The sequence below is a fragment of the Clytia hemisphaerica genome, unplaced genomic scaffold (genome assembly GCF_902728285.1).
Source record: "Clytia hemisphaerica strain Z4C2 unplaced genomic scaffold, Clytia hemisphaerica genome assembly, whole genome shotgun sequence".
Taxonomy (NCBI): Eukaryota; Metazoa; Cnidaria; class Hydrozoa; order Leptothecata; family Clytiidae; genus Clytia; species Clytia hemisphaerica.
The window spans coordinates 1,161,435-1,228,076 of record NW_027104528.1 but is presented as its reverse complement, the minus strand read 5'-3'; the positions used below and the strand labels follow the sequence as shown (position 1 = coordinate 1,228,076).

The following is a 66,642-nucleotide window of genomic DNA, read 5'->3' as shown; positions in this document are numbered from 1 at the left end:
AACCCCACTGAATGTTCTCACTTGAAAACAAAAGAATTGAAATCCCCAGCCTTAAAAATTATTGGAATATCAATCCAGATGAGTTTCAGTCCGATATTTTTATCCACACTGGCTGAAAAAATCTTACCGGGTCTGTGAGAAGGGGGTTAATTAAGCTTGTGAAAATTGAAATGCTATTTGGTGTAAATTAGAAGCATAAGAGACTAAATACTGATCCAAAAGATAACTTTATTGTGCTGGGTCATAGTGCAGTAAGGGGTCTGATCCCCCCTTCTCGGCATCCCCCAACCTTTAAAAATACCTATTCCCCAAGGATTTTGGACAAAATTAGCTAACAAATATATGTGAAATATCTTTAGAGAGAGAGAAAGCGAAATAATAAACTTCTTTCTTTCGACTACTCTAACAGAAAACTTCCTTTCATGAAGACCAAATTTCATAAAAGTGCTTGAAAATAATCTACAATACATGTAAGCCCCCTTTCTTAAACTATCCCCTTTCCTTGCTATCCCCCCTTTTTCATGAAAATTTCTGATCCCACCCTTCTTCATTTTTTCGGAAGGTGTCATTCGGGGGTCCGAACTATGTGGGTTCAACATATCAAATCTTACAAATTCTTTCTATAGATATCTATGATATTTGAAATCAATTTTTTGGACCTACCCCGGTGGGGTGGAGGTCCTATAAATTAACCCGTGTTCGTTAGTTAGTTAGTTCGTTAGTTACCAACTTTTCTCGAGATTGGCTCATTCAATTTTTCTGATTTTTTGCACAAAGGTGCATTACTATAAACCCTCGAATGTGACGGAGCCCGATTTTCGAAAAAAAAATTTTTCCGGCCGGTAGAACCGGAAATGTCCCGAAAAAAGCGGTTTTTTGAGATTTTCTCGAGATTTTATCATTAGTTTTTTGCGATTTTTTGCACATAGATGCACATTAGTACTGCCGAAAAGGTGTCGAAAACCGTTTGCCGAAAAAAAATTTTTTCCGGTCTGTAGAACCGGAAATGTGCCGGAAATCGTCGTTTTTTCACATTTCCGTCACATTTTTTCAACTTATTTATTTGTTTCTTTACAGAAAAATGTTCTTTATGATGATGCCCAAAACTTAGCATCGTTTGATTTCCAAAAAAATCATCCTTTGAATCCGGAACTCCTTAAAAATCGCCGGAACAGCCGAAAACCGGCGTAAAACGGTTTTCCTTCATTTTTTCAACTTATACTCGACAGATTTAAATTCTAATTATTCGTTTTATAAATAGGTAGGTCCATTAAAGTATTACTTGTTTTCTGATAAATTATCAATTTAGATTTGCAATTTGTGAAGGAATCTTAATTGAAATATTAGGTGTTTTTGTTTACACCGATATAGTAATTAATTTGTTTTCTTTTGGTTCAAATAAACAAGTGTATGCTAAAAAGAGTGATTTAATTAGTCTTAAAACGGTAATGTATGTCATTTTATTGCAGCCAATACTATGGGAAAATATTGAAAGGAGTGGTTTAGAGCGGTGTAACGAAAATGTGGTGATTGGCTTCTTTAATGACTTGCTTTTGTTGTTGTTGAGATTTTTTGGTTTTCTGCTCTGAACTATCTGGTGGTCGAAATACTTTCCGTATTGGACTAAAACCATAAAGGAATTTAAATATTGGAAGGAAATTTTTAAATTTTCTTGATTTCAAGAAATAACTTATTTTTAGCACTTTCAGTAATAAAGTAGGGTCCGTCAGATTGTTAATATGACTCGGTCAATATTAGTTACAGGGTTTCACGAGATGGGATATGGTTTGTATTGGGTCAGTGAAAAAAATTGGTGGTGAGGCTTGTCGAGTCCTTCAAATGTGAGGAGGGAAGATACGATATATGTGGGCCTCCGCGTGATGTCTTTTGATCGTTAGAATCTTACTGATGCGGGGTAAAATGATATATTTTGAAATAAATATTTATCATAATGCTGATAACACACCACACACCATGAATTGGGGCTCCAGTTAACAAATTTAGACTTCAGGTGCACATTTATAAGTGGGTAAAGGGATAATCCCACCGAAGCGGATGGCATGGCCCCTATCCCCGGGATAATCACCTATTCTAGAATAGGGAAATCATAGCGCTTACCAGACACCGTTGATCCTGTACTCACGACACGACAGAGCCATGGCATATTGGTGACATTACTCTAACAAGGGTAGGAGAGCGATTACTCCCGCGGGTTCATGTCAGTAATGTCATAACTAAGATACAATGCCTAGCACACCTCCTCACTCACTTATATCAGGGTATGGTATCCAGCCCCCCTTCACATGGTAAAAAATTTTTCTTCCCCACAGCATAGATTTTTAACATAATTTAAAAGATATCTTCAGCCTATCAGCTCTGACCCAGTTCTATTACACAACACTCAGCACCCCCTAACAAGCTAGCCCCCAGAATGTTTAAAAAAATGCAGTCCCCATTCAAGCAAAAATGGCTTAGACGCTCCCTTAAGCTCAGAGGGGGGAGTGCATTCTATGTGAGAACAATAACCACCACACTACTATGCTTGTACGTTTGTATAGTGTCCAATATGTTTAACAGTGAGGTCTTTCATTTTAATCAAAAGTCTAATTTTGCTAATTTGACCTCTAATTAACTGCACAGATCGATCGATATAGAAATTGAACGAAGGTATTTAAATGATCCATTTATTTTGAACCTTTTCCACATCAATAGTTTGCATCACCAGTGACGTCATAGGTGATTCTATCTTATGTTATGTGTGTTTTAAAGATAACATTCTTCGCGGGTCTTTTAATAAAGAGAAGATCTTGGTTAGAGATAAAATTTGGATTATTATGCTCTGCCGCTAAGGTTGAAATTCCTAGTTACCCATTAATCAAGAGTTTGAGGTCTGAGTGTTTTTCAAACCACGTTTTTTATAAGAACATTCAAAATATTTGAAGTCTTCGGAAGTTCTTAACTTTTTGGGTTTTAAGCCTAAAATTGTTCTTGAAATGTTCTTACTTGCTCCATTTTGTGACCATTTTGACACATTTTCCTAAAGAATCGGGTGTTTTCGAGTCTGCAAAGCCTTAAAATGTTCTTAACTGTTCTTAACTTGTTCTTCATTTTGGCCATCGAAGCATTATGTTCTTATATAGTTTGTTCTTATAAAAAATACGTTACAGCTTATTAAGTGTAAACCGTACAGTTACATCGATTTCTGTATTTTTGAAAATTGCAGAGGTTTTCGGGGGGGGGGGGCGTACGGGATATCGGTACATCGGTATTTCAAAATCATCTCGGTATCGGTAAAAGACCCATTTTTATGTCGGTATTTCGGTATTTTCGGTCAACCATCGGTATCAAAGATCATGAGCCATTGCGCCCCAAGACCAAATTATGTGAAATAATTTTTTTCGTTCGCTTCGCTTGCAATAAAGTTCTTTCACAATCTACCAATACACTCTTCTCGAGATGCATAAATAAGCATTGCAGGCCTCGTTTTCAAATATTGTTGCCAAAGTAACTCAACGTCATTTGACTTGTAATTATCTTTTGTAAATGTGCGTGCTTTTGTTTTAAAACTGATAATTTCCTTTTGGGAATGCATTTACGTCTACGTAAATTGAATGTTGAATAATTATTCTGCTTGCGAACGAGGCCAGCAATGCTTTCTCGAGAAGAGTGTATTTGGCGAGCACAAAATTTAAAACAAAAGATTTAATTTTTTTTGCTCGCTTCGCTCGCACTAGCTTCTTCGATATCTTCTTGATAAGTATCAAATTCATGGTTTTTTTAGGGTTTATGTTATTTGGTTGACTTTCAAAAAATTTCTATTTGGCCAAAGCCTCCTTTACTATTCGAATATATGAACGATACGTTCTGAGCGCTGATCTACTAAATAGTCCCTCCCTCATACGTAAATTAGTACAAATTAAGGAACACTCAGGGGCGCCGATTTGAAAAATCATTGCTGCAATTTTGATAAGGCAAGAGGCTCAGCCAGGGGTCTGCTTGACACGTGAATGACCATTTTTCTGCCGTGAATACAGTTGACGCTCTCTAAATTGACGTTCTACTCTTTGATAAGCTCCCATTTTCGATCCATTGCCGTTTTGACAGGGGGCCACGCCTCCCCAAGTTGAGCTTTTTTGAACGCCAAAATCTTGAAATTACCCTAAACTGTAATTGATCGCCCCCCACCAAAGAAAAAATAATTGACCAAAAAGGTCAAAGTTTTCCCAACAGAATGTGAAGGGGTTTGTAATTTTTGTGACCTTTTTCTGGCTACCTTTGACCTTTTTAAGGCCTCCTTTAAGCTGTTTGATATTTATTAGACCAAAATTTTCGCCTGCGGCGCCAAGATTACAAAGCAAACTCTCTGCGACATGAAATTTTATGCTTTATACACTTTTGTGACCTTATTCTCGCTAACTATGAGCTTGCTTAGAGCAGAACTCTATAAAAAATTTCTCTGAATATTTCCCCTAAAAAAGGTCAAAATTTTTCCAATCTCGCCCCCCCCCCCAAAAAGGAAAACTCGTGGCTACGCCTCTGCTAGGCTTTACTCAATCCATCTCGATGAACAATGTCGCAAATTTTTCTTACTCGCTTCGCTCGCATTTCCTAAATGTTTCTAAAATGACGTAAATTTTAAGTTCAAATTTCGCTATACCAATGCGACCAAAAGGGGCGCCAGAATAAGCCTACAAGGGGGCACCTAAACCTAAAGTTCTACTTTTGCTTACCAGCCTGTACCTACCCAACACGCTACAGTTTGGTAATTGTTATTAAAGAGAATTTTGGATGATGAAAAACCCGACCTTTATCGTCCACACATACCAAGTACCCATTTTTGCCTAAATACCCCCCTCGGGGACGAGTACCTAAAAAATAGGGAAAAATTGATCGGTATCGGTATTTGAACGAAAAAATTATCGGTATATCGGTAATTGAGAGAAAAAGTGATCGGTATATCGGTATTACGAAGTCCCGTACGCCCCCCACGTTATCGTCGGGCCTGTTATAGGAATCTAAGTACATTTTTTTTCATAGCCTCTTTTGAGAGTAGTAATATCTCGAAGACGCCTCTTTTGTTAGCATAAAGCCTAACTACAATCGGCACCGAAATATTTGGCACAAAAGGGAAATATCCTCAAACCTTTAAGACCGCAAGTGAATATTAAGTGCTTTAAAGTACGGATAGAAAGTAGAGTTTTAACATTAGACTTAAGACTTGCGACCTTAGGATCTCAGGATCTAAAAGCTCAAAAATGTTCCAATATGGCTGAGAACATAGCCTGGAAGCCACTTAACCCCTCCCAAATCGAAAAATCCCCTGAAACAAAGTGGAATTACTGAAATTGCAATTCTCGGCCGACCTTTAAATTCTGAAAAACGTTAAAATGTTGTAGACTCGGAATTTTTCGTCTTGAAATAATGGCTCTTTACCTGAGAAAAACAAGTAACTAATTTATGATAGAAGTAGCAAAAGGCTGCAACTTTTATTAAACTAACTAGTTAGTACTAGCCAGTGCCTTCCCACAAACCAAAATTTTTCTTTGTTTTATCGCGATAAAAAAGCGGTTTTCGTCTAACAGGCTAAGTTAGTACAAGCTCATACCTTTTTGTCACGTGCGTCTTCAGTTCTGTGTCATATAAACACAGTACTAAGAGTGTCGCCTACACCCTGCAGAGAGTAAAAAACGTGTGCTTGTGTGCAGCAGGAAATCGTGATATTATGCATTACCATGGCGTTCTAAATCTAGATTTAGAACGCCATGTGCATTCCGCATTCGTCGCGCTTTCCCGCTCTTTTTAACGCGCAAAGTTAACGTGCTCGGAAGACTTTAAGTTCAAAATGTTTTGTCCAGAATAGATTCTATGTCAAACATCGTCTCATCGTCTAATTTGTCAAGAGTTCATGCTTAATTTGCCATAGTGCTCAGGCGCCTCTCTCTTCAGATTCTGCAAAATCCTTGGTCAATAATTAAATAGTTTTAAGTTTTTCAAAAATCTCTTCCAACCTTTAGAACCTACCTTTTTCTACTTACGTTTCACCCAAACTTTTATTATTAAACTTGCATGTTTTTTTTTATAAAAACAAAGTATATAAGACAACACGAGGCTTCGGGGGCAAAAGTATTAAGAACAAGTTAAGAACAGTTAAGAACATTTTAAGGCTTTGCGGACTCGAAAACACCCGATTCTTTAGGAAAATGGGTCAAAATGGTCACAAAATGGACAAATTCTTTAAAACCACATATTACAATTTTTCATTAATTGTCACAATGGTTTGACTGAATTTCTAATGTATACTGATTTTTTGAGATTCAGATGTTCTGCTTTATAGACTTTGAGTATCTAATGTTTTTTGGTTCTTCAGAAAAAATTGAGATATTTTAGACTTAATACATTCATTTGCTTAAATTTCAAGCCCATTTTATGCTTAGGTTTGTTCATATATAATTCCATTTGTTACGATTTTAATGAGCATCATTGTTCTAACAAAACTGTTCTTTTAAAAGTGTGTAATGTTGGAAGAATTCTTACTATTACTTTTGAAGTAAGAGAAGAGGCAGAGCCATTTAAAGATTTTATTTTTACATATGTGTTCCCGTTTCATATCAGATATATAGTTCATAACAGGAAAGTGTCTGCCTATTGTTATATTATGCTGATATAAGCAAAAAAATGTTTTTCTTTTCATCTTTCTGACCAATCTTGCTCCACATCCATGTCAATCCAATGTGAAAAAGCTTGTGAATTAAAATTTATGAGTAAGCGAACGATATCACTCTTATTTAAAAACAAAACCTTTAAGTTTTTTGTATTTGGCTCTTCTGGTTTTTTCAGTTTGGAAAGTGGGGATTTTAAGATGATAGGGAGACTCAAACTTTACTCGAAAAAAAACTTTTCACAAGAGAATGCCAATTAGTGTAGAGAGCTAGCTTTTTTTGAATTCTTTCAATTAAGATTTGGAATATGGTTTTTATAAGAACATTCAAATTTTTGAAGCCTTCTTAACTTCTTGAGTTTCAAGCCTAAAAATGTTCTTTTAAGTATTTTTTTTTCCATTTTCCTAAGAAAATTGGTGTTCTAGAGTCCGTGGAGCCTTAAAATATTCTTAACTTGTTCTTAATACATTTAATATTTCGGCCATCGAAGTCATATGCTCTTATATACTTTGTTCTTATAAAAAAACGTTTAAGGAATATGTATGGTTAAATCGTCATCAATTGACAGTAAATATTTCTCATCCATGAGATCTTTATAAATTTTAGGAAGCTATAGCACAATTTTCCTAATGTTTAAAGTGGTTTACAGTCTAAAAATGATCTGATTTGTAATATTTTGTGAAGTATTTTTTAAGAACAGCATTTTCTATAATCTTCAAAGCCTTAGAATAAATACAAGTTTTTTTTATAAGAACAAAATATATAAGAACAAGGCTTCGATGACCAAAATATTAAGAACAAGTTAAAGAACAGTTTAAGAACATTTTTAGGCTTAAAACTCAAAAAGTCAAGCACAGGCTTCAAAGTTTTTGGATGTTCTAATAAAGAAACGTGTATCCTTACAATTCTTTTGTTCTCGTGTCAAAAAATGAGTATGCCCTTGTTTTGTTTTTACTTTTACTGATCCTTATACAAGGAAATTAAATTAACATCTTGCATTGTTGTTTCAAATTCTAAGATAGTAAGAGTTTTATATTGAGTAATTTTGCTCATGTGTTCGTGCAAGATCTCAGACTGTGTACTGTATGTGTCTTACAAACATTTTAAGAAATCACATACACGTTTTTTTATAAGAACAAACTAAATAGGAATATAAAGTACAAAATATTCGATGGCCAAAATGTTAAGAACATGTTGAGAACATTTCAAGGCTTTATGGACTCTAAAACACCCGATTTCTTAGGAAAATGGACTAAAATACTCTAAAAATGTAGAAAATAAGAACATTTTAAAAAAAATTTTAGTGCGTAAAACTCAAAAAATTAAGAACATCCGAAGGCTTCATAATTTTTGGATGTTCTTATGTTGTTATAAAAAAACGTGAAGAGGATTTCTACTATGTGTCATAATTATTCATAGGGAGCTTTTGTAAATTTCTCTCTCTCGCTCTTTAAGGAACTTCAACTACTGTCCTCTCTTTCCAACATAGTTAAAACATAGTTCATGCAGTGATTTTGTACTGGTATTACTCAAACTATAATGTAATATCAATTCGGTATAATCATTCGAAAGCTAATGAAAGACGTTTTATGTACGTCCATAAAACGTTTGGTTCATCTTTACTATGAGTATTTTCTCATGAATGAGCTTTTTCTTTTGCTGGTAGTTTCCTCTTATTTTATATAGAGCGCTATTTTGACTAAATACACGTTCTACCGAGCTTTATAAAATGGAAAATTAAGTAATTACTATCAAGCAGTGTTTTTTATACTAAAACTCGTTGTTGATTCTGTTGTGGTTCTGATTTACATTATATGATAAAAATCTTCAATGGATCTAGTAGCAAGGTGCTGCATAGATTTTAAACTAGCAGCAATGAATGATAATTTATTGAATGAAAATATTGGGAGTTATAATATGATTTGTGTTATATAGCACACATTTTGTTGTTGATAAAGAAAGTTTTTGCTGTTATGTAAATGGGTTACGTACTTTCTCATACTATACCTACGTGATACCCTAATTTTATTTCTTCAGATTTGTGTAACTTAACAACTGCACTACTAGTTTTTGCTTTTGATGGTGTTACATGCGTGAGATTTTAAAAGATTTTCAATGTGTGGACAGGACTTTATTGATGGTCTTAGCCAAATTTCGGAGTTAAATCGTGTTGAATTGACAGAATTGGGATTCGAAATTTATGTGTACATTTCGTTTCCTACTATTAGAAGACGGACAATTTTACATTATTTAAGCTTTTTAACTAGACAATGAAGCAATGTTGGACTAAGTCTGACTGGCTTAGTTAGTTTACCAAGGAGTCCTTGCTGGTTTCATTCAGCTTTGTCTTCGTGTATTCCAGGCTTTATATACCTTACTGATAGTACACAGGGAATGAGGTTTGGTTGAATTGAGTCTCTTACAGATACAGAGTCATTCATTGGTAGGTAAAGTCGACCCAGTCTCTAGATATTTAGGAGGAGAAACGTTGGTTTTAAGGGCTATTTAGACTAGACAATATATTGGTGAGTATTTGACATTATGGTAAACGGACCGTAATGACCAAATAAACAACAAGTTTCCTATTTTAAAAAAGAATTTTCTTTCTGTAAACAATCTCCCTATATTGTTGGAATATTGCAAATCGTGATATATTGCCGACACTCAGCAATATATTATCAATATATTGCCTGACAATATCTTGTGTAGTGTATGTAAGCCCTTTAGGTGAGATACTGATACCGAGTAACCTTATACTTTTTGTCTTAATTGAGAACTTTCGTTTCACCACACACAGAGTCAGTTTGAGTTGTTGGTGTTTCCAATTTGATGGACTAATTAGCTGAGCTTTTAATTTTAAACCAAATACAGTGCATTAATTCATTTCATTAAAACTTAATTAGAGTTATGTTTATTTTGTGAAAGAAAAGGTTAAAAGGGCCAATCTCCTAATTCTTGCTATCAACATTCTCTGCCAAGTTTTACTAGTTCAATATATACGCTATCCAAACCATAGTATGAACAACAAGCCAAGAAAGCAATATCCTTTGATAAAGTCTCCGAAAACTTTCAAAGGCGCCATTTTCTTTCTTTTGATTTCCATTCAGATGAAGCGGGATAGAGAAATTACTTTTGTTTTGGCAAGATTGAAGTATAAAATCAAACCATTTTTTTACTAAAGAAGATCGCCATCTTGTTCCAAGCGTAAAATCAGCTTTTCTGTATCGTCTAATGCAGTTACAGAAATAAAGCTTTGGCCCGGGTGGAGGGGTAAACGACTGACCGTACGTGCGGCCCGTAAGGGTCCTACCTCCAAGCTTCCCAAAGTGCACTGTACGTTTTCGAAAAGACGCACCGTTGTGTTTGGGTCGATTTGAAAAGCCTAATTTTCGGCCGCACGTACAGTCGTTTTTGAATCGAGTGCCCCCGCGGGAGTTTGTGATACATGGGAACGAGGTTAGGAGCTTCAGGCCCTAGGGACCTTTACTTTTTTTCCATTGGCTCTTTCTACGAGATCAATTTTTTTTAGGTGAGGAAGGGTTAGCTATTGAATATCCATTTGAAGGGACCCCCTCCGAACAATTTTCTTCAAATTAGGGAAAGATTTCTTCTTATACAACTTTCCATCTAAGGGAACCAATTGTTTAATTCGAATTGGAGAAAGCTTCAATTTATAGATGTTCGAATTAGAGAGTTGATTTTAGCCTTATTATTAACGAGAGACTCAATTCTTGAATACCGGGATCTTGAAGTGAAACTTTTAATACAAAAACAATGCCAGCAAATAAAGGATAATCGACGAGCGTGTGAATTTTAAGTACCTCAACAGAGGCCTTAGACGATGCTATCGTCTGTATACTACAATATATTATCATGATATAACATAGTTTGTATATTATAAAACGTAATATGTTCTGTGGTGGAAAATAGAGTCTATGTTTACGACAGCAGTTTAAGACAACAGCTACCCCCGAAAAAAAAACTCCCGTCTTCACGTTTGTTCCTCTTAGATGAAACTCGTCTTAGACTATAACATAGTCTACAGAGGCCTCAGCACTAATTAGTAGCTGAGCGCTTTATTTCTTTTTTACATCATATTACAAGTATTATTTTGCAGTTGGCATGGTTAATTACATGTTTCAATGACTAATTTTCTACTATCTTAAGGCTTATCATTGATTCTTACAACTGATTTAAAAAGGTTTAATGATAAGAAAGAAAACCTACTATGAATCCTTAGCAATACTTAGCAACTAGAAATTTTAACTATCCCAGGATCTTAGTTGAGCTTGGCAATACACGTTGATGAACCTAAAGTTCTTGCAGTGGCACAATTTCTGTCTTAAAATTCTACATCCCAAATTCTTCGAGAAATTTTTTCGGGAAGAACTTCTTGGGAAGAGAAAAGTTTTTAATTTATAAGCGCAGATTCAGGCAAATTTTCGCGTTCACCCAATGTCACGCATACACGCATACGCAAACACTAAGCCACCTAGACAATCATTTTTTATCTAGTATTAGGTCCTGTAACCAATTCAAACGTTATCCACAAAGCTATGCTTTCTAAAAGGGCAAAAACTTTTGGGTGGTCTGTGCAACAAAAAAATTTAAAGTATTTCTTGAGGAAGTATTTATAGTATGGTATTTAAAAGATTAAAGCAAAACAATACTTGCCCGTGCCGTGTCCTAGTCGACAAGCTTAGACATCTTTTAATAATAAAAAATCCTTAGTTTAAAGACTCGAATTCTTTCGAATTATCCATGTCATCAGAGCGAGTTATCGAAGAAATACTCTTGTAAATACCTTCTTAAACTTTTTTTAAAAGACTTTTCAAAAACATGGATAATCGCTGGAAAAAATATGTTTGTCCGAAAATGTAAAATATACGTTTCGGTATGTAGATATGTAAACCTCTAGATTAAGATAAGAGATTAACCTTCCGATGAACGGAACAGGTCCTACTATCCAGGAAAGCATTCACTATCCTATGATAGGGAAATCACTGCGCTTACCAGACTCTACCAACTCATGCTGGCGACACATCGAGCTGTTGGTGTTGAAGGACTCGGGAGGACAGTGCATCCTCGCATGGTCGAACCTTACTCCATAACTCGAAATTTCCTTAGATCGAACAATTCCAATTCCATGTGCGTGTTCGAGTTATGAAGTTTCCACTGTACTATCATATATCTAAGTTTTCTACATGTTATACTTCTTTACATCTGCTTTTCTCAAATAAGCGCCCCTTCTAGAGAGGGGCGTTTATTCGAGGAGGCTTTAAAATCAGGGGTGTATCTTAGTTCCACATAACGCAGAAGCTTTAAATACGCTGATTTATAATATCATTCGAATTTAATCTTCTTACATATGGCCAACTTGTATAAGGGATAAAGAACTTTAGTAGGGCAGCTCAACAATTTTATTTCAGTAATTCTTTCAACTGCTCACAATTTTTCAATTTGATCATTGAATTGTTAGTGCAAGCATTTTGGTTGAAATGATTTTGATGTGCTCTTCTGGCAATTAATTCTATTGATGAGAGGGTGTTGGAGAATAAATGTCAAATTTTCAGATTGGAGTATTGGAGTACTTTTAATACAGTTGGTTTGAGATCGGCGTTTGACTTAGTTAGAACGTTGATTCAACGTTCTTCGAAAGTTTTAAAGACGTTTTGAATGTTAGATTGACGTTGTCTTGACTTCTTTTTGCCGGCAAGGCAATGCCAACGGTGAATATTCAAAACATAAAAAACCAAAACAAATTGCATGTTATGTAAACTGATGTTTGTAAATTAATTTGTTTGTATTTCTTGCCAATATTATAATTACTATTTTCTACAATTTGTTTTATGAGAATATTTTTTTGAAACAATCGAATGTTCTTAACTTTTTGAATTTTAAAGCCTAAAAATGTTCTTAACATGTTCTTATTTTCACCATTTCGTGACTGTTTCTTTTTCAATTTTCCTAAGAAATAGGGTGTTTTAGAGCCTTAAAATGTTCTTAAGTTGTTCTTAATATTTTGGCTATCGAAGCCTTATGTTCTTATATAGTTTGTTCTTATAAACATAAACCGTGTATTCTATGAAACAGGGAGTAACATGGGTAATGAAATGCTGGAGAACAAAATATCTTTCTTTCTCTTCTGGAACCACCACGCGTCAATAGGTTGCTAATTGTTTGAGAAACGGAAGTTGTTGAATAATCAGTTAAATCAATAACTGACCAGGGCTGGTCTTTACGAGGTATCTTTTGGTCCCTTAAGGAAACTAATTTTAGCGGGAACTTATTTTCGTGGTCGAAAAAAAAAATTCGAAGAAATCACATTTCACCAGAGTTATTTCCGCATTTTCGGCACATTTCTTCCATTTCCGTGGGAAATTTTTTGATGAACTATGGCCAATGTTATTCGCGGGTTCTAATTTTCGCAGTTTAGCCTAAAAACCACAAAAAAGCGACCACTCTACTAGTCTTCTATAAGATAATAATCTTTGATACATTTCTTTCTTGTAGTGGGGCCAAAATCTATTTTTTATTGTTACCTCATTCCCAACTTCGCGCAACCAACTTTCTACATCAAATTTTTGTTTTTGCATCTTGCACATTGTATTTCGTATTGCCAATACCTTTGATGGGTTATGTTTCCACCCTAGCAAAACATTTCATAAATCTAATGATTTGTCCATCATATAGGGTTATTTACTTTAACTGGGGTGCGGCTTTTTTTCATTTCCCTTGTATTGGTTACGGCTAAAAGCGGAACTAAAAAAGAGTTGTGCCGAAACCACTAATAAAAAATTCGTTCGTGCTCAGAAAAAGTAAGAAAAATTCTTTAATACGTCACCGATGGATTGCAAAGAAATGAAATCATACCAAAAGTATTTTGATTAGCATGTAAAAATGTTTCGAAAAATCCACTTTTAGAGCAACCTTAAATCACATTTGGTGGTCAGAGATGCAGACAAACAGAAAAGAAAAAACATTTCTAGCCAAGAAAACGACACTACTGAATTATTCACTGTCACTAACTACTTGGTTATATAACCCAAACCATAAAGTTTATTTGAGAATTCTTTCATTTCACTACTCAAACCACAACACAGCTTTCCGATTCACCTATACTTAAACGAGCCCCCCCCAAACGGTGATGACGTGGTAGGAACTTTTTTGCAGAGTGTTTACATGATTTGGAAATTTTTTCTTCTTGATTGCGTGATGAGAGGTCAAAACGCGATCGTGATTAGAAAGATTTTTGAGCCGTGATACGTAATTTGGACTTTTTCAAAGGGAGTGATTGTCCATTTTTTTTGCTGATTTGCATGATCGTGATCGAAGACAACCCAGTTGGCACACAACGTTGTTTTAACGTTCACCTAACGTTATATGGGCGTTGTGAACGTTAGATAAACGTTGAAACAACGTTGTGTGCCAACTGGGAAAAAAAATACGAAATATCGTGATCAGAGTTACACGCTTTTTTTTTTATAAGAATACACTTTATAAGAATGTCCATGATGAAAATGGCCAAAAAATTAAGAATATGGTAAGAATATCACCATCATGGAATTTAGCAACTGAACCTAAGAATGCCATTTTTAATGCATTTTAACCTGTAGATTGCCAATTTCGATCTTAACCTAAGAATACCGTAAGAATATTTTTGGATGATTTTCGCCAAAAAGTTAAGAATATCCACGATGAAACGAAAAAACACCATTCTTATAAAAAAAAAAGCGTGTACCGCTGGGGGGAAATGATTTGATTGCTTATCAGGTAAAAATTACAAGTCACATTAGCTAAAGCCTGTGTCGCCATAGCGCTCTAGTTTAACGGGCAAATTTGCTTAAACAAGCCACTTACCCCAACTTTTCAGTATAATTCGTCGATCTTGAAATTGTAAAATAAAGTTTCCCAACCACCACAATCTTTCATTCCCTTTCACAATTTGGTAATCGTTGGCAGTCTTTGGCAAATCAGTGGTGATTTTTTTTTTTTTTTTTTTTTTTTGTAAGGAGCTGCAAATTTTTTTTCCGTGAACGGACAGAAGTATCTTCGACGGTCAGAAGTATCATCTTTTGACGGTCGGAAGTATCATTTTTAATTTTTCCTAGCCGTCATTCCGTGGTTCAGGGGGTATTGGGTCATTACCAATCAATTAGGTAGGGTCAGGGTTGCTAGTAACGGCTTGTCACTGTGCCGGGTGCATACTCGGCGCCTTGGGCCCCGCAGGGTTGCTAGTAACGGCTCGAATTTCAGTCAGTTTAAAAAAGGGGTACTTTTACCCATATTATAATAATATTACCCCCGTCTTTTGCCAGCTCGGTATAATATGTTATGAATTGCGTGAGTTTGCGATGGCTCAACGGATAAAGCGCCGAAAATTAGACAGGTCAAAATTGATGGACAAATGATTGACAGGTATGAAAACTCAGTCAGAAATGAGAAACTAAGTCTCAGAAAGTAGAAAAAAGAGATAATAAGGTGAAAGATAGGAAAGGGAAAATGGGCCGTCAAAAGATGATACTTCTGACCGTCGAAGATACTTCCGTCCGTTCACGGAAAAAAAATTTGCTAAGGAGCTAGCAGGGGTTTTGCTTGTTCTCCAGGCAGAGTACTTCCTAAGAGGCCATTGAGGTCTCGATGATCACGTGTATAATGAATGCTAATGATCGCTAACTGATCGCCTCCCCCTCAAAATCAAGATATCTTTAGTTTTTGTGACCTTTTTCTAGACGAAAAGAAACCACTTTTTCTAGACCTTTGAAACGAAAACTTGTGGCTACGCATCAGAAAAAAACTCAGTCAGAAAGACACTGTTTAAAATTAATGATTTTTCCTATTTTTCTTATGTATAGCTTACTTCCCAAAAGTTTATTTTAACCCGTAAAGGGGAATAAATATTCAGCATTTTCTGCAAAAAATCTATATCGGAAAGGGTTTACCCAACGCATTGCATACATATTCCGCGTATATAGTACCACTCTTCCGCCTACGTTTAATACACTCTCCAGGGAATCTCGTAAATCGAGTGTCCGTTTAATAGTGTTTATAATTCAATTAATCAATTATCATGACCGGATATCTTTTAATCTTTTAATATCTTAGATCGCCGTTTATTTTCCGTTTTTATGGATAATCAGTCACAGCATGTGTTTAATTAACGGAACAGTCGGAAACACACTGTTTGGTATTAATCATTTCTCCTCACAACGGTGTTCACAGTTTTATGTAGCTTTACAACCCAAGGTTGTTGTATTATAGTGTATGTTAAAGTCCTCCTCCTCCACGTATAGGTCGGGATATATATTGGCTAACTGATGGCGTTTTTGTAATTTGGCACACTTGTTCTAGGGGTGAATATCTGGTGTTTTTTCATTTTTCAAAAATTTTGATTTTTCGGGCCTGGGAACGAGTTTTTCGCCAAAACGAGGCTAAAACTTTGGGGCAGCCTGGAGACTTAAAAAATTGTCGGATTTAGCTGAAATTTGACACACTTGTTCCTTGGGTGAATATCTGGAGGTGTTTTTTTTCATTTTTCAATATTGGCTAACTGATGTCGTTTTTGCGAAAGATCCTTTTTTGGAAGTGTATTTACAGTGGATTCTCTCTATTACTCGAATGTCTCCTTAAATCGAACAAATTTTATGATCCCTTTAGTTAAGAAAGCCTTATAAACCTTACTCCATAACTCGAAATTTTCTTAACTCGAACAGATTTGCGTGCGTGTTCGAGTTATGATGACCCCACTGTAGTATATTTTATCATCGTTTCTGATATGTTATTTTATGCGAATTTGTCTCATATAATGTTAAATCCTTCTGTTTTATGGTAAGATTTTCATCTCTATTCAACTTTTGTTCTGCCACTCAGCTTCGTAATGACCTTCAAACAGCTTCAAGGTACACAACCTTCACGGTAGTCGGAAGGTCAAATAGTCCTTTAAGCTTTCAACAAGCTCAACACACCCTTTCGAAAAAGTGCAACTTTTGCATGTTTTTTTTTTCAATTTATATATTTTCATTTTGTCACCAAGTAGAAAAATTTATCTATCTGATTTTGTGAACTAGGATGTGATCCAGAGGGGGTTTTTTGATTGCGAATATATGTTGAACTTTGTTATGATCGAGTGTATTAAATAGAATGTACAATTGACTTTCGGCAATTCGAACTCGAACGGGAATTCTAATTGTCTGAATTACAGAAAGGTTCGAATTATGGAAGATATTTTACGAGTTTTTTTCCCTTTAACGGGAGCCGAGAATTAGTTCGAATTATAGAAAGATAATAGTAGTTTAAAATAGGCAGAGTCGACTGTACAGATACACTCTAAGCTGACATTCGAATTTGTTCTAAGGTTTATTTAACGATATAAGGATTGATCTTATGGGTTAAAATGGATACGGTGGATTGAGATTCTAGCTTTGATATGATTTAATTAACATGTGACAAGGCTATACCCTGATACCCGTCCATTACTCAGATTCTGTAAAGCCCGAAGAGCTACATCGAGTGTTTCAAGTTTTTCCAAGCGAAAAAAATGAATATCGTTAAAAATATTGTTTCTATCATTTTCGAAGATCCGCGAAGCTGGATGCCTGAGAGTTTACGGTAACTACTGTGTCACATTAATTTTGCTTTCTGCTTGTTATTTCATGCTGTCCCGTTATCTTTGGTATAAGGAGATATAGAGAGGCGGGAACAAAATTCTCACAGTAGCATAACTCAGCTTGTAATATACGTTTATCGTTTTGTAAGAACCAGCAAATTTTGGTTTAACTCAGCTGACACGCAACGTTGTTTTAACGTTTATCTAACGTTCACAACGTCCATATAATGTTAGATGAACGTTGAAACAACGTTGTGTGACAGCTGGGAAGCCTGAAATACTGTTCTCACTTTTTCTCAGATTTTTAGACTTAAAGGTATATGTTTTGAGCAAAAACGTTCTTAACATGCTTTCTTCACTTTCTTCATTCACGTTATTGACTTCGAAGGGAAATCAACATTTTCTTATTCATTTCTCCTGGAATCTGAGGCTGGGATAGCGTGTAATCTTTTAGATTTTAATTTTTCAAGATTAAGCCTTGTATACCCTTACAAAATTTTTTTCATTAAAGAGAGGAGCATGTATCAGTTTCTCGGTTATCGGTTATTCTGTCATTTTTAGATCGAGTACTCTCCCCTTTTTGTATTAAGATTGAATTTTCTAGCCGATTAACAAAGGCTTTCTGGGTAACGGGAAAATACAAATATTTTTGACTTTTAGGACATAAACAGTTCGAAATCAAATTCGGCGAAACGCGAATAATATTCTCAGGATTAAATATATCACCCCTAAAATTGGTTGTTTTAGGGCAAAATAGGCAATATTGTAAACAAAAAGTTCCCTTAACCGAATTAAATTCTGCGAAACTTCCAAATTTTGAGCTGTGAACCGTGAAATTGAATTCTGCGAAAATTTATACTCTTAAGGTGCATTATAAATTTCTTAAACATTTCTCCAATTATAAGATCTGGCTTTTTTATTTAGTAAAAAAAGTACAGAAAATGAAGCAATTTCTGAAAGTGTTCAGATAAGATCTTAACAAAAATGTGTATCTATTGACAAAAAAATATTTTATCTCGATTTTTTAAACGGTTTTATCATAAAAAAGTTATTAAGATTTGATGATTTTTATCTTTTTTTTTTTTGCTATGAGTGATGCTGACTTTTGAGAAATCACGTTGTTGAAATCTCTTTTATGTTTTTGTCCTGTATCGCAAAGCCCTTATCTTTGTCCGACTCACTAGTGAAAAATTTTGATGTAATTTTTTATTCGACTCGATGACTCAAATTTTAGTAACCAAATTTCATTTATGTAGCTTAACGCATTTTGGCCGTATGTTGAAAAATTTCTTGACAGTTATACATACAATTGACGGCTCCTTCAAATTCGTGAAATCCTTCGTTAGTTTCGATCAATCCTGATATATAAAGGAGTAGTACGGTATCAATGTATGAGTAATCGAGGCAAAATTGGCCGAAAGATAGGAATACGAGGGGATGATGGTTAATTAGATGCTACGTGATTATCTATCGATGATTATGTTTACATGTGTAATTAATTGTTATCATAATCGGTGGATGTCGTAAAACATTTAATTTTGATTTCATTTGATTCATGACTGTTTGTAGCTTATGTGTATGTAATACGGACGACAGATTTGGTGATATGGTGTCACTTTTATTGTATACTGAGTACATTAGAATCTCCACTGATTTTATTTCACAATAGAATAAATAATCTATTCAAATTGAAGAAGTTCGAATTCAATTTTTAATTTCCCATTGATATTGGGTGTGGTCAGCATGGTTTTTAAACAAATTTTGAGTTGAATATAGCGTTTAGCGTCAGATATAAAAAAAGAAAGGGTTATGTGCTACCCATCACCAAATCTTGAGGCTCTTTTTCTTACTGGGGTCATTCATATAGTGCACACGTAGTGAAGGGGGTAGAGGGGGGTACTAGGGTTGGGGGGGGGGGGTAGGTTGGTACTAGGATTGCGAGCTGACGGGGGGGGGTGGTACCGCCCGACTTTCGACCCTTGGACATTTACCGGGACTAAAAAGGAGAAAATAAATAAAAATCTTGTGAATTTTACGACCCTTATTGAGACAGATTTGACCAATTTTGACAGAATTTCGATCTTTCCGGGGTTAAAAAGTTGAAATTTTCTATTTTTCCGACCCTTAGTGGGACTTTGGATGTCCAAAAAAGGTACCCTTAAGGGTGGCACATACCGTATCCTCCATTTGCCTAAGTTCCCCTTCCTCCGGGGCAAAAACGTACGTTTATTGTTTGAATAATGTAAATTTCATTGAAAATTTTATCTGATGAAAGATTTTTCCCAATCGACAAAGTTTTCCCCATTAAGCTGGTATAACTTCGACTCCCATACATAGGCGATTAACTTATGGCAATATCGCTGTCGACTATACAATCTTTGATATCACTAATGCTTTGACAGATGCCATCACGTAGTAAGGAGATGTGTTATTAGATACCCCATTGGGAAGATGGTTTTTAAGGATGTATCTTAGTCAGGAAATTATTCATCAACTTCTGCAAAAAAGAATAGCTCACGAATTTAAGGAATTTAATAAAGTGGATCAGACAGTTAGGGTTTATAGGACACGATTGCAACACTTTCTATTATGCTGCTCAGTAGGTTATGACGTAAAGGATAACCAGATTTGTCATGATATAATGAAATGTATTTTCTTTGCAATGTCAAAGGAGGGTAAAAAAGAAAGGTACTCATCAATAAGCTTAATTTTGAGTTGTTCATCATAAGTTCACGAGACTTGTTTTTGATTAATTATTTTGAAGTTACGTTCATGAATTATGATGATTTGTCAGTTAGAAAAATTATTACCATATTGAGCTATGTTTGATGTGTACTGTAGTTTTTTTTGCAAATATAGAAGCTCTCGAGCATTGATTGAACATTGGATGCTAGTAGGCGCATAGATTTATAAAGCCCGAAGAGCTAGATGTCGTGCTTTTAAGCCATCGCATGTAAAAAGAATTAATATCGGAAAAAGTATTCGCAAACCCGCGAAGCTTCTGATTGATCAAGCGCTGAAATTCTATTATAATGTCATGTGACCTAGGTAGGATTTCCTACCTAACCACGGTACACTTTTCAACAAAATACCCTATCTAGCCCTTCGGGCTTTTTTTATAAATCTATGAGCAATCGTGAAAGATGGCTGAATTAAATTAGACAGTTAAAATTCGGCAGGTAGTGAAAAATTTCTTTATCAAAAGTTCAATCTTCTAGTCATTGCCAGGGCTATAACTTACATTTAATGTTCTTGTTCTGAGGTTTCAAGGAGTCTTAGCCATTCATAATCTCAACCTTTGGTTTCAAGCTATTTTATCCATAGCACACCTCTGTATCAAAACCATTTAGCCAATCATCGTTTAAGGAGGAAAAGAAGAGAATTATATAAAGGGATTCGAATTAGGAATACTGAATTTATTATGCTCAAGTTTGGATGGTATATCAAATATTCATATCATTCCTTACACCACAATTGGCCTTCTGATACTTTTGAAAACCTCACAGCACACCTCGCTGGCACACAACGTTTTTTTGACGTTTATCTAATGTTCACAACGTCCATATAACGTTAGATGAACGTTGAAACAACGTTGTGTGCCAGCTGGGCTGTAACCTTGCCTTTTACCGAGGCTTGAAGGAATCGTGTGACCGAACTGGCAAATACAATCATGGTCGAAACATATCAAGATTTTAGTGTATTTTAACGTTTTTCAGAATTTAAAGTTTTGGCGAGAATTGTTATTTTAGCCCTTCCACTTTCTTTCGAATATTTCGATTTTGGAGGGGCTCGGTGGCTTCTAGGCTATATTCCGAGCCTTATTGGAGACAAGTTTAAATCCTGAAATCCTAAGTTCTCAGGTTAAAACTCAGAGTTAAGATTGTACTTTCCAACTGTAGTTTAAACGCGCTTAAAAATCATTTGTGGTGTTTAAAATTTCGCAGGGAAATCCCCTTTGTCTCAAATGTTTTGTCCATGATTGTAGTTCACAAACAACAGTTTTCAGTTAACAAAATATCCTCTCATTATATCACGTTTGATGGTACAGTTTTGTGAAGCTCTTCACAAGACGTAACTTTACAGTACAGCGCTCTTTTTATCAAAGTCCAATAGACGAATCAAAATGACTTATTTTCCTCAGCTTGTCAAACTCTGTCAACAATGATGACATATAGAATAAATTCATCTTTTGTTTACTAGAACATCAAAGCTCCATTTTGTTTTTGTTCTATCTTGGTTTTTAGTCTGAATATTCTTAGAATGTTCTTTAATCTTTCTATTTTTTCATGAAATTTTCGAGTTCAAATGCTCCTCCGTACTTGACTCCTGAAATTTTCTCCAGATTCTTGAAATAAAAACATTCTAAACATTTCCAGTCAACTTTTATATAATTTCTACTTATAAAAATATGCACAAAATGATTGATATGTACAACGAATTTCCCAGTCTCTTTCTGCAAAAAATTGACATTGCTAGTTATGGCCATAGATTTATAAAGTCCGAAGGGCTAGATATCGTGCTTTTGCTGAAAAGTGTGCCGAGGTTTGGTAAGAAATCCTACCTAAGTCACGTAACATTACAATATGATTTCAGCGCTTGACCAATCAGAAGCTTCGCGGGTTTTGGAAAACAATAGCAGCAATATTTTTTGCGATATTCACTTTTTTTAGCTTGGAAGAGATTAAGCACGACATCTACGCCCATTCACTGAAACCTAGAGCAGCCTCAAATCCTGGAAATTTGCATGCCGACTATAGAGAACCCCCGTTTTTTTATTTATGGCTAAAATTCAGTGCTGGGAAAAAGGATGGACTATCAAGCCATGTCTAGTGTCTTTTATAACTCTTCTTGATTAATAGAGCAGAGATCTCAAATGAAAAGATCTGATCTAATTAAGGGACGTGATGGGTTGTTTTCTTGTTTTGATGGGCTTATTATGTCGGTTTTCGTGCTACGGTTTGACCAGCACGCGACGAAAATATTTTTCATAATTATAAGAATATTATTAATCATTAAGTACTTTAATATGTACCTTCTAAATAAACTTCTTCATTTTAAATCATGCACGTTGAGTGTAAGGCGTGGGTGGATTTGTAAACTAAATTTTTTTTTTCATTTTTGCATAATGACTTTTGGATAAAGTTAGTGATATTTGTTTTGTATATGTTAACATTTTTGCTCTGTGACGAAGCTGAATTTAAGAGTCTCCCCTTTTTCCTTAGTTCTTAATGAAATAATTTCGTTTCACCATTCCACATTTCCCAGCTGGCACACAACGTTTTTTCTACGTTTATCTAACTTGAAATGACAGTACGTACAAAAATACCATGCAATGTTTTTCCGAGGGACAGCAAAAAAAAAAATTTCATTTTCAATGGCTATGGTATTTTGTTTTGAACTAATTTGATTGATTGCGGTATCTTTTGTGTGTTGTTTAGAACGTCAAAATGTGTTTTTCCTTCTCTGCTCACGCGACGTTTTTTGGTTTTTCAGTTCTGCTCTCAGGTATTATAGATGTTGTATCATTGGCATAAATGTAGACTTAGCTAACAGCGCGAAAGGTTGTGGGTTCAACTTCTAGATGGTTCAAACCAATGATTTAAAAATGATGATTGATACCTCTCTCCAATAATATCAATACCAGATTATTCTTTCTGCGCAAACCACGCTCTGCTATAAAGGATATGGTGAATGTGACAATCTGACCTGGTTATTCAGCAGATTCTCTCACGGAGTCGTATTGTTGTGTGCCAAATGGGTGGCAAAATTGATGATCTTGACTTGGTTATTCAGTCAAAACAATCAAAACAGTGTTGCTAATTGACTTGAAAACTAGAATATTCATCCCATATCTGGATGGAAAAGGTCAAAGCAGTCCCCAGACCTGAACAGATTGAGTTCTGGCATTTAAATTGATTATGTGTCATACGCGGACTACTTAGAATCTGCTTGGATGCTAGGAAATATGCAAAAGCGACAAAAAATACTATTAGAAAAATTGCTATTTGCCGGCTTATTAAGCTTATGGGGTGATTTGGTAGCTTCTGATAAAAGCTGAAAGTCTGTCCTTGATTGACACCGGGTAATATACAAATGACAAATATAATCAACTTCCTCTAATTCGAACCTCTACTATTCGAATCTTTCTATAATTCGAACTAAGATAATGGTCCCTTCAACTAGAAATTAGTATAAAATACTTTCTGTAAATCGGATCTTTCTCTAATTCGAAGAAAATTCTTGGTCCCTTGAAGATCGAATCAGAGAGAGAGAGTCAACGAAGAGGAAGGCTTCATCTTTTTTAGGTTATGTCATGGCTTTTTACCCCGATTCGGTATATGGTAACCCGATAAAGGTTCAAAGTTTGTCCCTAAAAATGATACCAAGGAATATGTAGTTGAACAATAATACCAAGAGGAATAAGGCTTCATCTTTTTTAGGTTATGTCATGGCTTTTTACCCCGATTCGGTATATGGTAACCCGATAAAGGTTCAACAAGTTTGTCCCTAAAAATGATACCAAGGAATATGTAGTTGAACAATAATACCAAGAGGAAGGCTTCATCTTTTTTAGGTTATGTCATGGCTTTTTACCCCGATTCGGTATATGGTAACCCGATAAAGGTTCAAATTTTGTCCCTAAAAATGATACCAAGGAATATGTAGTTGAACAATAATACCAAGAGGAAGGCTTCATCTTTTTTAGGTTATGTCATGGCTTTTTACCCCGATTCGGTATATGGTAACCCGATAAAGGTTCAAATTTTGTCCCTAAAAATGATACCAAGGAATATGTAGTTGAACAATAATACCAAGACGAAGGCTTCATCTTCTTTAGTTTATGACATGGCCTTTTTATCCCGTTTCGGTATATGGTAACCTATTTATCATTTATCGATCATCTATTCAATATGATAATTTAAATCTGATAACATCATACAATAGAAATAATTATGATGTTACTACATTTTTATAATACGGCGCCATCAAAACTTGACTTTTCTATGGTAGATAGGTTTTTCAAAGAGGTATTAACAGTATAGTGTATCTTAAGGGCATAAATGCCTCATGTTTTTTAAATGGTACCCTTAATTCAATTTGGAATCTATGATGTGTGGACGTGTGCTAGAATTTTTTTTTCTTCTCTATAGTCTACTTTCATTCAAAAAGGTTTCATGGAGCTTTAAATTCTAAAGAGAAAAGAAAGAAGCTTAGCCTGTATAGCTTATTATAGGCATTTTAAAGCCGTTGATGTTTGTATAGATCTATTGGTACTAAGCAAAAGGGGAACTTAAAAAGCTTTTTTTATTTAAAAAGATAAGTCCAATTAAGTGACAAAGCATTCAAAGTATTTAATTGCTTTTTGAAAACAAATGTTTTCTGTATGTCTTTTGAATGTTGTTTTTTCAGCCATTTTTTGGCCTGAATGTTTACCATATTTACTACACTGAAGATAATTGCATCAAATAGAATGCATTGTTTTTTTTAAAACAAGGTTTTAATGATGGAACATAATTATTAACTCTGGGTTGTATTCTATCCTTCAATTGTAAAGATAGGATCATTTTAATTCTATTTGAAAAATTTGAATGGTATTTTAGTTTTTGTAAAGAATTCATTAGTGCGTGGTATGTTTGCCTACGGTTGTGTTGTATTGAGTATTGACTTAAATTTTGAAATGTTTCCCAAGGTTTTTTCCGTTCTATTTTGCTGATTGAGTTAATTTTTTCATATTCGTATGGTAATAGTAAATTTTGACTTTCAACTCAGTTTTGGTATGTGATGACCAATATGTATTCTGAAATTTTCATGGATGTTGGAATAAATTTTTGAAGCAAGTTTTTGAAATATAGTGTTACATTAGACTGGAGTCGTTTATAATTCGTGCAATTGGGTAATATGGACGTTAAATGATATAACTGTTGAGATAAACCCCCTTTTCACAGACCCAGTAGGATTTTTTCAACTAGTGGGGGTTAAAATAGCGGACGAAAACTCGATGGGGATTGATATTCTCATGTTTTTTGTGGCCAGGGATTTGAATTCCATTGTTTTTTGAGCCAGAAAATTCAGTAGGGATGGTAGTCTATGGGGATGGGGAAAATAGCATAATATTTTTATAGTGAGGATTTGTTTATTTGGTCATTATCAGTGGGGACCAAAATCGAAGTTTAATATTCCACCGGGGAAGTTTTTTGGCCAATTTTTCTAGTGGGAAGAATTCCAAGTGTGTCTGTGAGAAGGGGGTGTATATTATCAGTTTGTATATAATTCGTCCCTTCCATATTTTTTTTGCTAAATTTCTGTTATATCGTCTGAATTGGTCGTCTCAACATGCTACACTGGTGTTACATTCGTAAACAAGTTGTAACGTAATTGCCAGAACTAAGACACGATATGATTTGAAATTAATTTGCATATTGTACTTTTTCGGAGTAATAATTGTACTAAAAAGTGGGAGCAAAATTTTATAAGCCTACTAGATTTATGACAAAACTAGATAAGTTGGTAGACTCTAAGAGACAGTGTCTCCAGACAGAATTGAGTCCTTGACAAAACTTGTCAATGAGTCAGGTAAAAATCGTTTTTTTTCATTCAGCTAGAAATAAAATCTGAAATGGAATGCGTATTTGCTTGATATTATCGTCTGTTACAGTGATAGTAAAGACGGGAAAATATGGCGGTATGGCGTTATGGTAGTATACGGAAAAAATCGTCTTTGACTGTAGCATAGTCTAGTATTTGCTTTGCCTCGCTTTTCCCTTTAAAAGAATGTTTTAAGGAATTATTCGCGGGGCAAAGAGTAATTACAAAACCTAAGCCTACTATACCGAATGACGTTTCTGTTCGAGATAAAAACTAACTGGGCCGATATCAAAGATAAAGAGTGATGACAAACATGAGGGGGTTGGGATTTAATCTAAAATGCTGACCGCAGCATAAATGAAATACCACACAAATCGTGGGGATATAACAAATTGTGAAATAATTAATTCGAAAAGTTAAAATGAGCAATTACATATACTTTAAAGAATTTTTGTCGATTAAGTTTGAATTAACCATCTTTATGATCAGGGTGTATTATAGTAAAGGTATTATGAGGAAATTTTTTCTACTTTTAAACTGACAGAAGGTTAACTACTGACTGGTTCGCTGGCAGAAAGAAAGTGTTATGTATTGGGAACTTTAAGGAATTTGTAAAGCGGGACGTCTTATATAGATATTATTAAAATAAAAAGATTTTTGGTTTTCGATAAGAAAAAATTGACGGGATAGGATGCATAGAAATTCTTTTGTTTCAGAATAATTTTTTGAAATATTTTTTTATCATGGTATAAAATTGACACCAACTTTAAGTTTGCTATGAAACGATATGTTCTTTATCAGATGGTTGTGTTAACAGGTTGGTTTCGAATCAGTTATTTTTCAGAGACTACTTCTTTCATTTAGGGACCGGGCCATAGATTTATAAAGTCCGAAAGGCTATATGTCGTGCTTTAAGCCATCGCACGCAAAAACAGTGAACATTGGAAAAAATATTCTTGCTATTTTTCGAAAATCCGCGAAGCTTCTGATTGGTCAAGCGCTGAAATTCTATTGTAATGTCACGTGACCTAACCACAGCACAGCAAAAGCTTTACATCTAGCCCTTCGGGCTTTATAAATCTATGGACGGGGCTGTTGATCAAGGTACAAATATTTTGACCCTGGAAGAAACAAAAAATAAGGATGAATATTATACACGGAATATATTTGTGTTTAAAGCTTTTATTCAAAATATTTGCCTAGTGAAAAAAACGGATAAACTTTAGTTTATTGTGATAATAAGGGGTATTCATGATATGAAGTTCTGCAGTAATAAATTGTATATTTCTATTAGGTAATCTGTGTATTAAATGCAGAGGCGTTGGTTATAGAGGATCGGAGCTGGGAACCCATAGGTTGTTTTAGACCATGTCGAACTTATCAGAGGAAGATATTTGTATTTGTCTTTTAACAAGCGTTGCACTCATTCGCATGTTTCCGACGTACTTGTTCTATCATCTTAAATCCACAAGTGGAACCAGTAATCTTTCGGTGCCGACACCTTTTATACCAATGCGGGGTACTGTATTTCACTGGCACCTATTATTGTCTACATAACATCATAAGGATTTCCCTAAAATGTTTCCATCATTTCCCTTTTCAAACAAAGAAATATATTGTTTGTATGAAATTACTTCTTCAGGTGAAATAATATTAAAAGAACAGAAAAATTCGGTATCCAGACAAGCCGATGGACACATGAAAATGGAATCGAAACAACTTATATAAATTCGAAACATATAAGATATTTCAGAAAATTTTACTCAATGGCGGCAAATACAACCATGATGCAAGGAGAAGTGCTCATGCGGCAAGGAATAATCGGCAACCGTGAAAAAGTATTTATCGAACTCAAAGAGAATTCAGATTTCATTGTTTACAATGATCCGTTAAAAACGTTGGAGATCTTTAAATTCAAATCTACAATCTGTTGGGTATCGTCAACTGCTGTGACCGAGAAAGGTGTATTTGTTATAAATGACAGTCAAAATTGTTGTGTGTTTTTCTTTGAAACTGGTACACAGAAATGTCTAGAACGATGGTTAGAAACGTTTCAAAACACAGGTTGGAAACTTTCAATAGCGGTCAACAGTAGTGATGATCAAAACAAGAAAAATAACAATAATGAACTGTATCAACATGAACCAAAACGAGGCAACCAATTACTTAATAGATCACATGACCAATCAATTTCATTCGATCCGTCCCAATTAAAATACGAGTCTTTATCATTAAGTAGTAGTTGTCATTTTAATGGCCTTGAAATGATCGATGGACACCATACAATAAACAACTCAACTGGAACTGTTACATTTCAGAATACTGGTGTTGTTGGTGAACAAGAAAGAAAACCCTCAATGGAGCGTTCTGTATCGTTACCGTCACTTTTGCAACCTGATTTTTTGACCCAAACGGCTACTAAAACGTCGAATAAAGATGGCGGTGGAGATGTGCTACAAACACAAGATATATCACAGAATGAAGTAAAGTTACGGCAGCCGATTGATGAGAAACAAGATGGATCTGGAGTTCGGTTACGAGCACAAAATAACCTTTATAGACGTTCGAATGCAGCTGAAAGTGGTTACTGTTCGAAAGAAAGTTTATTAATTACGGAAGCTGAAAAATCATTACCAAGCCCTAGCAAAAGCAAGCAATTCATTTTGGAAGTCCCTTATACGAACAACGATACGAACCATAGATTGGTAGGTGTTATTATTTCGGGTCCTTCCACTGGTTTAGTTAAGATGTATAATTCCTGAGGTATTATGAAAGAAAACATTCGAATTGCACAAGAAACGTTTCTTCAGATTGGAATCTTTTCTTCCAGAATAATGGACTTCCAGTTAAGTTATATTACCTGAAATTTCCTTATATGATGGGTTAGGGGGGAGGAGGTCTTTTTATACTCATGCTAACCAGGGCGATGAGCTACACAGTCCAGGTTCACTCTTTCCATCTAATCTTGTCGCAGCTTTGGGGTCATTAACAATTTTTTTTACATTCAATTGATTTACTATTTCATTTTGGCAAGCAGACCAACGATCTGTTCAAATGCGTTCTTAATTATAAAACAAATGCTTCTTTGATTGAAGTGATTCATTTTGAAAATAACTAAAAGTACTCAATTAGATCGGCATTTTCAATAAATATGTCTTTTTTTAAATAAGTTGTTTTTAAGAAAAACTATGCTATTTGTGCTCCATAATTAGTTTTTTGAGGGTATACTAGAGACTCTATCGCGCGGCTGAAGGATATACCAGAAAGTCCGTCGCCCGGCCGAAGGATATACCAGAAAGTCCGTCGCCCGGCCGAAGGATATACCAGACAGTCTGTTGCGCGGCCGAAAATGTCGACTATCCATCTTTTTCTATTTTCGCGCCATGGTAATAATGCTACTCTCGCTGGTTTTTAGTACGCAGACACATGTTTTTGTGATTTAGAGTTGAAGGATGCGTAAAACGGAACTTGAGGATGAAAAAGTTATCGGATTTATTGGCAAAAGTACTATGTCAATTAATTTTACTACTCTTTCGAAAAGAAATATTTTGCATGCTGCGCGTGCTGGTCCTACTGGGTTTTTTTTTTCGAATAAAACATTTTAAAAGATTAAAAGAAAAATTGATGTAAACAAAATTTCTTTCAATGACAGTGGTAGCCTGTAAATTAAACGAATGAATGACTTAAATGTTTAAGAAATGCGTACGTTAAAACCGTTACATTTTAAACCATGTTAATTCATTGTTCTATAGCTTCCTCTCATCATTAGTTCAAAGTAAAAATTTTTACACCGATTTCATGATAAGTTTTCCGGCTTTTAAATACTTGACGTTCAAGGTCGATTATATATCATTTATAGTGCCGTATAAGTAAGAATTGTCATCATAACGCGCCGTTTGGGTATAAAGAATCATATAACAAGATGCCATTGCAACCAAAATATAACAAGATTATAACGGTACACGCGAATAAAAAAAGTAAAAAGTAGAAAAAATCGCGAATACGTGAAATTCCTGATCGATGATGAAAACATTTATTATTCGCTGTAAACCTTTATCTTAAAGACCCGTGCCTTCATGGGACACGCAGGAAGACCTCAGGAATTTAATTCTTTTGCTGATAACAGTTCATGTTTTATCAACAAAATTCCGAAAAAAAATTGAATAAAGTTTTAAAGGGGGTTTCTTATTTTATTAAAATTAAAAAAAATTCTTACGAAATTTCCAAGTGTGATAACATCAATCAGGAAAACATTCATAATTCAATTTACCCAGTATACCCTATCCTCTCTTTACAAGAAATCATTATTTCATCCAGCTGTTTTGTTGTGAAATCTCAAACAGATTGATTTCCAGGGCTTTCCAGGGCTGATTGGATCCGATATAAGAATCCGGTAATAACACTGAGTATTGAAAGATTCGGATTCTGACCCCTACTGACGCTAAGGACCTACCTTGAACGGCCGTTAATGTTATGTAACGTAACAAAGTTCTTGGCACACAAGGGCCTCTGGAACTGATCGTGATTGTTTGCATTTTAAAATTGTCTTATGTCGAATCTTTTCGGGTGTTTACTCCATGCAGTGTTAATGTTATGTAAAATTTCAGTGCACAAACTTTGAACTGTTGGAACTGCATTCGTAATGTCTTTTATATAGTCCCAGTGGAATGAAAAGTCCCAAAAAGTCGGAAAATATTTCTTCTGTAGCCGCACCCATGAGAGAGTTTTTCTCGGATATTGCTTCGAAAGGCGGTAACCAACATAATTTCTTTCAGCGCCAAATATGAAAGATTACTCAATACTTTTTCAATTAAAAACGAAAATTTGGCCAAAGCTAATATCCGTCCATGAACAGTAATGAACATTGATAATCCAATATGTGACTCAAAAATCAATATATAACCGCCAAATGTCCAAGAAATGTTTTTTGAATGACCACAAAGCATTTATTTTATTATTCTGTGCGCTTTATTAGGTAGCCAATGATAAACAATTTAACCCCTGGAATGAGCAGTTAAATCACAATTAGATACATACATTACATTCTCTAAGATATATCAGACCATAAGAACAATGTCTTAGGCAAATAATTTACCATACCCCCCTTGAATTTCGAGGTGAAAAATGCCCCACGAAGTACTACTTTACAAGGGAGTGAGCCACGGGGGTTTGGATTGTTCAAATGCCTAAATTACCACACAAACGAGATGAGAACCTGAGCTTTACCTTCGACAAATCTCATATTAAGGATCTGGAAACATATTTTCCTATAAAAAATGTATTTAACGCAATACTTCTAAAAATACACATTTACGGTTCGCGAGTCAATTTATTCCGCTTAATTTAACCGCCAAACTTCATTTTTAAATGCGTCACTGTAATTTTCTTTTTTCACTAAGAATGTGATTTTTGGTTAGTAGGGTTTAGATACATCGGTTTGCCAAAGGTATTCTTCTTAATGACTCTGTTATGTGTATTGTTTTGATGAACGAAAATTGGCATTGGAAAATATATATTTTTACTTCGAGATCCAATTTGTTTGTGTAAATGATTGATTATTTTAGTAACAAAGTTTTGGTTTTGGAAGGCAGTGTTTTTGTAGTTGAATTGCATTGATATGCTTGGTGTATCAAGTTTTTATAACACTTTGAAACGAAAGGTAATTTTAATTGGAAAGCTCTATTCGTCCTAACTCATTGTCACTGGAAAAAGGTGCTTTAAAATGTTAATATTGTGTGCTTAATTGTAGGGGGGCGGGATAAGCAGGGGTACTCCAAATAAAAATCAACAAAATGGGGGGGGTCATAATTAAGTGCTATTGACCTGATTTTGTTAAAAATCCCTAGGAAAATGAAGGTTTTTGGCCAATTTTGGCACTTAGTAACATAAAGGTCGTAAAATGGAAGGGGGGGGGTCATTATATTAAAGTGATATGGGGGTGATTTTTTCCAAAAAATGTAAAATGACCCCCCTACAATTGCACACAAGAGTAATTTTGTAGCTTTATTGCATTGATTTCATATAGAAACCCAATACAACAGATCTTAACATTTGCTTTGCATTCTTACTCTCAAATAAAGTCCATGGAAATATGCAAAGGATAGGATGAGACCACTGACCTTTATATACCCTGGACCAAGCTTCTCAATCCCAGCCAAGCAAAATCTTTGATCGGAGTTTTTTGAAAATTGGCGGCCCTAATGGCGGCATTACTCCATACCGGTGTAAATGCATCGAGAGCGCTAGGTCTACTTTTCCTCAAATTCTTTTGATGATGTAGCGGCGTTAGACGTTAATTTTTAACACTGCAATGGCTTCTCCTCGGGTAACAATTGCAAATAAACTCCAATCAAAGATGGCAGATATTGCTTGGTCTAGGGTTATATAAAGGTCAGTGGATGAAACACTTTTTTCGAAATTCGATCAATGGAAACTGAAAATCAGAATTAACGACAACCAGAAGTATACTATGCCAGAAGCTAACGGAATTTTTAATGACATCCAAATGTTTGACGTGCTTTAAGAATAATATTGTTTGTCGACCAATCTCGTAATTTATTTTCGAAAAATACATAAAATCTTTTCCTTCCTAATCGGACGAATGTCAAACGTGCTCCAGTAACGTGTTGTGTTGCTTGTCATTATTTATCATACTCTGTATCGAAACATCTATAACTTGAATCGAACAATTTCATTTTGTCACTTAAATGAGTCTTGCTCTTTTTCGCTCAAACTCTCTAACCTTAGCATTCCAGTTATAGTGAAGTAGATAATCAATATTATTGAGAATGCATGCGATTCAATTATGAATATTACCAATATAATAATTCGAAATGCAATCAAAACAAAGAGCAAATGTTTTGAAAAAAATTATTTTGGTAAAGTTATAAACTATAGAGACCTAAGCAAGAAATCCTTGTTTCGTATGTATAACCCATTTCATGCTCGAAATGAATCATTGGCCATTTCACAGTCGCAAAGCGTAATGGGTAACCAGGACCACTTACCTATTGGTCCAAAGATTTTTACGTCTAGCCAACGGGAAGCCGTTATGGAGGCGCAATCAGTTCTGATTAACCATGATCTATTTCGACTGTGAAATGGCCTATTTTTCGACAGGACTGATTGCACATCTATTATGGCTACACATTGGGTAGATGCAGAAAAAGCCCAACAGAAAGTCGTTATCGAAACGTGGTAGTCTTGACACCCGATCTCGATTCCTCTCGACCCTTAGATTGCCTATTTTAACTAGCCAATGATTCTAATATTTTTCAATTTCTATTTATTCTTTTTGTAGTCAAGCAGCAATTCATCAAGCGTCTTTGGAGAAGATAAACAATCGCCAACACCTAATGGTATGTTTTTTTTCTACATGAAATTTAAAATTTTTCAAATTTAAAAATCTTTGGAAAGTTATCTGACATTACATCACGGACCCAATAGCTGATTGGCTTATCGTCACTTGCAACTGATCAGCTTTTGGGTCCGTGGAAGACATTGCAATGGTGCATATCATGAATTAGCCTATTCCATACCTTACACAAGATCTTTAACTTTAGATCAATTAATGCGAATGTTGTAAGTTGTCATTACAGTCGACGCTCTCTTATTCAACGAGTAGAACGTTACGTTTATGCTCCATTATTCGATCATTTTGAAAGTAACCGTCAATAAGAAACTCTCATAAACGACACTTTACTGTTCGGCACTCCCCCTTATTCGATGAAAATTCACTTCACCTTGAAAATCGAATTAGAGAGCAAATGTATTTTCAAAAGCAAAGTTTGGAAAAATGTATGATGTTAATTTATTTTTATCTTGGCGCAAAGTATTGAAAATCGTGTCAATTACTTTGATTAATTATTGAATCTTTGGCAAATAATTGCGTTCTTTCATCGTTTTCAATGCTGACTTAGTAAATCTTCATACTAAAATAATCTTTGTCATTAACAAAATCGAAACTGAAAGTATTTAACGAATTCGAAAAAAAAAGAACCGCAAAGACGTGTTTGTATCAGTTTCAATAAAATCAACTAATTGTTGGGGTGGAGCTATGAATTTAGGTGTCAATGATCATTTTATTGGTTATGTGGGCAGTGGATAATATTTGCCGGAATATTACTTTTTTGAGACTGGTGAGAATGAAAAGTGTAAGATATTCATATATCAACCAGGAGATTGGTTTCAAGTTTACTAACAAATTCTCAAACATTTTAACGTTATTCAGCCCTAGTAAATTCGAGCCCAGACCCCCTTTTATGAAATTTTTGATGCAGTCATTTCTCTGGGAATGGTAAAAATGAAAAGTGGGAAGCATTACGTATATCAACCCTAACGCTACAAGGAAATTGGTTTCAAGTTTTCTAAGATGAGATTAAACAATTCCTCAAACATTTTGACGTTATTCAACCCTAGTAAACTCAAGTCCAGACCCTTTTTATAAAGTTTTCGATGCAGGGGTTGATTCATGTATAGTTTATGATATTAGAGCCTTGATACATCATTATGGAAGCACGCAATTCCAATATTTTAAATTTTTTTGAACTCTAATGATATTGAAAAACTTTGAAAGAACACAAATTAGATAATTTCCGTTAGTTACTGTCAAATTAAAACACCAATAACGCAGTTTTAACCAAATAGCTTTAACAATCAATATGAAAGCTACATCTTTACAGCTTGTTTCGTTTTTTTAATGACCAGGGGAGGGCGAAATGGATTAGTTTTAATTTAAAATTTAATAGGTTGGGAGGAATAGTTAATGATGTAACATGAACCGCCATATTAGCTGTAAAACCATAAAATGGCAATTTTGATGTTGTGGTGCATATTTTTATAAGGACAAACTATATAAGAACATAAGGCTTCAATAGCCAAAAAATTAAGAACATTTTAAGGCTTTGCAGACTCTAAAACACCCGATTTCTTAGGAAATTGGGTAAAAATACTATTAAGGAAAATAAGAACATCAAAAATTTGATGTTTTTATAAAAAAACGTGTATAGGCATTTAACCACCATATGATAAATTTTATATTTCTCCAACTTCTCTTACTTGTTAATTTTCGAGAAAAATGTCTTTTTTTGAAGAGACGTAGGGCAAATAACGACTGCACATTTGGGAAAAGCTGGGCAATCTGTATTGACAAATGTACAAAAAACAGCATTTAGTCCTCTAACATTAATTACAGTTGACTCTGTCTAATGCGAACATTGCGAGAACGCATTGTTCTCCCGTCTTGATCGAGTATCGTTGCTATACACCATCGGTTCTGTGTGTCGCGAACATAGGATCGGCAAAGTCTGATAAGCGCGATGATTTCCCTATCCTAAGATAGTGAATGCTGTCCTGGGGTTGGGCCAATTCCCCATGTGGGATGGTACATCTCTCTCTCTCTCTCTCACTCTGTCTAATTCAATCTTTAAGGGACCAAGAATTCGAATTAGAGAAAGACTCCAAATATAGAAAGCATTTAATAATAATTTTCAGATGAAGGGATCAATATTCTAATTCGACTTATAGAAATATTCAAATAGTAGAGGTTCGAATTAGAGAAAGCTGACTGTAATTAATAAGATTAAGATAAAGTAAAACGGTTTAAAAAGTTCAGCTCATAAGATTTTTAGTAAGTAGAGAAGTGCTCCCTTTACAAAACCATTGAGGTATTTTCATTTAACAATGTTGCATGATCTGCGGCTTAATTTAGCCAAAAGTAACGTTTTTAAGAATTTGATTTGCTTTGACAAACCAATCGTTATGGTCAAACGGAGACTCGAGCCTTGTCGCCAAATGGAAATAAATATTTCAACATTGTCTCCAACTGTTTCCTTGTTACCACAGTATACACGTTTTTTTTTATAAGAACAAACTATATAAGAACATAATGCTTCGACCATAAAGTTAAGAATATCCCAACATCCCATTCAAAAATTTTGGATGTTCTAATAAAAAAAAACGAATAGGTGGGAACTAAGAGGGTTTTAATCTAATGAGTTGATCAATATAAAATTTGATCAAATTACTTATAGGACCATATCAAAATGATTTTGTTGCCAAATGCATTGATGGATCGGAATTCTCTTATTCGTTTATTCCCCTTTTATGTTTTGCCTCATTTTCTATTTCATTGTTCATAAATTAGTTTTTGGCTTTAGATGCTAATTGCTTTTGATACATAGAAAATATTTTGTCCTAATTAACGGATACTTTATGATTGTAAAACTGTTTATTGAAAATCCTTTTCTCTTACCGTAAAAACCAAAACGAAATCGAAAAACTTTAATGATAGCTACTCTTTCAATTAACCAGGGATAGAATTTTCGACAACAATAAATGTTATCACCACTAACCTTTACATGCACTGGCCAAACAAAATATTTGATAGGAATTTTTTGAAAGTGACACCCTTATGGTACCACTACTCTGACTAAAGCTTTGACGAAACGGAAAATTTTATTTATTTATGAAACGACCCAAATCTCAATGGTAGCCACTTTTCTGGAAATTCCGATCAAAGATGGCGGATATAGCTTAGTTTTCATTCAGGGTTTATAAAGTTCAGTGTGTTTATAGCATCAAAAAGCATCATTAAAGGGGATTGGGCCTGATTCCTTTTGTGTATTTTACAATTTGAGAGATGCAGTTTACCACAATGTCGTTAGCCTATCATTAAAATCCTATAAAGTATCTCTTTAGGAGATTGTATCCGAAAATTGTTGAAAGAAAGAAAATTTTGTAAAAATATGCGAGCTAGAAATAGAAACGAATTGATTGCAAAGATTTCGTTCCACTTTCGATTGATTATACAAAATGAGAGAGACAGTTGAAAAGATAAGATCCAAATACCATCAAAAATCGTACAATTTCCCTCTGGTGATAATTTTTGTTTCGAAATTCAGATATGGTTTCTTCTGACTCGCAATTTCATTTTAAAGTACTGCTATTATTTTTCTTGAACTTTGGTCATTTAGGTTTATTTAGCTTCTCTGACAACAGGATGCCAGAGCTGAAGCTCCAAGATCGCTCTTTGAAAATGAACTAAAAATTTGACCATATTTCGTCGATAGATTTCAAGACGATTCCATTTTTTCCCTGATTCGTTTTTGATTTCGAATAATTGATTTCTCGTTGTTATGAACGTGGACAAAGCGTTGCCTGCCGTCTGGTAACAAGTTTCACCATAGATTCTTCTCTTCTCTTCTTAACAGGGCTTAAAGAATCGCAAAAATATTTTGTCAACAACAGCGACCACAATGGAATCGGTACGCTACATCTTGACGAAGAAGAAGATATTTTCGATACTAAAGGAATCATTCGTGAAGCAGCTATCAACCATTTTGATCAGGAGAATGAAAACGAGGCCACGCCCAAAATGGAAAAGAAAGCATCTGTTAGTCAACTGTTCTCAAATATCAAATCTAAATTTGGCTCAACATCGTCAAGGAAGCGAGGTAAGATTTTAGTCCCTATCTTTAAATATTTAACATCTGAGCCTTCCAATCCTGTCCCACTGTTCGCATGACTTTTTTATCTTTCTTTTTTACTTATCGACATGAAAAGCTAACTGGGGTACGGTTCGTCAGCCGGTGGAGGACCGGCTTGGTGGACTGGTCGGATTTTTAGAAAAGAAGTTATACCCAATTCTCAACCTAAAAAGTGGCGAAATTTTCTTTTTTTCAATTAAGAGGTATTACGAGTTTAACATATGTTTTTAGAGCAAGAAAAAAGGAACCCTGACCAGCATTACTTTCCACGAGTTGACTTGTTCGGCTAGAAAAAAGGAAATCAAAATCTACTAAAGCACTTTAGAGTAATAGTACTAGTTATAACTTAAAAGGATTTAATGCGGATTTAGAAATAACAACAAGGGTAAATGACCATTATTCTATGAGTCAAATAATTCCTAAAGCCGCTTTGGAATTTCTCCTTCTAGTCTCATGCTTGAGCTATCATTCTGAGAGACTTAAGTCTTTATGCAGTACAAAAAATACGAGCAGTAAAAGACCTTAAGCCGGCGGGGGGGTACTTATAAGGGGATGGGACCTCCAAAAACCGACTGATTTTTGCTGAAAAGGTGATCCTTAGGGAGACTTTTTTGGAAAATGTTCTTTGATTTTAGGGATCTTTTTTTGCCTTTGAACTTTGCTGATAAGAGCCACGTGATATTTTTGTAAAAATATAAAAAATGTTCAAAATTCCTTGGGTTTTAAAATTCAATACACAGATAAAAATACCCCGAACCTCATTTCATTTCATCATTGACATAAATCTTAAGTTTTGTTAACGTAGATTATAATCTAAGCTTCACCAATACTAGATCTACGATAACTTGATTTAAATATGTTTTGTTTTTTTTGGAATTTATACTATTTACATACATACTCTTAGGTGCCAAATAAACGGGGCCCCCCGCTTGTTAATTTTTCGATTTTTTTCCAACCCCCCCGGACGTTATTAGGACCCCCCCGTTTATTAATTTTTGAAAAAATTCCCAGCTCCCAAAAGGAAAGTTTCTTGTTTTACTCTAAAAAGCCTAAATTTAGTCCATTTTGACCCTTTTTAGGGTTTTTAAAAGTCCATTTTCCAACCCCCCCGTAAATTAGGTCCCCCCGTTTATTTGATTTGAAAATTTTTTCCAACCCCCCCGTTATTCGAACCCCCCCGTTTATTTGGCACCTAAGAGTTTTAAGAGTTTCTTTGCAAAATTTTGCATTATCAGTGACAATCAAAAATATTGATCAAGTATCGTGAAAATTTCTGCTCGCGAAAGTAATTGCATCTCAAGCAATTAGAATTAAAATTCGTTCAGATAGAAATTTTTGGTTTTTCAATTTGCAAGTTAGTTCTATTAAAAATGTATCATGTCTCTTTAATTGTAATTTGAAACTCTAAATTAACCTTTTGAAATCAGTAGTCAGCAAACCCAGATATTAAAATTCGTTTATTATTAAATTTTCCGTGTACAACAATTTGCAAGCTAGTCCCATCAAAAATGTATTATGACCTTGTTTAGATTCAATTTGGCCTTAATTTTGTTCCAACTGAATACCAAAGGTGATTTTAAGTACTGTCTAATCATCTGAATGCCTCAAGTCAGCAAATTTCATGATTATTCAGCAAAAAAAATTAAATTGTAAAACAATTAGCAATGAGCATTAATTTTGGGATATTTTATTTTTTTGCACTTTAAAAATTGGTACTTAGGAACCGTTAGTTCCCTATTGTTGTATGTATTTAATTACTTTTGACCGCCAATTTCGCAATTTTGGTAAATTGAGTTGATTTAAAAGATACAACTGGTCTCAGCATTCAGCCGAAAATGAAAGAGACAAAGTTTTAATTATCTTTTGACTTAGGTGTGGCCAATTTAATTTGTTGTTTTACAGGCCAAGCTACCCAAAAAAGAGGGTCATTCGATCGGCCAAAAAAAAATAAAAGTAGAATTTTGCATCTCTTAAAAAGGCAGCAAAAACTATTATATCTTTACAAAAATGCTCGAATTCATGGATAACATGAAAAGTTTAATATAAAGTTCTCAAAACCTTGGAAAAACTACCAAAATTTTGAAAAGTAAAGCAATGAAAATGAAAATTTACTACCAAAATCAATTTTATTTTTACTTCGATTTTTGGAATTTCAGGGTCTCTCAGACCCGTAAAACGATTAATCAAATTGGTCTCACCTTATCCTATTTAATTTGTGGAAATATATATAGTTCGCAAAAACCTTAATTTCTACCATTTATGAAAGTGTATGATAAGAGCGTGGCACTACCCCATCCTAAGAAAGACTATTTTGACTTTTTGTTGTTTTTTAACCCTTAGAGAGACTTGAAAAGGACACTCGCTGTCCACACATACCAAGCAAATGTTTTTGCCTCTTTGACTACAGAGCTAGGGAAAAAACCTACCCTACCTTACCCAACCCCATGCATCAGCCGGGAAAAGCGTACCCCTGTGTCACAGACCCGCTGGAACCCCATCCCCACTGGAAAATTCGGTAAAAATTTTGTCTCCGGCAGGAAAATACCTGCAATTTCAGCCCCTCCGGGAAATTGACTTTTATTTCATCCCCGCTCAAAATTTAATGTTTAAAAATTGCACTCCAAAACCATTCCCAATGGATTTTTTAACCTTGAAATAATAGAGTCGCTATCACTATTGGGATTTCAATAGGACTGTGAGACAGGGGTGTTTTACATAAAAATAGACTCCGGATAAAATTAGATATCTCATGAAACAGGAAAAAAGACAAATCTATTAATCTCAGGGTGCCAGTTTTATATGGTATCCACCTTGAAACAAATAAAGTGCCCATCATCAACGCGTCAACGGAAATTCTTAAATTTCCTGTGTTTGCAGCAAGCACTGATCAGTTTAAAAGTGCACCCGCGAGCACTGCTAGTTTATTAACGATTTAAAGCAAAAGCAATTAAAGTTATATCATCAAAAAGTCATTAGGGAATAACCAGAAATATTTTATGGCCTACACATCTTAGGTCGTTAAAATTTACAACATTGATGTTTTATATCAAGTGAGAACAATGGATAATCAGAGAATTCGCAAACATCACAATAAAAGAAACTGTACAACTTTTTAATGATACCATAGGGACGTAAACTTCCTGCATTAATTACCCTCATTAAAATTAAAATACCACTTTAATACATTGTTTGGTTGTGTTTTTAAAAATATAAAAGGAAAGCGCGACACTTGTTTGACACATATATAAACAGTTTTTAATCCAGTAACTTTTGATCAAAGAGTAGTGTATGGTGGTGTAGCGGGGGAAGATTTTTGAAGATTGTTTTTTTTTGGAAGTTTTGTTGTTTTTGTGTTTTGGATTATGGTTCAGTTTCCAATTTCAATGAGAAAACGTAATGTTTTCAAATCGAAACGTAAATATTCGATAAGTGCTAAAAGAGGTAATGAGACTTGAAAATTTTAGAGAAAGTTGAGCTTAATTGTTAAGTTCTGGACTTTTGTTTCTTGCTGGACTTTTGCTAGATTTTTGCATTTTTCAGTCAGTATTGCTTGTCTGACTTAAGTTGTGTTTGAAGCACAATCTTGGTTCTACAACCACATCACCGTGACTTTTCCTGTGGATTCGCGGTGAAACATTTCCAATCTATTGAAAATTTAAACTTATTTAACAGTGAATTGTTCAAACAAATAGCTTTTGACTTGAAATTTCAAGGTGCTTTTAACGTAAAAAAATGTTTAATAGATTTGTTTTTAAATTTTCCTCTTTATTTTGTGTTCAGTGAAAAAGACGACCAAGTCTTTCACCAGTGATGCTTCATATTCATCACGACTTCTTTGGAAACACAATGGCGAATGGTTGGATCGATGGTTTAATTATACTGATGGTATTTTGGCCGGTTACAAAGATCCTACGACTGCAAAACCAGCTGAAATTTCTATTGACGTTCGAACGTGTAAATTGACAACGTTGTGTCACCGGCAAAGTATCGTGAAAGATTTAAACCTTTTTCAGGTGAGATTAATGGCAATGTCTTGATTTTTAACCTTACGCTTTAAGCATGATATTAGATTTTTTTAAGATTTGGGCTAAAAGTACCAAATTAGGAGCTAACCGGGTCATATGGTTGATATCTAAACTTTCGAGATTTTTACGATAGCACCTGGAGGATTCTAAGATTAATTAAAAGTCGAATTTTACACCCTTTTGAAAATCAAAATCTAATTTCAGTCCTCGTGAGGGTTGTACACATGAGAAAGAAAGGGTCAGAATTACATTTACTTAAAAAGCTTAAAAAAGAAAGGTAGCATGCTTTGCATTGCTAGAATGTGATTACATGAATATCTCCCTTAATGTGTATTTTGAAAACACTTCGTTTCATCTCTCAGATTTCTCAAAATACATATTGCTTATCCGTCAAGACAAATCTTCAATAATCTTGTTAAAAGCTGAAAGTACTTTCCTCCAATTTACTCAAAATTACCCCATTTTTTCATATATTCTTAGCGGTGATATTTCGTATAGATAGTGGATATTTTCCCACCCTTTAGAAAAAAGTTTTCTTCTTTCTAATTTGCGAAAATTAGCTCGTTTCTTTTACTACCAAAAGGTAATTTACCAAATTTTATCGATTGCTCTAATAAGTTAGTTGGAAGCAAATCAATGTTTTGATTTAGACCGATAAAGTGATTTGTTTTTACTTTTTCATGCAAATTTGATAAAGCTAAATTTGCCTCTTTTCTTTTCGGAACAAGTTTCACTAATGAGCTTAACTTGATTATAAATGAATTTTTCTTGATTTTTCTTAATTGAGAAATATGTTGTTTACATCAAAGCAAGAGGAGAGTTCATGATATTAATCTAAAGTGTTATTCCAAATTAATCTTTGAGGGTAGTACTATGATTATCTAAGATTAGTTTAGTAAAAGGGTCACTTGAATTGTTAGACACCTTTGACATACCCCTTTTAATGAGCCCACTTAATGATTTTTCGAGGTGTTGTCGACTTGTACACCCTTTGCTCAAAGGCTCACTGGGACCTGTTCCCACTGGAAAACAATTGGCCAAAACATCTTCCCCAGTAAAATTAAATTAACCTTGATTTTTGTCGTCGCTGAAAATAATCAGATGATATTGTGCGATTTCTTTCAACCCTACTGAATTTTCTGGCTCGAAAAAAAAGAGGAATTCAAATCCCCCAAAAAAGCATAGGAATATCAATCCCCATCGAGTTTTAGTCCGTTATTTTTACCCCCACTGGCTGAAAAGATCCGAACGGATCTGTGACAGGACTATGCCTGCGATCTACGAATGATGAATATTAACTGGCTTTTCCAAATATATTCCGTACCCTCCCCCCTCCCCCTGTTGAGGAGGTGTTTTTTTTAGGTGCATCCCCATGGAATTCCGGAACAAAAATTTCCGAATCTGATAAACTTTACCTTATACATTGCTTTCAGTTAACAACACCAGACGAATTATCACACATTTTCATCTCGTGGAATGAAGATCAATATAGATCATGGCTTGAATGTCTTTCACTAGCAGTCGAACTCAAAGATGAATTATGTAAGTAAAAATCCAGGGGGGGGCAGTCAGGCAAATTGACCGACGGGTATGTAATCAAAAGTTGAGGCTGTATTCTAAGATTTAGCCTTTTCGAAAACAATTTTAGTTTCCTTTTCTGGACGTGAGAATCGTGTATTTTACATGGTTAGCCTAACTATTTTTCACAGGTTTCACGGCTGGCCAACTCGACAATCTATGAACTTGATATGGGACTTTGGAAGGAACGAAAATTCCAACTGTTATTAAGGACACTGACTTCTTAGACCAATCTCCAATTTAATCATCTTTTTAAAAGTAAAAATAATCACGATTCACTTTGTTTTACAGATGGTTTACGTTTCGAACACCCAACGAACGGTTTTTGCATTGAAGATACTGGAGAAACAGATATCATTCCATACGTTCGTTCACCTGAAAGCGAATCTATTAAGGTATGTTTACACTTTGATCGGGAGAATCGAGGTAAATCAGGGATTCATGGGACAACAGGTTATTTATCTTAAAAGTAGCCGAAATTTAGCCTGCATATTACAGTACGTAATCTCTTCAATTCGAAAAGGATTTCTGGCCCCTTCAGTTAACAATGCCTTATAAACCTTACTCCATAACTCGAAATTTCCATAATTCGAACAAATTTGTGTTCCCCGTGCGTTTTCGAGTTATGGAGACTCTACAATGTTGGACTTCACGCTTTTAAGGAAAATTTTATCCATAAAACGTCGAGATTTCTCGTTGTGAATGCGAAAGAAAATAAGAGTTGGTTACAGGATAACTACAAGTTAGAGAGTCACGACTCGATCACATGCGAAAACACTAAACATTTCAACCTTGATAATTAACCAATCAAATTTCTATACGCAAATGAAATTCTCGTTAACTCTTCAATGAAACGTGAAGGTTTTTCTATTAGAGGCGCCGGAAGAGGGTGGGATAATTAACCAGAAAATTCTTTCCATTTTTTGACGCCAATTCCTCTAAATTTAAATCATGGGTGTTTTCTGATGCGTTTTGAGCAATCTGCTTTTAATTGCGTCAAGGATAGATCGAACTTGATCGTCTTTTTTTATTGTATCGATTACTGATATTGGGCGCAAAGAATTTTTTCCTATTTATGTCCGGAAATATTTAAAAGCTGAAATTAAGATTTACATCAGACCATTAATTTATTTACATCTAATCTGTGCATGTCTAATGATCGATCCATGGTAGAAGATCACCAATTTCCGAAATATCTTGCTATACAGAGATAAAGATGTGATTCATCTTGTCGGTCAAAAAATCTAAACTATTTCTGATATTTAATTTTCAACTAAACCTTTGATACATAAAAATGATAATTCATTTAGAATTGAATTTATCTATTAAGAATATACACACCTTAAGCTCTGCAGTCTCCAGTTGTGTTTTAAAATGTCACAAGGAATACCAATTACATTTGTTATGCCTTGCTTAGCAACTATCGAGTCTATGGTATCCCACAGTCCTTTGGGTTAAGGTTATTTACGACTAAGAGATTACGTCTAAGAATTTTGCTTCTGTCACCAATTCTCTACTCCATGAAGTTAAGTGCTTCAAAATATTTCAGATCACGGTTGCGCAGGAGTTGCGAAGGTGTAATCACCCAATCAATACAAACTATTCACTACCATTAATAATACTTGTATGTAAAATAGGGATTTAGTCGCCCCCTCTAAGTCTTATCAATGGCAATCTGAACTTAGCAATGTTACCAAAAGCTCTTTAGATTGAGCACTGTTGGTTTAATAATGACCATTCATAGCCTAGCCACAAATCAGTGGTAACCTTAGAAACCATTTGAAGAATGCAAGTCTTAAAGGAATCGCTATATAAAGTATTAGAACCAGCCACATCATTTCAACATTCCTCATGCCAAGAGAGATTCTATTTTAAGCTATCTGCCGGTTTTAAATGTCAATGCGGCTTTTTCTTACTAATTACCGCATAATTACGGTACTATCAAATCCTTAAATTACCTAAATTACTGGAAAATTAGTACATATACCACAACTTTGGCAAAAGTAAACAAATTGACTAGTAACAAAATGACAAAATTGACAAAAAATTTGCCAATATGACATGCTTCCTTGTTTATGTATTGTTATTCAGTTTGCATTGCCAGACATTACCAGATATTCCTTAGGGGGCCAACCCTTATGCTCCATAGCATCTTTCGCCTGGCAAAAAAGCTTTTTCTGATCCCTGTATTTGTTAGTTTAACACCATTACTCTTTTGTTTTTCTAACATTTGTCCGCATCATAAATTATTCAGTTAAATTGAAATCTTTTTCTCTCGTTCCTAGGTAACGACATCTTCGTCATCCGAAGCGAGCGGTCGAAGTGGACATCACGGCCGCGTGGACAGTATTGACAGCGGTAATGATGGAGACGAATCAGGGCTAGAATCCTCGCTTAGTTCATCCAAAAGAATGACTGATATAAGACGCGCCAAAAGCGAGGTTAGAGATTGTTATATTGTAATTAAATTATAACTTTTCTAAAGATTCTACAGACAGTTATTTTAAAGGCGATTCGAGATTCAATCCGGTCTTGTCATACCAAAAGACTCACTGCATTCTATTCAATAGCTTCTAATTAAAAATCAAAAACAGTTTGGTTAACATGTGTTAATAAATTTTAAAATCCTTATTTTACATTTCACAGAAAATTGACAAAAAAATCAGAGGACCTCGTATATCCGAAGGTGAACTCGTCAAATCGAAATCGACATCCAAAATCGATTTATTTCGAAAGTTTTCGCACGAATCAACATCGACAGATAACGATGTTTTATCGCCTACAATCGAGTTTAACGGACACCCGCTCACTGCAAGTTTGAATGTTCCTACGGAGATCGGAAAGAAAAAACAGCGTGGTTCTTTTATACAGAAGAAATTCGGATTCTTCGATTCAAAATCGAAAAAAGACGATAAAGTATCGACTCCGACAATAGACAATAGTAAACGGGTTAATTCGAAATCGAGTTTATCAAGTCAATCGATGCAATCGAGTAATATGGCAGTATCACCTCCAAAGGACATCGAGACTAGCGATAATCATTCGTATAAACGACCTAATTCGTTAGATATATCGAGCGTTTCGACGTTATCGACATGGGAAGGTTTCGGCGGGGCTCAAACACGTTTTAAGAAAATGTCGTGCGGCTCCGAGGATGATATGAGCTCAACGTATAGTGCACCGAGTGTAATCGATGATAAAGTTAGCGAGGACGTCGAAGATGCATTACGTGAAGAAACTTTATTACGTAAGCGACGTAATTCACTTACGTTAGAGCGGACACAGATTGTGTCGAAATTAGACGTTTTACGTGAAGCTGATAATTTGATAACGAACACAATAAATAATAATCTGAATCAACAGAATTCGTCGAAAAAACATTCGAAAGTAAGTTTTTCGAGTCAACCCATAGAAAAAACGGAAGAGCTTGTCGTAGACAGTGAAAAGAAGAAAGCTAAAATAACATTGCTCGAAGAAAAAATCGATAATATCGATTGCGAAATCGAGGATATTGATAAACGGATTTTTAACCAACGTGTTTTGGCTAGCGATGATAAGCAGTGGACTCAACAAAAACATTCGAAACCATTTACAAAATTAAGACTTAATCCAAAAACCAGAGCTTTGTATGATATGAATTCACAATCATTTGAAAGTCTATCGAGCAGCGCAAGTCGCGAGAGTACGATAAGCCGAGGCGATCACATAGACTCATCATCAAGACCCCCGGTTAAAAACCATTTCATAAAACCAAAACCAATACAAATCCCTAAGACTCCGGATAGCGAAGACGGGGGTCATTCTAACTCATCATGGAATGGTATGGAAGAACTCATGATAACTGCTCAACGGTTAGAAAGTACATCTTCCAATGGTACAGAGGAGATCAAACAGTCATCCCCTGTTGGTATATGGAGGTCAAAGTCCTTAGGATCTGTCGAACTTCTTAAGAACAAATCCATGCGAATGGATATCAACCAAAATAATACTTCAGCATCTACTATTATTGAGGTTAGTGTTCACTTATACCTTCTTTACACAGTAAAAGATCTCAAAAAGCAGCAATCTATTGAAAAATTTCAGCTTTGCACTTTCAATTTATAACAAAAAGTTTCCCTATAGATTTTATTCAGATCATTTGATCCTGCAATAACGCCTACCTCGATTCCAAGCCGGTTTACAACGTTTCTCTAATGATAACATCGTCCTTATAACGTTAGATGGACGTTGAAACAACCTTATGTGTCAGCTGGGTTAGCGACTGCTGTAATTATAAAAGCATTTTGTAACAATTATTTTTGTTCGTCCGTTTTATATTTTACCTTTGGTATGAAAGTTAAAAGTTTGTTTCTTTTTTTCTTTTTGTAGGACTTTGAAAAGTTTTCCGAAATGTTGACCAATCAGAGTAAAGTAAAACAGCCACAACAACCAATTGACGTTTGAAGAAAATTGGTATCAACCAATCAAAATGGCACAGTAAAATCATGTGATCATTGTTCAACCAATCAATGAACGAAGTTAAGTCACGTGACTTTACTTTTAGCCAATCAAAACGACGAAGTTTCCTCAAACGATAAAAACCAAAAATTGACCTCTGCTGCGACTGCATTAAAATATATTTTAAAGATATTGTTATTATAGTTTTGTATATTCGCGTTCAGTTTATCGCTGCTGTAAATAGAATTTAATCGCTTTTCTTATACAATTATCAAAAAAAATACATATCACATTTATCAGAAAAAATGATCAAACTTTGAGTATCGATATTGTAAAATTATCATCAGTAATATGAGATGACACCCGGGGCTGGCAAGATATGGAGTTATGAAGATATGAGCAGATTTTACTCAAAGTTGTCAAACTCCCTGAGAAGATTTTCTAAATTATTTGTTTTTCTTGCCTACTAATTATATTACCTCAATTTTGGGAAATTTTGACACGCAGTGACGGGCTCCTTTCAAGTTTTTTTTGACAAGACTCTTCAAAATGGAATATCTGTCACATGAGCTTACCCCATCCATGTAATACCGGATATTGGCCCAATTATTGAGAATTTTATAATGAAGTAAGATATTAGCGCTAATTAATAATTTTTTGATGAAATTTGAAAGAAAAAAAGGAAAAAAAGGAAAAAGAGAAGGTGAACCGCAGGAAATCCGGAATATATTTTATTCGCATAATTTCGATGGGTTTTACGCTAATAAAAATTTTCCACTTGTGGTTTTTAGAATAAGGATTATTTTAATTAACGAGCTAATTACGCGAAATGAATCATCGCACTGGCTTCAAAATTTGTAAAACTAAATTTGTAATTTTGACTCATCTTTTAGAAACTGAATCGTCTATCTTTCAGTATTTGGAAAATAATTCCAAAAACCTTTATTTGAGCGAACCCAGGTAAATACAAAATTTGACTGCGGTCGATTCAATACACTCTTCTCGAGATGCATTAATTTATTGCTGTCCTCGTTTTCAAACAGATTTCATTGCTATAAAATTATACATTTAAACCAATTTAAATTCCCAAAAGGCAAACATTAACTCTAAAACAAAAGTACTTGAAATTCAAAATGTACCACGAGGTGTAAACAACACAATTATGTGATTTTATAGCAATGAAATCTGTTTGAAAACGAGGACAACAATAAATTTATGCATCTCGAGAAGAGTGTATTACTCAATTTTAATGAATAAAACTTAACCATTGTTATATGAATTTCCATAACAAGAAATAAATCACAGAATCGCAAAATTATTGTGCTATTTTCCATCCGCAGTTAGACTGGAGTCGTTTATAATGCGTGTAATACTAATAATACCAATACTACTAATAATAATACGGGATTTAGTTTGTATAAACGACTGGAAGAATCCGGTGTTCCAGCCTTATAGATACAGGGGCTAGCTACGCAGAAACTTGCGTAGCGAGAAAACAATTTATCAAGCAACAACAAACTCTCAAACCGAAATCAACTCAAATGAAAAACTTTTAATACACAAATCCACACATATTTTTTTTCTCAAGAATTATTTTGAGCAGGAAAAAATTATAATTGCAATATTGACACTTTTCTTTTGTTTGGAGTTAGTGCACAAAGGTTTCTAGACGACTAAAATTGTTCCATTCATTACTTTTTGCTTTATTTCTACTATGTATAAAGTCGTCTAGCTTGCTAGACTAATCCGCAGTGAGTTTTTGTCTTGAAAACGATGGAGTTTTAATTCCAAGTCCTAATAAACATGGGAATATCGGAATGTAAATCTCCATAAACTTTTAATCTGTTGTTTATACCCCCGCTGGCTGAAACAATCTGGGTCTGTGTAAGAAGGTGTCGTTGAAAATATTGATTCGTTACATGCAGTTATTCTGTAAAGCCTTAAAATGTTCTCATAACTTGTTCTTAATATTTTGGCCATTGAAGCCTTTTATTCTTATGTTCTTATGTAGGTTACTCTTATAAAAAACGTGTATCATATAATTAACAATCATTGTACAGAGTTGACTTTGATCCCTTTGTTTGACAGGTATAAGAACAAATGGATATCGTTTTATAATTTTTAGGTTTTTAATTTGGTCAAATGACTAGAAGAGCTAGAAGAGACTCTTACCTAAAATGTCAACAAAATCATAAGGACCTATTCAATTTTCATTTACCATTTTTTTGAGGACTTTGGTGTCCAAATTTCAAGAACCCTTCTGTTTACTTTCCCATAAGATTTTCTTTATAAAACATTCGGCACGCGATTTTGTAAGTTATATATTGTATTGTCCCGGGGGGGGGGGTACTAGGGCAAGATGGGTTACGGGGATGCTCCGCTGGTCAGGGTACCTTTTTAACCTCCACGAGTCCCAGGTAGGGTCGCAAAAACACCCAAATAGAAATATCAGTCCCTCGTAGGGTGCCTATTTTTGGAAAATTTGGGGAAAAAGTAGAAAATTTGGGAATTTCAGTCCCATTCAGTGTCACTTTTTTCGCAAATTTCGAGTCCCACGTAGGGTCCATTTTTCGAACGTCAGCGGAGCACCCCCGTCGGTCGACAAGGGTAGTACCCCCCCCCCCCCCCGGGGTATTGTAGTGGAAAAATAGATTTTTATATAATGATAGAAGTTAATTTAGTACTACGTTCCGATATGCGGAAATTGTATTTAGATTTACTAGCGAACAAAAACTACCGTGAAAACCATAGCTTAGCCTTCTATGAAGGAGACAGACAGTAAGAATTTTTATTGCGTACGTTTCAATCTATCTCCGTCCGTCTTTTAGAAATTTTTTGAATTTAAATGTCCTACCAATTTGGGTACTCACCAAAAAGGATATGAAAGATTAGAAAAACTTTGATCAAAAGCATTTCACGCATTTCAGTTTTTCCCCAGTGTTTTATTAGTTCGCTAGAATTCAAAACTGGCGACAAAATCCCCAATCTCGTACAAAGATACCGTGAAAACCACAGCTTAGCTTTCTCTGAAATTAAGCTGTGGAGACAAACTGTAAGAATTTCATCACGCATGTCTCAACCACATTAATATCCAAAAAATCGAAAAATGAAGAGCAAGCTCAAGCAGATTATAAAATTCCCTATTTCCAGTTATTTAAAACTTTTCCGAGACCTATAAAAATGATCGAAACAAGTTTCCTTCAAAAGAAATCTTTTTTCCGACTCCCCAGTTTGTAAAAGTAATTAAATAGTCATTAAAGTCTGTCTCAAAATTATGTGGACACTTAGTCTTTGAGCATTATCGCAGCACTCACAAAATAATACACTGTTGGAAAGATATTTTCAAGGAGAATAATCTAAAAAATAAAAGATTTTTGAAAAATTGAAAAATGAAGAAGAAAAAAAAAAGAAGATAGATGCAGACTAATAAGTTTTCAATTCTCTAAAGCTATCTTAATCGACTCCTGATTTAATGGGCACAGCTTTCGTCTAAGATCCTGGATGATTGTCATCAGTGCTTTTATTTTTGTTGAGTGTGCGTTGAATGAAATCGGGATGTGTCTTCACAGCTTGCTGTATAATGTTCATTACGCTGTGATACTCGTATGGTAGTTTCCAGAGCCACTTGCACGATTTTTTTATTTTACTGATGACGGATGCAAATCGAGTTTGGGAAACATCTGGTGTTTTTTTTTCACATGTATTTTGGTGTAAAAGTTGCTACATCATTTTCAACAATCAGGACAGGCTCGAGCATATTAAGAATCAGTATAAAATAGAAATTCAATAAAAGAGTTGAAAAAATGTTGAAATTTTCACGTCCCACTGAAGTATTTTTAAGTACACTTGAAAAATGTATATTTTAGGAAATGGCGTGATTGACAGCTGACAAATAAAGATAATTTTTTTGTGATAGCAATGTTTATTTACCGGCTTTTTGTTAACATTTCTGGCTCGGACTTTCCTCGGGTAAAATTGGGTAAAAAAATATATTTTATCTTCTCACGCATGTGTAAGATGGTCCCCAGCTGCCACATAAAGTTGTTTCAACGTCCATCTAACGTCGGTAACACTCATCAGCTTAAAGACTTGAACGTCGCTTTGGTACTTTTTTGTCCATCCATGGTCCATCCGAGATGAAAATTCAACTCAATCTGGATGTCTGACAAAATAATATTTCAGCCTAATTTTTCTGCATATAAAAGTCATTGTGAAAGACTTTGGAAGGTACCGTGAAAAGCACAGCCGAATTCATATTCCGACCTGTGTCGACCAATCCTAATTCTCTTCAGTGCACAATCAACGCAGAGAAAAGTAACCATGACGACAGTCCAATATCTTGAATGAAGTTCAAAGTTGATATTTCTATTCACGTGGTTGAAACACAACTCAAAAATGAGAGTCAGTGATAGATAATCATAACATAAATTCTGTCTATTACTTCGATTCCATTGAAGTAACATTACCATAATTAATAGTTTAGTTATACATTTGGGTAACATGTAGAAGATTTCTTTTAAAAGAAACTCATTTCAATTACACTTGGAGGTTTCTGGGGAATTCGTTAATAAAGTCTGTCTCGAAATAATTTGCAGCTGGAGAAAAAAATGGCTGTAACTTTTGATAGAATTCGAATCAAGTTGCGGTTTCGTGCTCGTTAAAAAGATATTCGTGAGTGGAATATTATCAAGTAAAAAAATTGAGAAAAAAAAGGAAAATGAAAATGAAAAATGAAGAAGAAAAAAATCAACTTCTTGTAGAAATGTGGTATAATTATCATTTTCACAGGAGTGACTCTTCAATCTTAGATCATCATCACTGTGAAAAAATTTTTCAAAAATATTCATTTAATCAAAAGATATCAAACAAAGTTTATTGCTGGTTGATCGACAAAAGGCAGGTTTTTTCGTTTTTTTTGTCGTTTTTTACTACTTTATAGAGTCAACCAGCAATAAATTTTGTTTGATATCTTTTGATTGAATGAATATTTTTGAAAAATTTTTTGACAGTGATAACGATCTAAGATTGAAAAATCACTCCTGTGAAAATGATAATTATACCACATTTCTACAAGAAGTTGATTTTTTTCTTCTTCATTTTTCATTTTCATTTTCCTTTTTTTTCTCAATTTTTTTACTTGATAATATTCCACTCACGAATATCTTTTTAACGAGCACAAAACCGCAACTTGATTCGAGTTCTATCAAAAGTTACAGCCATTTTTTTCTCCAGCTGCAAATTATTTCGAGACAGACTTTAGTAAACATGTATACTGATACATTCTGCTAGACATTAATATGGGAAAATTCTATACTGTATATTAATACGCTAAAACGTGTGTGTTTACAACGTTCTGTAAAAACATTTCGAAAATCTAACAAAGCTCTACAAAGCCTCCTCTTCATGGCGTTGAACCATCGTCTTTTTGCACCCCATTCAGTTTTCCTACCACTAGACTAACTTTGAGACACCAATATACTATTTTCTTTACAGCAACATTGGAGCTGGATGGGTTAAAATCAACCTTCTTCACAAATATAATTTTTGCTTTTGAAGATTTCTTATTCAGATCAGAGGAGTTTTAATCTTTGATTTTTTTCTACATTGATTAGATTGATACATATGCGCTATAAAATTTCTATACTTGGTCGTTGGAGGTTGATACTTTTCTTTGAAAACTAAGCCTCTGGTACTCTGGATATTTGGAGGAAAAAAAGTTAGCAAAGATGAATTGCTCAATGTCCTCTAAATTGAGTTAAAAAATCAGATGTTTATTTCTAACATTAAGGTACGTAAAAACCTATCTACTCCTATGATTCTTAGAACGGTTGAAATCAATTTGCCCATCCGACATTCGCCTGAATTTTGTAACAGCCCCTTTACTTTTGTGTCAGTTTGATCTTCAATGGACTTGAAATCGTCTTGATGTACAGTAGAGCCTCGAACCTCTTTAACTCGAACCTCTTTAACTCGAACAAGTTTTCTAGTTCCTTCAGTCAACAATACCTTATAAATCTTACTCCATAACTCGAAATTTCCTTTCCTCGAACAAATATGTATTTCTCGTGCGTGTTCAAGTTATAGAGACTCCACTTTATTATTTTTGTTTGAAAATTCTTGATAGGATTTGTTCAAACGGATCTGCCAAAGTGTTTTTATTTACGTTTTGGCTCCAAGAAACGATCACGTATCTCCACTTATAATTATACTCGATGAAGGAAATATTTTCCAAATTCCTAATCCTGCTTTGGCAAATTTCCCAAGGATTGTATTTTTAATTTGGATTTCTCTTTGCTTACGAAAGGCTAAGGCTAGCACAATACTTTTGTTATTCGGCCCTTAATTAGCCTTCAAAATTTTATATCATGTATTTTCAAAAGATCTCAAAATTTTGTTTTATCAAAGAAACTTCTCTCAGAACAATGACTCAACAAGTCTGGGTGATACTAAAAACGTTGCACTTAAAACTTACCTTAGAAAACTATACTGTAATTTTATCTGGATACGAGAATGGGTACACGTTTTTTTATAAGAAAATTCAAATTTTTTGAAACCTTTGGATGTTCTAAACCTTTTGAGTTTTAAGCTTAAGAATGTTCTTTTTTGTCCCTTTTCCTAATAAATCAGGTGTTTTTTGAGTTCGCAGAGCCTCAAAATGTTCTCAACCCTTTCCGGACGCATGATTTCACGGCTATATGACGCGAACAAAAATTTGATTTTTGACTGGCTTCACTAAAATTGCAATAGAAAGTGATTGATAAAAGATATCACGATAAGTAATACCTCTTTTTTTCACATGTAATAGGAATTTTGAAATACTAAAAAAAAAATTTTAAATATGGCTGGCACCTGGTCACGTGACCGAAAAATCGGCAGATTTTTTTTCGGAAAGGCAAAATTTTGACTTTGAATAAAGAAATAAAGTAAAAGGCATTTGCTTTACGCCTTGAACTTTGAATATGATTTAGAAAATTGAATTACTGACCGGGTAAAAAAAATTTCATGTCAAAAGCTTTCTAAGAATCTGAGTAAAGTGATTTTTTGTCCTAATTTTTGAGCAATTTTTCCCTTACAGATTTAGCCTGAGTAAATTTACAACAAACATTAAAAATTTATAATTCTAGTTGTAAACAAGATATCGAAAAGCGGTTTTTTGCAGGTTACGGGAAATTTATCTCAAAATCATTATTCAAAACCATGTCATTGTATTTTGGCGCGAAAACTGTTAAAATCTTTTACAAAGCTATGGGCCACCCAGTGGCCCGTGCGTCATATAGGAACACGATTCATGGGCGTCCGGAAAGGGTTTTAAGTTGTTCTTAAGATTTTAGCCATCGAAACCTTACGTTTTTATATAGTTTGCTCTTAAAAAAACGTGTATTCTATTGTTCTTATCTGCAAAACCAGTAACGGGCTCCTGGTTCCTTTAGGTCGTATCGGTCGTTGCAATCAGATTTCATCCTCCAAATGAAATGAATCGCGCAGGAGAAAATAAAAAAACCCCTTCTCACAGACACGGTCGTTTTTTTTTCAGACAATGAGGGCAAACCAAAACTCGAAGGGGGATTGATATTCCTATGTTTTTTATAGCTGGGGATTTAAATTCCATTGTTTTTAAAGTAAAAGAATTCAGTGGGGAAGGGAAAAATAGCATAATATTTTGCAGTTAGGATTGGTTTATTTGATTTTTCTCAGCAGAGTCAAAAATTGGAGTATAATTTTCCAATGAGGACGATGTTTTGACCAATTTTTTCAATGGGATGGGGATCCAAGTTGGTCTGTGAAAAGGGGGTGTAAAAAGCACTGTATTATTGGTGACCATTGGAGCTAACTGAACAAATTCATGAAACACTTGAAACACAAGGATTTATCTTTTTGATTGATTGAGGTAGTACTTTTGAAAGACTCTTGAATAGAGTGCCATTCTTGTAAAGTGGCTTTTGATGGCTTCTGTTGAGAGCACTGAAATGTTAAGAAATTAGAAATAAATCCTAGTTGTTTTCAGAAGGGGTTCATGGGGTACCCGGTGTACCCGGTTTCGTCATTCTGTCTTTCCCAAAGTTCTGCTACAATGAGAGAGCACAAACTTCAACATTTGAAATTCTGTCAAAAAAAGATTCCGTATCCATTCTGTCAAAATTTTTAGCAGATTTCACTCTGCTGAAACCTCTTTCTTTTCAAATTACATCAAGATCTAAATTCTATAATTTGGTAGGCAACTTTCAGTATGCTCAAAAGGTAACATCAAATACACGCTGGTAGCTTCCTTCGTCAATCAACTATTAAATCCGCCATCTTTAAGACCAAGGATGACGTCACAAGAACCTAACAAATCAAACAGAAGGAAAACCTTCTTAAAATAAATAAAAATCACAACAAATTATCGTGTCCTTAAGAAAATATTCTGTGACGTCATTCAAATTTCATTGTTATTTTAACTTAAGTCCCTCTTATTTAAAGCCTGACTTTAAAGAGGGACTGTTTCATTTCTGTTCAATGATCGATAACTTGATGAGAAAATCAAAGGTCAAAAGACAACAAAAATATTCTTGATTTCAACTAGATTGTAACGTTTTGGTAAACCAATAAGCACAGATTTTGAACTGCTTGGATTGCTTCAAACAAAAATAGTGACATAATTGCATGACGAAATCCGGGTCAAATAGAAACAATATTTTGATTCCTCAATATGAATCTGTTTGTTGACTGGCTATTGAATTTATCAACCAATTGGATGCCGAGTTCGTCTTCAACTTCAACCGAGTGGTTATTGAGTCTGTTATCGCCCGTTCTAGCTTTAATTTTGGTTAACTACAAGCGAGAAACATTTGCAGGGATTTTTAACCGACTTATACAGCGTTGCCATGCCTACATAAGCGATGGAATGCGTGAGGTTTATAACAAGTCGGTCATCAAAAGAAAAGAGGATTTATTCCAAACGATGGCTAAAGATCAGATATTTCAAAAAGGCAAAAAGATCTTAGAGATTGGATCTGGAAGTGGGGCTAACCTCGAATTTTTTCCCAAAGATGCTAACATTAGCCTGGTGGCGTTAGATTCGAATGAATATTGTCGACCGTACTTGGAAAAGCGGCTTGAGTCATTCCCCAACGTTAGGCTGGATTCCTACTTAATAGCTAGTGCTGAAGATATGTCTAGAATTGAGTCTAACTCAATTGATTGCGTCTTATCGACTATAGTATTATGTTCTGTTAAGAACCAAAAAAACGTTCTACGAGAAATCAAACGCGTTTTGAAACCCGGCTGCCGGTTCTATTTCATGGAGAACGTGATTGCTAATAATGGTAGCATCATGTCTCGATTTCAAAATGCCTTAAACCCCGTTAATAAAGTGATATTAGATGGCTGTAACGTTAATCGTGAAACCCTTCCAGAAATAAAGAACGCAGGCTTTTCGAAAGTTCATTATGAAAGATTCGAGGCTAATCTTGAATACGTATGTGCTATGTTTCGACCACATATCACTGGATACGCTGAGAAATGAGATACATTTTTTAAGGAAAGCGATCATGTCGAACTAGGTTCAGGTTACCACAAAACGTTGAAACTACGATGTGCTAGCTTAGGCTAAGATCCTATAGAAGCAGATATTCAGTGATGGTCTCGTAGCTGAACTGAATGATTAGGGTCTGGATTGGACAGGACAACTTTTTATTGTAATATAAGCACCAACTGAATGCCAATACAGATGTAACGAAGACGCCATCAAGGGGCTGTAGATGGTAGAACTCTTTTAAGTACTTAAGGCTGGTCTCCAATTGCGCGCGCTGCGATCGCACCTTTTGGCTTCAATCCTTTTTGCTTCAAAAAAAAATTACGCCATAAAAATAGAGCTTGCGCTCAAAAAAAAATTTGAATCAACGTTGCGTCAGATCGCGCAAACGGAATTGCTTCATTTTTCTTTTGACCAATAGCGTGGAAGCTTTGCTCGAAAAAGTGCGATCTAAGCGCGCGCAAGTGGAGACCGGGCTTTAAATCAAATATTTCTCGGAGATGTCTTACCATGGGATAAAAACAAACGTTTATCTGGTTTATTGAAGTAGGACTGTGTATGAAATGTTCTTTATGGAATTAAACTATCCAACATTTTCGAAGCCTTCGGATGTTCTGAAATTTATGTATAATGTTTTTTGGATGTACATTTTTGATATATAACATATATAACTTTTCGCAGTGGGTCCATTTTGCCCATAATTTATCAATTTATTTAGTCCCTTATCTTTTTTATCTTTTTCGAACATCCATCTCTCATAGACCCACTGGCACTTCTTCTCACTGGAAAGATTGGCCAAAATATCGTCCCCAGTGGAAGATTATCATCCAATTTTTGTCCCCGTTTAAAATAATCAAATAAACCAATCTTCACTTCAAAACATTCACTATTTTCCCACCCCCATTGAATTTTGTGACTTGAAAACAAAGGAATTGAAATCCCCGTCCATAGGAAATATGGGAATATCAATCCCCATTGACTTTCAGTCCGTTATTTTTATCCCCATTGTCTCAAAAATCCTACCGGGTCTATGAGAAGGGGTTTTTTAGGTATACATTGGAGAACATTAAATCTAATAAAGATATGAAAATCTGGAATAGGTACTTACAAAGTCAGTCTTAAATTCATTCTACTCAAAAGTATATCTTCAATGACGTATCCTATATTGAGACTACTCTACCAAAAACATTTATTAATAAATTCTTCTCTTTGGCGAAAGACCTGCTATTTGTGGTGTCAGAATTTTAGACTTGAGGTCCGGGGGGGGGTTATTTAGGAAAAATGGGTGCTGGGCCCGGGGGGGGGGGCAGCTGGGCAAAAAGACCGACGGGTATGTGCGGGTCCTAAGGGTACCTTTTCCAGTATGTTTAAAATGCGCTGTAAGGGTCGGAATAACTAGAGATGCACTGTAAGGGTAGAAATTTCAGAAAATTTTTGAAAAATCTACATATTTTGACCAAAAATGCTAGAATTTTGACCATTTTTTGCACGAAAAGGATAGAAAATTTTGGGGAAAATGCACTCTAAGGGTATGATTTTCACTGATTTTTGCTGCACTGTAAGGGTGCAATTTTAAAAGCCATTTTTTGGCCCGCACATACCGTCAGTCCGCAAACCCAGTGCCCCCCCCCGGGTGCTGGGTATGTGGGAGCCCTCTGTCTCTTTTGCACAACCTCAAAAGTCACTCGAAGGGGTACAAAAAAAACATTAAAAGTAATTGAGTCTCTGTAAGGGTTCCACCAAAATCAAAAATCGACAAAGGGTCATAAATTCTTGAAATTTTGTTCTGAAATTTTGGGGAAATAGTCTCTCTAAGGGTGGCGAAAACGTCAAAAAATCAACAAAAACTCTCGGAATTCAGTCTCTCTAAGGATCGATTTTCATTTCAGGCTCGGACATACCCTTTATCACGCAAAACTAGTACCCCTAGGATCTGAGGGGTCTGTATTAGGCGTCCCTTATCTTTTGGCAGACATCACGCTAAATGGAAAATGCCATATTTTTCATACCGGAAAATTGGGAAAGAGACGGATTGAAGCTCAGGACGATCAGAGCCTATGGTATTAATTTGGTTAATATTTGACAACGGTTTAAGGGTGGTATTGAAAGTCAACATTTCATCATGCACTGCAAACTTCTTTTACAAATATTGTATGGCCTGTATAAACAGATTGAAATGTCCTCCTAAGACCGTTTGTTGAAATAATATTGATTGAATTTATTTTTAGAATTTTCTCTGTTTTGGATTTAATCCACAAGCTCTTTTTTCGTATAAGAACATTTTAAGATTCTGCGGACTCTAAAACACCTGATTTCTTAAATATTTACCAAGGCACCTTTTGTTAATTAAGGAATGAAAATCAATTATCAACTACTGTTTATGGAAACTCCCAAACCTCATCTAAAGTATCAAATAAAGAATACCTTTTAGCCTTGTTTTTCCTATATTAATGGTATGTCAATTAATACCGTGAAAAACACAGCTCAAAATCATATATTTACGCTGTGCCGACGAATCAAGATTCTATTCATCGCGCAATCAGCGAAGACAAAAGTAACCATGACGACCATCCAAGATCTTGGATGAGCGTCATAGTCGATATTTTTATTCGCGTCGTTGAAAACACAACTTACAAAAAGTCATCAATGCTTTGTAAAAAGAGTAAGTGACCTAAAAACTATATCAAAAATATCAAAATATCCAGTGGAAAAATATCCTAACTTTTTCTAAGGTATTTTTCAAGGTTTTTACGGCTTTGTATTATTTCAGGGCTTGATTTATTTCTAAGTTTTATTAAAGTGAGAGCGTCAAAAAGCAATCCAAGATTGTTAAATTAGAAAAGGATTGAGTGATTCGTTCCCGATTCGTTTTGATACTTGCTTTCCAAAATATTCCTAAAATATTATACTAAGTGAATATATATAAGCTGGTGAGCTATTTACAATTTTTACATTACATGTAAGTGGTAGGTAGAGTAAAACACGGTAAGAGTCATTGAGCTTGAAACGGATAAAAAAATTGATTTTCTGTCATAGATTTTCAAAATATCAAGCAAATCAAAAGCCAGTGGAGAAGGAAGAAATGTCAAAAATGACCAAAATGTGTATAAATCTGTTTCCAATAGCCTTTCGTATTGCTTAAATCTCAGGTCTCGCTTCAAAAACTCTTCACAGTTGATAATTTTATTCTTTTGGACCAGGGTTTTCATTTCCACAGAAATTACAAGACTTTCGACATGCACGTTTCATGTACTCTTGATGAGTGTGATAATAATCACAAAATCCAAGTTGTGCAAGAATTTCACATTTTTGACCAGCATCCTCACATGGTGCACCTAGAAAAAATGTGGTTCGTTTAGCATCATGTTTATTTGACCTTAAGATTGGATACCTCTGTGTCTCAGACCCACTGGCGTCTCCAACCTCACCTGAAAATTTGGCAAAAATTTCATCTCTGGTGAGAAAAACACCCTACAATCCCCATCGGGAAATTGACTTTGATTTCATCCACATTCGAAATTCAATGTATTCACTGGGTTTTTTAACCTCGGAACAATAGATTTTCTATCCCCATTGGTATTTCAATAGGAATTTTTGTCCCTTCTGAGGAAAAAAGTTCCAACGGGGTTGTGAGACAGGGGTGTAATAGAATGCGATAAGAATGGGATAAAAGTTCCCAGTGCTGCGAGACAGGGGTGTGATTGGGTTAGGAACAGACACCAGTTTCCCTTTGTAATGTGGAAATCTTGGTTCCATAAGAGAAATTCAGGATTAGAATGTCTAATATTGACTGTGTTATATGTTAAGTTTCAAGCAGTGCCTATCCCAATAGAAATAGGTACAGTAGATTTTCCATTAATCAAACACGGATGTGAAATACATACTTGTTCGAATCATGGAAATTTTGAGAAATGGGGAAAGGGTTTTAAGGGATTAACTGTAGGGACGAGCAAATTTGTTCGAGCTTAGGAGGCAATCGAGTTAGAGAGGCTCTTAAATTCCCCATTAAAAACCTTAAAGTGTCAAATTAGCCTTGAGTTCCAGGAACTTCTTCTTTCCCAATTCACAATGACAAACATTTGATAAAAGATAACAGGGGCTGAAAGTTTTTTTTTTTCAAGGGTTTGCTGAGGTAGGGAGTCTGGTAAAAATAAAGTGACGCTTCACTCACGACCATCCAAGAAGCCTACAGGGATGCTAAAGAACTATTGGAACTACTTTTCTCTACTCAAGCGATATATTATATCTGCTAATAATGCTCCAGAATGAATAAACTCTGTTCTTAAAAAATGCGAATATCTTTTTACAAATTTTACACAGTTTATCCAACAGGGTTGAAAAACTAAGCGAACTTTCATAAAGCATGACTATGTTTCAAAGGTTAATACGCGTCTGAAAAATTGCACAAGAACTTTTTTGTTGATATTTTATCAACCAGACGATAAAAATCTGCTAATATAGCAAGATATGAAAAACACTATCATTGATTTGGCTTTTAAAAAGTTCACAACAAGAGACTGTTCATCTAACGTTTCCAGATCATCTAAAAAGAACGACAAATAACTATTAAAAAGCGACAAAAAGAACGACAAATTTTTAAAGAACGACAAATTTCATATTTTGCCGTCCACAACCCCGACTGAAAGTGACTGTATCACCCCTAGAGATTCATTCCTCTTTGATTGTCACGGGAATTAACTGCATGTGGTTGAAAAGAACGGCAAATTACGCATGCGTATTAGTCTCTGTTTGGTTGATCTGGAAACATTACAAGAACTAACTCACAAACAAGGGCTTAAGCATTTTTTCTACTTGATCATTTTTTCTTGGCACGTACTTTCTATCTAACGCTTATAGCTGGTCTACATTAGGATTTTAATGATATTCTGTCACTCCAAATCTATTCCCATTATTACACACTATTAAAATACTCGTCCCTTTTTAAAAGTTGTAAAAAATATCTTTGGGGTTTTGTGCGTCTTATAGGAAAAAAGGCGAATCTCACCAATACTTCGGCTATTTCAAAAGGCTAATGAAACTGAGGTTCAAAAATTATTACAAAAGTTATTACCCTAGTATTTTTTAGAGAGAGTTTTTGTAAACCCTTACGTAACTCTTGCAGAGATCCGAAGACTGGATGTATACCCGGGGAGGGGGGTACTAGGGCAAGATGGGTTACGGGGATGCTCCGCTGGTCAGGGTACCTTTTCTAACCTCCACGAGTCCCAGGTAGGGTCGCAAAAACACCAAAATAGAAAAATCAATCCCTCGTAGGGTGCCTTTTTTTGGAAAATTTGGGGGAAAAGTAGAAAATTTGAGAAAATTTTGGAATTTCAGTCCCATTCAGGGTCACTTTTTTCGCAAATTTCGAGTCCCACGTAGGGTCCATTTTTCGAACCTCAGCGGAGCACCCCCGTCGGTCGACAAGGGTAGTACCCCCCGGGATGTATATAAAGAAAATGACCAATAAAATGCCAATATTAAATAGCCTAAGGCATGCATAAATACATCAGATCTGTATGCAAATCATGCAAAAATTCAGGCATGCGACAAATGTATTTTTACGGTACCTTTTAGGGTTAAGTCAACAGCCTCTTTACCTTCTTTGCAGTAACCACAAGCGTATTGGCAAAACATTTTCATCCAGCTGTGTTTACAGTAAGCTCCTTTGTTCTTAGAGACGTAGTAATTGCAATGTCCATGGTCATATATACCAGGCATACAAGCTGGAATTAAATACAAATAAACATTTGTTACACTTTTTAATAAGTGCCACTAGCAGAGCTGTTTAATTTTATTAGAGTTCAACGAAGCGCCAGTGTCCTGACCTCAAACATCTTACGCAAACCAAATTTTTAGAACACATTCTTAGGCTACGCACATCCCCGAAATTGATTTTGATGTAGGGGTGATTCCGGATAACCTGTTTCAATTTTCTTTAAAAGTTTCAGAAATCAAATGATTGTAATATCCTCTAACCATTCAAGTTTTTAATTCGAATCTATTGAAATTTAAAGATCTTTCATATAAAACTTACTTGGTCAAGTTTCTGAAACTCAGAATACAAAGACGGGGGTAACTCTCGAATCGGAAATTTATACACGATACGCATCCCCTATATTAAAACATATCAAAGGAAGTGCATGCAGCCCGTGACACTAAAGGTGACCGAGGCTTTTCTAACAGAGGCCATGTGTATATAGACGAATATATCACTTATGGTATCTGGGTAGCATTTCTTAACAGGGGCTCTCATCTTGACGAGAGAATTTAGCCTAGACGCCATACTTTTTTTGGTCAAACCCCAAAATAAAAAGAAAAGAAATAGCTCAATTAAAAAAACGCATGAACAAAAATCGTTAACGAAAACGCTAGCGATGAATTTGTTGAGGATTTGTTTTCCGTTTCGTAGTATAACAAAAATTTAAAAAAATACCTTCACTAGCAATTATGCCAGCCAATACCAGGGCTAAAGCAAGTAAGGTTCGATTCTGCATCTTCGTTCTGTTTCCGATTCAACCGTCTGTCAAAAAAATTCTCGCGTTGTCAACAAAAAGTCAACCAGACTCTAACGCAAACACGACGAAATTTATAATTCGTAAGAAAGCGTGCAGTCCAGGACAGTTTGCTTTGTATTAATGACAGAAATATCAAATTTGCAACCCCGTTTTAAAGCCTGAATTGACAGTGGGTCTAAAGTAAAAGAAAGAGGGGGGTCAATGCGGCATAGATCATAAAGTTTATTAAACAAATAATGTTCAGATATTATTGATTAGACAACGATGGGGTTAATCAAACAGATAAAAAAATGGTTAGTCGCTTTAAGGTAGAAAATATTTCGCAGAAGTTAGTATAGAAACAAACACTCTTAATTTTTTTTCTATTTTTGACATTTTCGTGAGATACAATGGAGAGATCCTTTGCAAAAGTATTTGCTAACCCCCGTTTGCTTCTTAAGTCAAGTCTACTTTGCCATAAATTCTTAAAAGCGTTATATAATTAGAGGCGCCGATTTGCGTTTAGTTAAACTAGCTGTTATCTTAAGCTGATATTCTCAAGGCACAGTTATTTACTTTGTTTTAAATTTAATCTTTTAGATTTTTTTGTAACATAGGATTAAAACAGAAATGACACCCTTCTAGAATAATATTTTTGAAGATTTTCTATATTTTCGCAAGGTATGTCCAGGTTATATTTGTTATAAGAACATTCAAACTTTTCAAAGCCTTCGGATGTTCTTAACTTTTTGAGTTTTAAGCCTAAAAATGTTCTTAACATGCTCTTATTTTCGCCATCTTGTGAGTATTTTGGTCCATTTTCCTAAGAAATTGGGTGTTTTCGAGTCCGTGAAGCCTTAAAATGTTCTTAAATTTATAGTTTTTAACAGTTTTTAACATTTTTGATTTCGAAGCCTTATGTTCTTATATAATTTGTTCTTGTTAAAAAAACGTCCAGACTATTTTTGTTATGATGTCTGGAAAAACTTATCTGGATTTTTTCCAGTTGAGTTGCTACCACTTTATTTTCCCAGGGAGAAATGGTAATTAATCAGCTTCCTCTAAAAGAAAAATTTAAAAGATCGAATGAACCAAACAGTATCGCAGGCCCGGCGGAAGCGAGGGACCCAACTTTTGAGTAAAATATAGTTTTCTCTCCGATTCCTGACGAATTTTATCTCATTTTGAGTCTTTAGCCTTTCCACTTTTACAATTGTTCCGCCAGGCCTGTATCGGCGAAGATTAAGTCGTGCCTAGATCGGGGTAAACGGACAAATATTTAAAATATCAGTAAAATTCAGTCATCTTTTTATATCATATCTTATTTTGGAATGAATGTTATCGTGTCAAGAAGAACAACTTGTGAATTTGCTTCAAAAGCTTGTATTTTACAACGAAAAACTCAACTGGAGATCAAATTTCGGTCACTTTCCGGAGATTTCTTTCCCTGCAAACTCAAGTAGAAGTACCGCCCCAAACGGTTTGCATAATGACGTGATAGGGACTTTCTTGTAGCGTGATTACGTGATTTGAAAATTTTTAAAATGGATGTGTGGTTAGCCATTTTTTTCGTGATCGTGATTGAAGACAAAAAATTGCGTGATATCTAGACTAGCAAACTAGTCTGTTAATTAATCATGTCAGAGGGCGGGAACATAAAGGCGTCGGGTGTTTGCTAGAATAGGAGCTGCGTAGGAGAGCGAGCAAAAGTTTGTGAGAGGCTGCTGATTAGCTTTCAGCCCTTGTCGCCGACAAATTGTTTTCCTACGCTTACCTAACTCATACGCGCACTTTTCCCGCGTGATACCGTTCCAGCCCGACTGGCGTTCCAGTCTAAGTGATATCGTGAACAGAGTTACCGCACTTGGGGGCCTCCGTAATGGTGAAAAAAATCGGCAGTAGTAGAGTTTCAAAGAAACGTGTATAGCACAGTCTAAGTCCGTCAAATTCTACCAGCTGTAAACTAGTTTCGGCAAAAAACCGTTTGCAAATTCTCTTCGCCTTTGGGCTTATTTCTTAGATAGGATTTTTGTCTTAGACTTAAGCGACTTTGCCTCGCCTCTGCCATTTTGAAAATGGCTGGAATAGGGAGATTCGGTGTTGGATTCTACAAGAAATCTCATTTATAAATGGACAAGTAAAAATAGATCTTGTAACCAACGATTTCACCGTAATATGTTAATCTATCTAAGTGGGTTAACGCCATCAAGTAAAGCTGATTGCCATCTCATCAAAAAATTTCTCATTCAATCGATTTTGTGTTCATGGGAAAACAAATAAATATTGATTATTAGCAAACAATCAATCCATTAGACTTGCTAAAAGTAAGACCCTTTTATGTAAAGAGTCTGATTCATCCTATATAGGTCCTTTATATCATAATGTCTCATCCAACCTTGTTCCCTGCGTATTATCAGCTTTTTGGTTCTTGCTGTTAGCGCTAGATAATACCCTGGCATTGCCCGTTTTTCGATCGCATAAGATTATGTAATTCATCCATCCTTTATATTACAGTGTTATGTCTCGTCAATTCTCCTATTTTAGCAAACGCCCGACACCTTAATGTTTCCAACCTCTGAAATAATTAATTAACAATATAGTTTGCTAGTATAGCATCTCAGTTTCAAAATCGTCTTTTTTGAGAAGATGCACCCCCACAGACAAACGGGCGTCCACAACCGGGAAAATTTTCAACATTACGGAATTTTGCACGACCGCGTCAAGAATTTTGCAGAGGGAGGTCTGGTAACCCAGCCCTCGTTTTCGGGGATTGGCGGATCCAACCGAAATATTTCTAGGTTTACGGGTAAGGACTGTTAAACCCGTCTGAGGATGCGGCACATCAAAGGCCGACTATTATTCCTCTCCGATGGGAAATTGGCCCGCTCCCTTTAGAGCTTTAGCGTGGGCGGCCGCCAATCCGCCATCGGAATATCAGATAAAGTTGCCTCTTGATTTCGAGAATCCTTAATCATATTGAGTGTTACTTCCCAAAAGCTTTTTTGAAAGGACTCGTTTTAAAGCAGCCTTAAGGCCTAAACCCCCTGAGAAAATTATTTTAAGAAGTACAAATGTTTCAAAAACAATTTTTATACAGTTTCGAAGTCTTTAGCCTAACTTAGAAATTTGAACACTTTTTTGAAAATTTATCATTATGTATGGTGGCCCACAAAAACAGCGGTTTCTGAGGTTTAGGCGGTTCACCCCGGCAAAGATTCAGAAAAGAGAAGTAAGTTTTTCAAGGTGAAATTGTG

The 66,642-nt window shown here is 35.0% G+C and overlaps 3 protein-coding genes across 5 annotated transcripts; 2 read left to right on the top strand and 1 right to left on the bottom strand.

Moving 5' to 3' along the window:
* The first annotated feature begins 27,497 nt into the window (after nucleotides 1-27,497).
* Nucleotides 27,498-47,704, top strand: LOC136822116 (uncharacterized). Of its 2 annotated transcripts, none has more exons than XM_067078338.1 (9): nucleotides 27,498-28,556; nucleotides 33,152-33,209; nucleotides 37,062-37,304; nucleotides 41,118-41,350; nucleotides 42,796-42,904; nucleotides 43,232-43,335; nucleotides 45,226-45,381; nucleotides 45,587-46,951; nucleotides 47,309-47,704. In XM_067078338.1, exons 1-9 carry the CDS (start codon nucleotides 27,618-27,620, stop codon nucleotides 47,381-47,383), a joined length of 3,282 nt encoding a protein of 1,093 aa, XP_066934439.1. In that variant the 5' UTR covers nucleotides 27,498-27,617; the 3' UTR covers nucleotides 47,384-47,704. The 2 variants fall into 2 exon arrangements, with proteins under 2 accessions (XP_066934439.1, XP_066934440.1); XM_067078339.1 differs by lacking the exon at nucleotides 27,498-28,556 and adding an exon at nucleotides 31,223-31,510.
* An 8,362-nt stretch (nucleotides 47,705-56,066) lies between these two features.
* On the top strand, nucleotides 56,067-56,882 carry LOC136822110 (thiol S-methyltransferase TMT1A-like). Its single transcript, XM_067078325.1, has one exon. It carries the CDS (start codon nucleotides 56,067-56,069, stop codon nucleotides 56,880-56,882), a length of 816 nt encoding a protein of 271 aa, XP_066934426.1.
* Nucleotides 56,883-59,755: 2,873 nt separating this feature from the next.
* LOC136822063 (uncharacterized) lies at nucleotides 59,756-63,567 on the bottom strand. Of its 2 annotated transcripts, none has more exons than XM_067078272.1 (3): nucleotides 63,328-63,567; nucleotides 62,462-62,617; nucleotides 59,756-60,226 (listed from the first exon to the last, which is right to left on the bottom strand). In XM_067078272.1, the coding sequence occupies exons 1-3, from the start codon at nucleotides 63,386-63,388 to the stop codon at nucleotides 60,075-60,077; spliced, it is 369 nt and encodes a 122-aa protein (XP_066934373.1). In that variant the 5' UTR covers nucleotides 63,389-63,567; the 3' UTR covers nucleotides 59,756-60,074. The 2 variants fall into 2 exon arrangements, with proteins under 2 accessions (XP_066934373.1, XP_066934374.1); XM_067078273.1 differs by having other exon boundaries at nucleotides 62,492-62,617; nucleotides 63,328-63,566.
* Between the last annotated feature and the right edge of the window lie 3,075 nt (nucleotides 63,568-66,642).

Excerpts from the sequence above, each read along its gene's own strand:
- LOC136822116 (XM_067078338.1), top strand. The coding sequence starts at position 27,618 with ATGGCGGCAAATACAACCATGATGCAAGGAGAAGTGCTCATGCGGCAA. Across the intron at positions 28,557-33,151 it reads ACGATACGAACCATAGATTG|TCAAGCAGCAATTCATCAAG; the intron begins GTAGGTGTTATT and ends TTCTTTTTGTAG. Across the intron at positions 42,905-43,231 it reads CGAACTCAAAGATGAATTAT|ATGGTTTACGTTTCGAACAC; the intron begins GTAAGTAAAAAT and ends TTTGTTTTACAG.
- LOC136822110 (XM_067078325.1), top strand. The coding sequence starts at position 56,067 with ATGAATCTGTTTGTTGACTGGCTATTGAATTTATCAACCAATTGGATG.
- LOC136822063 (XM_067078272.1), bottom strand. The coding sequence starts at position 63,388 with ATGCAGAATCGAACCTTACTTGCTTTAGCCCTGGTATTGGCTGGCATA. Across the intron at positions 62,618-63,327 it reads TGGCATAATTGCTAGTGAAG|CTTGTATGCCTGGTATATAT; the intron begins GTATTTTTTTAA and ends ATTTAATTCCAG. Across the intron at positions 60,227-62,461 it reads TGTTGACTTAACCCTAAAAG|GTGCACCATGTGAGGATGCT; the intron begins GTACCGTAAAAA and ends CATTTTTTCTAG.